Below are 72,089 nucleotides of genomic sequence, written 5' to 3'. Positions count from 1 at the left end.
GAGAATAATACTGTTTCTTTAGGAAACGGTATACACGAGGCAAGTGACGAAGGAGTGGGTGCTAGGCCTAGAGCCAGACACCAAAATTCAACCTCGCGAAACAGACCTCTGTACCTACTTCCAATAATGGGCTTCATTCGCAGACCATCCGCTGCACACAATCAAATTTCACCCAATATAAATACTACCAGCAGCGTCAACCAAATGTGGAAACCAACACACAGAATGGGCCAAGTATTGGCCAATCAGAATAGAGCAAATATATCAGCCAATCAGAATGCTCGCAGAGAGTCTGAGCCGGTTGCATCACTACAGGGATTAGGAACAGGGGTCCCGATGGGAGGTTATAATCTTCCTAGTTATAACCAGATATCGGCTGGTGGTTATGAAATGCCTGCCCCTCTCCCGCCTTCTTACAATGAGTCTGTGAACCCGACTGTTGAATCCCCGCCCTCTTATCATCAGATAGCCAACCAATCGAACGTACAGCAGACCGAAAATGGTCAAAACTAAACTTCACTTCACATAATTCGCATTAAATTTGTGTTAGATGCCATCATGATTTGTTAACCTCTAAAATCAATAAAGATATCTTGACGAAACGAGTACCCCCGCGTTGCGAAATAGCGAAAAAAACCGACCCGAGAAGCGTCGTTTTTCGTCGGTTTTTGTCGATTTCGTCTGTTTTCTTTGTAAGAACTGTCGATTATCGTCGTTTTTGTAGCTTTCTTCGGCATTTTATGTAAGAAGTGTCGATTATTGTCTTTTTTGCTAGTATCGTTGCTTTTTCGATTGAACTGACGATCAACTAAAATCAACAAAAACCGACGCTTTTTACGTTTCAAAATTGACAATAACCGATTCTTCTTATATTTGAAATTGACGACAACCGAGGAAACTGTAGAAATAAACGTAGTAAGGGATTTGATCGGTTTTGGCGAAGTAGAAGCGACGAAAACCGACGATTTCTGATGTTTATTTCGACCAAAATTCTCAACACGGACCTCAGTCAAGTTGCCATGACAACTTTTCAAAAAAAAAGATAAAAAGAAATCGAGAGTGAGGGTTCATTTCCCAACTTAAACAATTTAGAAGTAAACCCTCGCAGCGATAAAGCAAAATAATTTTTATAGATACACCTACTTCTTTATGTGTACTATGTATGTTTTGTAAGTCTAGAATGCTCAATTCCCAACTAGGGGAAAAATTGAACAATCAAACAAACCATCTTAAATATGCATATGATATCCACTCTTATATACAATAATAATCATTTACTCCTATATTTTTTTGCAAGAACATAAATTAAAATAGAGGTTTTCTCAGTCACAGTGCAAAAAACTGAAAAGCTTTCTTTCAGCATTTTTAAGCTGTCTTAGAAGCTGGTACGTCGAAAAACCAGTGAAACATTTCATTGACAATTAATTTGCATCTATTCTTTCGCCAAAGCTTAATGGGTATGATAATATGTTCAGTACTGTTTGCTGTTTATTTTAATACCTGATCACTATATTGTTTTTTTTTTGGGGGGGGGGTTCTTTCCTATTCGTACGATGACCAGAACATGATCACAAGATGGCTTTAACTTTGACGTACAAATGAGCAATCTATTGTCTAGACAATAGATTGCTCATTTGTCTGGTCTGCCCATAATCAACTGGACTGGAACTCATAATAACATCGAGTCACTAGTTAAATTGAAGCTAATAACTACTCGAGTTAAGCTATTTGAATGGTACGACTTCAAAATGGTATCAATTGTGCACTAATATACCTCATAGTCTTACTAATGCCATTTGAGACCAAACGTTTAGTACCATTTATGCACCTTAATACAGTCAAATTTAAAGTTCTGTAGAATGGCATCCGAGATGCCAAAAATGCCCACCCTGATCTCGTTCCTCAGAGAAAAACAATGGTAGTTTTTTTAATGTCCTGCGAGGTTTTTGTAAAGCAGACAGTTAAAACCATGCACTGGAAAGAACATCCAAGACATTGGAGTCAACTTGGTTATCTTTCTTCAACTTGACATTGCCTAATAGCAGGATCCTCAGTAAACGATCATCGCTTCTCGGCCTTTTGGCTAAGATCATGCAGTTACTATTTTCCTTTTGCTACTTCATGAATTCCGATAGAGAATTAGAAGTATGATATCTTTTTGTTCACATTTACCCTTTGAACTTTTACATTACTTTTCTTGGATTAGCACAGGGTTGAGGTAAATCCCTCCCGTTGAGTCGCCGTGGCGTGATCGTGTGTTAATTCAATATTTGGTTATTTACTCCCCCACTATACTACGCGTAAGTTTAGTCGCGGTTAGTTGTATTTCAATCTCATAGCCGCTGCGTGTGAGCTATTTTATAAACGGACAAATTATACTACATAGTAAGCCGCGTTAGCTCAACGGGCTAACACTCGCGCGCGCTAGTCCGGGAGTTTCCTAGGGCCGGGGATCGATTCCCCGCTTGCACCCCCCTCCAACAAAGGGGTTTTGGTAACTTTTATCATAGTTGTTTTTGGTAAATTTTATTAACACATTATTTTAAACTTCAAATTATGACAACGTTTCACTTCGAGGGAGATGCGGCAATAATTCCTTATCCCTGCGAATGGCCTATCAGCTGCCTAGAATGTGGGGCACTTGTTAAAGAATCATCCTTTAAACGGGATATCATTAGACATTGTAGAATTCGGCATTCGCAACCTATATCAGAGGTCAATTTTAAGTGTTTATCTTGCGATAAAGTTTCATCTGACAGACGAAAAGCCACCTCCCATCAAGCCACACATTTTGGCAATGACTCGTTTACTTTACCCACTTATAAATGCGATTGCAACAAGTGTTTTGCAACTCAAAAAGCCTTGAGCAGCCACACTAGAACTTGCCCTAAAATTAAACAAACAATTAGTCAAGTTATACGAGAAATACGCACCGAGTGCGATGCCCAGGCCGACGTAACGAAAGCCAGACCAGCCCTCGAAAGCGACCGGGAGCATAGGTTGTCAAACGAAAACGTATTAGTTGGCGGCTGTAACGAAGCACCCGAGTTTTTCGCAAACGTATCCGAAACATCAAATGAAATCGAAATACAGAACTACCGCAACCCATCACCACGCCCCGAAATAATCGGAAGAGGCTCAGACGTGGAAGTCGGCGATGAGCAGTACAGTGGCACAGGAAAGGAAAGCAGCGAGGCAGCATCAGACTACAATTGTAGGTGCGGCATACCGTGCGAAACTTTTGACCCAGACAAATGGATGAGAACAACCGCTGCCCCCAAAGCGCCTAAAAAGGCATCATTTTCCGACAAAAAGGCTCGGAAGCTGTCCCCTAGAGACCTACAAGCATTATACTCTAAAAGTTCCAAGAAAGCCATGGAGTATTTGAGATCGTCTGATCAAGTCGTGTGCGAGATACCAAGTAATGTCCTCAAAGAGGAACTAAACGCCCAGTTCAACTGCGATCCAGGACCAGTCAATAGTCCGATTTCCTGGCCGAAATGCAGCTTGGCAGTAGACGAACTTAGCCGACCTTTTGATTTAGCCGAAGTGAAAAAGGCCCTAAAACATTGCGAATCGGCGCCTGGTCCCGACGGCTGGACGTACAGGCAATTATGGCAAATTAAAGGTTTCGCTGAAAACTATCTCGACGGGTTACATCAAATTGGATGCACAGGAAAAACGCCCAGTTCATGGAAATCGTACTTTTCGCTCCTCCTGTTTAAAAAACCTACGGAATATCAATCGGGCGATGAGAAACTTTTGAAGAAATTTCGACCAATTGCATTGGCAAATGTAAGCTACAAACTACTAACGTCGATTTTGGCATCAAGGCTATCAAAATGGCTGGAAGCCAATAAAGGCATATCATGGTCTCAGCGAGCAATTTTTAATAGAAATGGAGTTAGAGACAATTCTTTCCTCATCAACTCCGCGCTACAGTCTAAAAAATCGGTTATGTTTTTCGACCTGTCGGACGCCTTCAACAGCGTCTCTCACCAAATACTATCAAAAGGACTAAGAGATAGTGGGTGTCCGCTATGGGTAGTACGATTGATTCAAAATCTGTATAACGGCTGCTCATCTTTACCAGTCACAGTTGAGAAAAAGCCTCTCTGCGATCCAATTCCTATCAAACGAGGTGTTAAGCAAGGATGTCCCATGTCTTCGGTCCTCTTTAATTTTTACATAAATCCAATAATTGAAGCTGCGGCTGATGCCGGCGGCACTTGTCTGGGATATATGGACGATCTGGCAATTATCCTCCCGGATGCCAACTATGCCCAAGCGGTTGTGGACAACATCACCAAAACCGCCTCTTCCCTCCATATGACCTTTAACATCAAAAAATGCGGGGTCATGAATGTAAACCACGATGTTTTCATGAACATGGAACCGATCCCCGCCACGCCAAACTACAAGTACCTCGGCGCCTGGGCTAACAACGAAAAGCTTGTGGGCTTGAACGATGCCTTCAATTTAGTAAAAGCCGACTGCGATCTGATCCTAAACGGCGACTTGACCCCAATGCAAAAGTTGCACGCAGTCAGGACGCACGTTCTGCCAAAGCTCTATCATTTAATTCAAAACACGTCTCCCCTACAATCTCATCTGAAGAAGATTAATGCATATATGAGGAAAGTGGTCAAAATAATCTGCTTCCTACCTGAAAAGGCAACTTCACGCTACTGCCACCTTAGCAGGATACATGGGGGGCCAGGAATACCTGACGTCGTTTGGCTGCGGCGCACGAATATAATTACGTCCCTTATCGCCTGCATGAATCAGGAACCAGAATTCACAGAAATAGCACGGGAGATTCTGGGAGTCGAGAACCTCCATGCAATTGTTGATAAAATAAACTCCGGTGAACGAGCTGGCTTGCACCCTGTCCTGAAAGAAGTTTCTTCGGCTTTAAAAGCGTTTAGCAGTGAAAATGAGGCGGAATACCAACTCAAAGCAAATGACAGAAACCATCTAATCCTGACGAAAGATGGAAAGTTCATACCCTTCTACTCCACTCACTTGAAAGCTGTGTCCAACATGTTACCTCTCCGTCAGCTTTTAAAATGCAAGAACCAAGGACGGTTCTTTGAAACATTGCAACACTCACCTGCGGCAACAAGATCAATCTACAATTTCCATACAAAGATGTGCGATTGGCGTTTTGCTCACAAAGCAAGACTAAATCTAAGCCCCTTGAAAGGTTCAATAACGTGGACAGATCAAATAAATAAAAACTGCAGACGTTGCCAACTAGGCGACGAAACCCTGAACCACGTGTTGAATTCATGTCCAGCCCAAAAGAAAGAAATTGTAGGACGACACAATAAAGTACGCGACCACATTGAAAAGTGGATACCTGACCATGTCACCTTTTTTTCGGAACAGCGTTTTGGCGACTGCCAACCCGATTTCGTCATCGAAACGGACACTCAATACATTATTGCAGATGTGAAGATCTCAAATGAAAACCCATCCTTATGGAATCGAATTCATAGCAATAATGCAACCAAATACGAAAAATTAAAAAACTTCTTTGCCAACCGAGGAAAGCCAACAAGTGTTGAGACACTTCAGTTTGGATGCTTGGGATCGGCCTCGATGTCGTGCGCTAAAACCTTGAAAAAGATCATGCAAAGTCAACGGAAAACAAACGCCACACTTCGAGCAATCTCAAATATACTTGTCCACCAGGCACGTAATCAAACTGTTACCCACCTTACCGGGAAGCACCAAAATGAGTGAAAAACTCCGAAAGTTTTAACAATTTCCGCTGAACTCCTTATCCTTTATTTTTGTACTAAACTTATTTCCCTTTTGTTTTGTTCTTTTTCTCTTGACTCAAATATCATCGGATGTTTTTGTGCTATTCAAATCTGTAAACAATAATTATCTGTATTATTCTGTGATATTAATTCAATATTCTATCTGTTCTTGTCAGCTTAATATCTGGCATGTCGGGCATTGCCTGGCACCAATATTAAACTGCTTTTTGATCCTCGGATCCGACAGGGAAGCTTGCTTCAGTTGGTCCACGGATCGTTCCGGTCCTACACCACCACCGGGTACGGTCCATCAAAATGTTCGAAAATAGAGTTGATAATCCAGTAGCCCTGTGAGAAGTTCAGCTCAATAGTCTGAATCATATTCCCAACAGGACTGCTATATTTTTAGCCTCTTAATGCGCTATCTATTTAAGATCTGTTTATTATTTTCGCCTTACGAGATAGATACGTGGATTGCTAAGTTCATGCAGTTTTTATTCATCCTTTTGGCTAAGATCATGCAGTTACAAATTTAGCACCTTCTTTCCTTTAGCACCTTCTTGAATTCCAAAAGAGAAATTGAAGATATGATAATTTTCTATTCCAATACAGTCGTCTTATTTTTTTCTTCATCGATTATATTTCTCTACTTGAATTTTCACCTGGTTGAGGTAAATCCCTCCCGCTTAGTCGCCGAGGCGTGATGGTGTGTTAATTCAAGTGTTGGTTTATTTATCTTCTTTCTCCCCCGCGCATAGCTATATTACGCCCAAGTATAAAAAACTTCAGTCGCTCTTAGTTGTCTTTTTCAATTACCTAGTCTGCGCGGTGAACGCAAAGTAAGCCACAGAAAAAACAGGCCGATATAAAAGCCAGCAGGCTAGCAATTTATTAAATATATCAGAAATTTTTTTTGTAAACCGTTACAATCAACGCTGCGCGTAAAATTATAATTGATAATTTATTCCAATGCGCCAAAGCAACAAAAAATAGGTCAATCTGTAGAATTCAAATGGGTACGAGCCTCAGCGGATGGCTGTCCATTGCAATGCCTCTCATCCGCTGTGGGATCATAATCCCAGACAGGCTAAAATTGCAATAATTGTTTTCTAGGACTGCTATATTTTTAGCCTCTTAATGCGCTATCTATTTAAGAACTGTTTTTTTCGCCTTGCGAGATAGATATGTGGATTGCTAAGATCATGCAGTTACAAATTTAGCACCTTCTTTCCTTTAGCACCTTCTTGAATTCCAAAAGAGAAATTGAAGATACGATAAATTTCAATTCCCTTACAGTCGTCTTATTTTTTCTTCATCGTTTACATTTCTCGGCTTGACTTTGCACCTGGTTGAGGTAAATCCCTCCCGCTGAGTCGCCGTGGCGTGATGGTGTGTTAATTCAACTGTTGGTTTATTTTACTTCTTTTTCCCCTGCGCGTAGCTATATTACGCCCAAGTATAAAAAACTTCGGTCGCTCTTAGTTGTCTTTTTCAATTACATAGTCTGCGCGGTGAACGCAAAGTAAGCCACAGAAAAAACAGGCCGATATAAAAGCCAGCAGGCTAGCAAGTTATTAAATATATCAGAAATTTTTTATTGTTAACCGTTACAATCAACGCTGCGCGTAAAATTATAATTGATAATGTATTCCAATAGGCCAAAGAAACAAAAAATAGGTCAATCTTTAGAATTCTAATGGGTACGAGCCTCAGCGGATGGCTGTCCATTGCAATGCCTCTCATCCGCTGTGGGTTATAATCCGGAAACCGTGGGCCGGTTATCGCGGTAAAGCCGCGACACGCGCGAAGCGCGCCCACCGCCCCGCCAGTGGCAACTTAAAATACGGGTATCTAAAAATTTTTTGGCGTAATTGATGTCATTTTCAAAATTCGGCTTGGTCGCAAACTGGCTTGCATACGTCTTTGGTTTCTGAGATGGGGGTTGCATTTTCTGTTGGACCATTAATTTCAAGAAAAGAGCTCTATTTCAAGAAAAGAGCAAAATCCATCTCAAAATCTAACGCTCATGGGAACAAGAGTTTGCAGTAAAAGCAATATAAAAAAAACATAAAAAACTGTGTTGAGATGATAATCAGTATTTATAATAAAACTTTTTCAAATCAGTTGTAACCACTCTCACTAATTTCTTGGAAAACCTTTAAGAGTTATTTCTTCTGTTCTTGCGTCCAAATTTTTCCACCATTTATTTACGACCTGTACAACCCATATTTTCACGTCATAGTGGATTTGAACAGATCAAGCGAAGTAGTTTAAAGATTTCTATTTGATTTGAGTTGAGCATTACCGAAGATAAGTAAATGTTTCAAAAGTGCCAATGAGGGGAGTTGAGTAATCTATCTTAAACAAACAAAATGCTGAACAAAAGCATATTGAGCTGTCAATGTGTTTCAATTACTCAAGCGAATTGATACAGCTGCCTCAGGGCCACGCTCAAGTATGTGATCGGACTAAATTAATTTCAGAAATCCTTTAAAAAGCAGAGCCAAATTTCGAGATCTAGCCTGTTATTTTGAAGAGAATTATAAAAGGATTTTGAAAACAAAATCAAATTAGGTTTTACCAGAGAGATACGCTACAAATTTTGAGGAACAAATACCACCTACAAAAATTTGCCGACTCCGGCCTTTGTTAATTACAGTTAGGGCAAGTTAACAAAATTTTAATTGCATGTACACCCATTGGTCGTCCCAAATTGGTATTTTTGGGGGGCAATCAGATCAACCACTCCTGAGATATTACAAAAGGAAATAGAGTGATTCAAATATTTTTGATATTTCAAATGAAGAAATTTCCTTTTGGTTGCAAAAAGATAGTATAGACCAGTAGCAATAGAATTTTCGTCTAGAGTAATGTATTGAACTATTATGGAAAAGTGTTAGGATGTGTTTTTTTTTGTTTTCCGCTGTAAATAGGCATTATTTTGCTAACAGGTAGTTAGCACTTAAGCTGAGGAAGTTTGGCGAAAATTTTTTTCCTTAAAAATTTGCGATTTGATTGATTTTAATTTTGTTGAAGAGACTACTGGGTTTTGAGCTCAGATTAGCCCAAAACTGCAACAGATGACGCTAACAAAAAAGTTTTACATGATGCTAATTCTTATAATCAGTTTTTCGACAAGATGTTGAAACCTAGAACACGAAATTTGACCTTTTGAAATTTGACCACATGCCCAAAAACCAAAGGAAATGCGCAATTATTGATCGTGTCTTTCCAATTGTTAGGGTCATATGGGTTTCTGCACTTCAGATGGACTTTCAGCGACAGTAGTTATTATTTATCTTGACCTCTCATGTTTGATTGCAGAGGTCAACCTTGACCTGCAGCGGTCAAATTTTTGTGTTTTTGGGAAATTTTGTTGTTCGACAATTTTTGCACGAGGAAATACAGTGAAATGCACAAAAGAAAATTAAAATTGCGTCAAACACTTGCGCATAGTTTTCAGACTAAGTTTGAATAATGAATCAAAAGGCGGGTTTTTGACAGGGTTGATTACATCTAGTTGGTTTTGATAGCGGAAAAGAAGCGGAAAGAGCTTTTCAAGTTATCTTTTCATTATTTACTAGTTAAACAGCGATTGAGATGTTATATGCAATATAGTTGATAAAGCAAAGTGGATTTAATTATATACGAGTTCAAAAGTTTTTTTTAAGATAAGACGAAAGATTAGCAAGGACTGACGGTTGTTACGTTAGAATTTTTATGTGATCTGCACAGTAAACAGTGCTCTCCTACCCAATTTAGAAGAATCAATTGTGCTATAAATTAATTACCCAAGATATTAAACTTTATTCACTTGAGAGCATACCCGTTGAGTATAAATTGAAGGCACTCATTAAGAGAGGGAGAGATGGAAACGAGAAATTTTGCGAAGGACACGTCTTAGAGAGGTTTTTTAACTGAGACCACGGGAAATAAAGAGCTCTTAAGAATTTGAGAAAGTGAATCATGGAAGCACATCGGGAATATGCTCAGCTTAGATAGATTAAAGCTGGAACCATTATTATTGCATTATTAGTTTGAATAGTGACACTTATCTGGTTAAGTTCATCGGGGAAATGAACCACGGATATTGTGTGTTTTATCAAATTTTTTTAAATAAATTGTCTTGAGGCGGTTCTTTCCATTGATGTTCATGTCGTTTTTTACCGCTGTTATCTAAGTGATGAGAATTGATATTACACGCTTCAAAATTAAATCACATTTTTTGAGACAATCTAAAATTCAACAGCGCACAGGAGTAAAAAGGGTGGAATTATCAGAGTAACAAAGTTTTACTGGCCAACTTCAATCTTCTGGGCAACAGAGTCCTCACACTGTGAAACCTAGTTAAAAGTCAAAAGACGACATGAACGTTCTCAGGTTGGCTTCGCTCTTTATTACTTTTTAGCAGTTTGTTGCATAGTCGCAGAGCTTGCTACATCCTTTTCTATATAAAATGCTGAGAGTACGCCGGGAGGTGATAGTCCTTTGAGACTTGAGTTATAATTTGTGTGGCCATGTTTGGATACCAAGTGATGTAGCGTTTTTTTCCATGATACGAAATTAGTGAAGATGGGCGTGAACAATATTTGAGCTCGGCCATGAGCTCCGGATGAATGAAAGATATGACAAAATGATTGCTGGTAAACTTGTTCTGATGGCAGTTGTATGCGGTTATTGACTTACCAAGAGATTTTTCGTAATCAACTCCAGCAAAACGAGTATGGATTTTGTCAAAAATTTTCTATGAGTTTGATTGACGGTTGTCTGACAATCCAAGTTAATACGAGCAGGCTTAGAATTTGTTCGTCAGAGCAACAATTAAGAAAATCTGCAAACCTATTCACTGCCGGAGAGTTGGAATCATTGAATGACAGAATTGCACAAGACATGAGCATTCTGGGGAAACTTTCTCCCTTGTATTTCAAGCAATTTTTAAAAGACAGATTTGCGCTGAACGGCTTTTCAGGACACAATTGGTTTAAAGAAGGCAGAATTCCTTGCAAGCTGTTATACAGCGGATCAGGGAAAGCGACAGGTGATTGCTCAAAAGCATATTGAAGTTAGCTCGGTCTGTGGAATATCTAGAAAAGGAAAAAATAGTGAAGATCGGTTTCGCGAAATGAAGAACAGGAAAGTCACTGATGGATTGGGAAAAATTAGAATTTCGAGTCACTGCGGTGAACTAGAAAGTGTGTCTCAGGACGGTTTTGCCGAGGTAAAATAATGATCTAGCAAATCAGCAGAGCTGAACGACCGGTCGGAACGAATACGATGTTTGTGAAGCAAAAAGGGCATAGAACAGTTGCATGAAAACGTATGTATAGAGTAACGTACTGATAAATGTGGAAAGGGATAAAAATGTGTTTCTACTGTATTTAGGATTTTGTCTACTAAGACATTTAGTACATAAACTGAAATAGTAATTTCTCTAAACGTTGCAATCGAATTGACCTGAAAACTGGAAGATAGATGCGGGAACACAAAATTAAAGTAGATTTGAGCTCAGTCTAACCCTCACGGTACTATCAATCGCCACTGCTGCGTGACGTATAACTTGAACAGAGACAGTAAGAGACAACAAATACCCACAAAAGTCAACATTGAGAAAATCGGACTTTTCTGATTTCATTACTCGCGACTCCTTAGAAACTTCAAAAGGCAACTGAATTGCTGCTGATAATGCAAGATCAAAAGGATCCGGCATGCAACTAGTTGACACGCTACACTTTTTGACTGTTTTTACGGGGTGAGGTTTTGACCCCTAGAACACAGGAGCTGGGTCATGAAAAGTTGTGGGTAGTTGCACCAGTGTTTGGACTTTATAGTAGTTACTTTGACTGTCTGGAACGTGGAATTTAACAGAGTCAAATGGAAGACGTTTGCAGATTTTCTGCAGTTATTCAGACGCTAACCATTGCAATGTAGACAATATAGATAAATTATCAAAATCAGAAATAAATGATTGAAAATTGACACTTGCAGCGCAGAAGGAGCAATATGTCAAAACAGGAGGCAAAAGGGGTAGCATTTTGCAATTAATGGAAAACTGGAGGAAAAGTTTCAAATGCATTTCAAAACTAATCAGCATAATGGTGGCGTATCGACCGATAAACCGGACGAGCATCAAAACGAACCTGTTGGAAACATTAAAAAAATCTGATCCAAAGTTAATTCAGCAGGGACGTGTGATTAGGTGGAAGAATTTCAACAGTGCTGATAGTTCGACACAAGTAAATTGTTAATGGGGTTTTTAGATGATCGGATAGAAGTATTTGATCAACAGATTGCAATGCTGTAAGTGAATTGGTCTGATAGAGAATTGAAAACGTCTGAAACCGTCAAGTCACAAACAGCAATAGAAGGATTGCAGGAGAAAAGGCAGCCGCTGGGCAAAAACTGGATGACATCCAATCAAGAACACGAAGAAGCAGTCTTTCATGTACAGGTGTAACAATGTTTGAAGAGAGCGATAAAGTAAGCCAAACTATTCGACTGTTGTTTGTACAACTTTCCGCCTTCTATTTTCTTGTAGGATTTTCAACGAAAAATTGATCAAGCACTATAGCCCAGGTAAGAACTTTTTACAATGGTTTTAGAAATTCAGTTTAATCTGAAAGATCTAGTATTCAAAAAGATTTGTCCCTTCAATGATTGTTGGAACTGCAGAAACGTGTATATTCACAGAAATAGAGCATCAATTTTCACTTTGGTAGACATTAGGTAGAGGCCTGCTGTCCGGGACAAACAACAAACTTTTACTATAAATTATTGATATGCAGTAAAATTTTGGTGCATTTTGTTTATACTAATCCAGAGCTGAATCTACATAGTTCACTTCCCTAGGGGATATAGCAGTCTTCTGTAGAGGTTAAAAGAGACTGGCTTACATTTAATTGGGAGAAGAAAAATCCTGGAAAAAAGGAGTATGGAACGCAAACTATTACGTTACAGAGCACTCAAGCATATCTTTCGAAAGCGCCAATGAACTGAGGTAAGTGACATATCTTAAATAGACAAATTAGTGAACAAAAGTGAAATTCCAAATATGCGATTGGACTGAGTTACTTTTAGAGATGTTTTAGAGAGCACGCCTAAATTTTAAAAGTAAACTTGTTTTTGGAGGAGAACTAGTATTTGAATTTGAAATGAAGAGATTGGGTTTTAGAACAGGGAAACGCGTCTTATCAGTCTTAAAAATATCACCTTCAAAATTTTACTGGCCCCACCATTCGGTAGATATGGTAAGTGTTCGCTATATAAATTTTAATTGCTATCACATGAACATCCAAAGAACTTCTCGGTCTGGTATAAATTTCTGGCCAATCGGCCCAACCATTACACCGGAAACTGTGCAACTTGAAAGTTTTTGATATTTTGAATGGATTTGTGTTTGTTTCAGGACGAAATGAGGTAATAGAACAGTTGTATATGTATATAGTAATGTAATGACGATTGTGGAAAAAGTTAAAAAGTGTTTCTTCTGTGTTAGTTTTTTAAATTCTATTAGTCAGTTAGTACATACACTAAAATGGTAATTGTGCTAAAAGTTGTAGTCAGATTGACCTTAAAGATGGAAGATAGATGCGAAGAATACAAAATTGAGGTAGATTTGTGCTGAGATTAAACCTCACGGTACTATGGATCGCCGCTCCTGCGTGACGTATAACTAGAACAGAGACAGTTGGAGAAAACAAATACCCACACATTTTGACATTGAGAAAATCAGATTTTTTGTTGTCAATACTTGCGACTCCATAATGAAATTCAAAAAGCAAATGAATTGCAATTGATTATAGTAGGTCAATAATATCCGTCATTGCACCCTACACACTAACTAGCTGCAATCCTACAGTTTTTTTTAAAATTTTATGAAATGAAGTTCTGACCCCTAGAACACGAGAGCTAGGTCATGAAAATTTGTGGTTAGTTGCACCCGTGGTTGGATTTTCTGTGATAGTAGTTATTTTGACTTGGAATTTGGAATGTGGAATTTTATAGAATTGAAATGTAGAACTTTTGCAGTCACTCAAAGGCTAACCATTGCAATAAAGACAGTATGGAGAATTTATCAGTTTCAGTTATAATTGATTGACAGTCAGTACATGAAGCGCAAAATAAGCATTATGTCAAAGCAGAAGACAAACGGAGTAGCCTTGCTCAGTTAGTGAAAAATTTGAGAAAAATGCTCAAATGCATCTGAACAGTAATCAGCCTAATGATAGCGTATCGACTGAGAACCCAGATGAACATCAAAACGAACCTCTTGGAAATATTAGGAAAAACGCATCCAAAGTTGATGACAGCAGGGACGTATGATAAGGCGGATAAGGTTCAGCAGTGCAGAAAGTTCGACTCCATTAGATTGTAATGGAGGTTGTAGAGAACCGGATGGAAAGATTTGATCAAAATTTCCATAGATTGAAAGCTGTAACTGGAGAAGCAAATAGTTGATCGGATAGAGAAGTAGAAACATCTGGAACCGTCAATTCAAAAACAGCAAGGAGAAAACAGCAGGATTGCAGGAGAAATGGCTGTTGTTCAGCAACAACTGGCTGAAATTCATTCAATATCTGAAGAAGAAGTCTCTTGTGTACAAATGTTTGAAGATGGGATATAGTTAGCCAAACTATTCGGTTGTCGTGTGTAAAACTTTCTGCCTACTGTTTGCTTGTTGGATTTTTAACTAAGTATGATCAATCACTATATCCTCCGGGAAGAACTTTTTACATTGGTTTAAAAAAATTCAGTTTATTTTGAAAGATCTAGTATTCAAAAAATTTTTCCCTCCATTGATTATTGGATTTTCCGAAAAGGGTACATTCGCAGCAATAGAGCCTCAAAAGTCAAAATTGTGAGCATTAGCTGAAGGTCTGTTTTCTGGGAGATACAATAATCTGTTCTTATAGTTTTTTGATTTGGTAGTAAAATTTTGGTGCAGTTAGTTCACAAAAAGCCAGAGCTAAATCTATATGGCTCACTTTTCTAGGGATACAGTATTTTTCTGTACAAGGGTAATTGGTTTTATAGGACACTGGTTCGCATTTATTTGGGGGAATGACAATCTTGGAAGAAGAAATTTGTAATGCAAATTTTTACCTTACAGCGCGCTTGAGCATATCTTTTGAATGCGCAAATGAACAGAGTTGAGTGAATTATCTTAAAAAAACAAATTAGTGAACAAAGTTGTAATGAGCTGGCAATGCGTCTCAGTTACCTCCGATACAACATAATGTGTTGTATAAGTGCAACAGTCCAAAGTCCAAATATGTAATCAGACTGAGTTAATTTTAGAGATCCATTAGAGAGCAAACCTAATTTCCTAATTTTTAAAAGTGAACTTGTTTTTGGAGGAGAATTAGTATTTGGACTTGAAATGAAGAGATTAAGTTTGACCACAGAGAAACGCGTTTTATCATTCTTAACAATATCACCCTAAAAACTTACTGGCCCCGCCATTCGGTAGATATGGTATGTGGACGCTAAATAACTTTTAATTGCATGAACACGCAAAGGTTTTTTTCAGGTTGGTATAAATTTCTGGCCAATCTGCTCAACCATCACTCGATTAATTACACTAAAAATTAGGCGCCTCCAAGAATTTGATATTTTGAATAGGTTCATGGTTATTTAAGCACGAAATGAGGGCATAGAACAGTTACATGAGAACGTATGTATAGAGTAATGTATTGACGATTGTGGAAGGGGTTAAAACGTGTTTCCACAGTAATTAGGCTTTTTTCTACTAATAGTCATTTTAAACATAAACTGAAATAGTAATTTCTCTAAAAAATGCAGTCGGATTGAACTGAAAACTGGAGGACACATGCGGGGAACACTAAATTGAAGTAGATTTGAGCTAAGCTAACCCTCACGGCACTATCGCTCGCCGCTGCTGCGTGACTTATAACTTGAACAGAGACAGTTAGAGACAGCAAATACCCACACAGGTTAACATTGAGAAAATCGGATTTTTCTGTTTTCAATACTTGTGACTCCTTAACAAATTTCAAAACGCAAATGAATCGCTGCTGATATTGCCAGGACGTTAAGGCTAGTTGGGCCAGACACTAAAAATTCGTCAGCATTGACGTTGAGATTGCAGAATCAACTTGCCCCAACTTATTTCACAGCATGTTGTGGTTATAACAAAATAGAATTAATAGCGTATGAAAATATTGTAAAACAAAACAATGTAATTTTTACAAACAATGCTAACAAGACCACGAGTATTTCAAAGGGTGAGTTAGAATCTCAAAGAACGTTGATAAATTAATAGATGTAAACTGATTCTGGTTTCCTCAACAAAACGATTTTACGCAGCCGCATAGACAAAATTGATTAGTATTATAATGTTTTTTTTTAGTTCGGCCAGAGTAGCTCAAAAAATTTGCTCGCTACATATGAACCGAATTTACCTTGGATTTCTGGTACCAAGATGAAAAAAAAACTTCATGAGTAGCTTTTTTCATATTGAGCTGTCATCCTGACCTAAGTGAGCATAATTTAAATCGTGATCAGGACAACTTACTGTCTCATACGTGTTTAGACTGTAGTCTATTCTACTCTTAAAAATATTTTCTCAATTTTTGTTTTCAAGGACAGAAATTTTGTTTACGGCTCAAATACGGCGTTTTTCAGGAGTCATTACGGTGTTTTTCAGCGACATTATCAAACGCAGTGGAACAAATTTTGGCATTTCTTGTCTTAGTTGACACATTTATTGGGAACGATTGGCGAAAACGCATGAAATGGCCTGCCTCTGATTGGTTCTAAGAATGCATCAGTAATAAGCTATGAATAGCAGGATACTGCTGATTTTTGATTGGAAGTTTTAATCCCTTAAATTAGCTCTCATCATTCGGCGAACGCAAAGGAAGCCGAAGTAAAAGTAAGCCGACAGAAAAGCAAGCCGAAAGTTTGTAATAGTTATGTAATCTACCAGAAATAATACATTGTTAGCTGTTGCAATCAATACTGCGCGTAGTTTTATAGTGCATAATGTATTCCAATGCACCAAAGAAACAAAAATACGTCAATTTTTATACATCTAGAGGGTACGGGCCTCAGCGGACCGCTGTCCATGGTCATGCCTCTAATCCGCCGTGGGATGAAATCCAGAAACCGCTGCCGGTTATCGCGGCGAAGTGCGCCCCCCGGCCCGCCAGGGGAAACTTAAAATACGGGTATGCAAAAATTTTTCGGCTTACTTGACCTCATTTTCAAAATTCCGGTTGCTTGCCTATCGGCTTGCTTGACTGCCACCTCATAATTTATTTTAGAAATTGTCTTTAGTACTTACACTTGTTTCCCCACCCCCTTAACTGAACTGCAATTGATGGCTTGTAAAAACCACAGCAAAACTCGCGGCTGATATTACGGTTTTAAGTTAATCAATGCCAGACAAACGCAAAATAAGATAAGAAATTTTTCTAGGGTTCTGCTTCGTTCATTATTATTGAGCCTCGGTTTTGTCTTTTTCCCATTTTCAGTCTACAGTTTTGGCTCAGTTTTTGTCCAGAGCAAATAAGTGCAAACTCATATGCCATATTTTCCCCATGTTTTGATCACATTTTATATCTATCTGTTTCTCAGGGTTTTACTACACATGGGTAAATGGATAAAAATGAAAAGGTTCAATTTTTTCAGTTTTCACTTTAATTTCCAGAGGCAATGTGTTCGCGATTTGATCATGTTCAGGTGTGCTTCTGTGGTCAGTGACCACAAACAATAGGGTTTAGGCCTATAGTGAGAAATGCCTGATTCCACGTGAACGGAAAGTGAAAAATAAAGACCAAATAAGCTCGGTGGGGGAAAAGCACACATCAAAAATTTCACGTTTTTTTCTACTGCGGACAGTTTTAAAAAAACATACCGAACTAATCGCTCTAACTTATACAAAATGGTATTCCAAAATTCTGTTCTGCTTCGTTCATTATTAATATTGAGCCTCAGTTTTGTGTTTTTCCCACTTTCAGTCCACAGTTTTGGCCTATTTATAGACTTGTCCAAAGCAAATAAGTGCAAACTCATGTACCACAATTTCCCCATCTTATGATCAAATTCCATATCTATCTGTTTTTCAGGGTTTTACTACTCAATAGGATAAAAGGCATGGTTAAATGGCTAAAAATGAAAAGGTTCAATTTTTTCAGTTTTCACTTTAATTTCCAGAGGCAATGTGTTCGCGATTTGATCATGTTCAGGTGTTCTTCTGTGGTCAGAGACAACAAAAAATAGGGTTTAGGCCTATATTCCCGGGTCGAGGTCGAATGGTTATCTTGTAAGAACCTGCAAGTTTCTGGCAGAACTTACAAGGCAAGGCATCGCCTTGCAAGTTTTTCTTCCAAAAACTTGCAAGTTCTTACAAGTTAACCATTCGACTTGCAAGTTCTTACAAGTGAACCATTCGAATTGCAAGTTCGTACAAGTTAACCATTCGACTTGCAATTTACTTACAAGTTAGCCTTTGGCACACACACCACACATCACAAACACACACCACTCACGCACACACTTGCGCACACACACGCACATACACGCACAAATACACACGCACATACCCACACATAAGCACTAAACCGTAAAAAAATGTTGCAAGATATGAATGTAAACGGATGTTTGGAAAAAAAGAATATGGAAAAGTGTGAACTAAATAATAAAAAGGAAATAAAACTGAAGGGCCACTAAATTATTTTGAGAAAATACTGAAATATGAATTTGAACATTCAATCGAAATCAATATTTTGGGAACATTTTAGAAGAGCAACCTTGAAGAAGCTAATTGAGATCTACAGTTTTTTAATGGAATTGCAAAAGGAACTCTCATGAATTGATAAAATTCAAAAAGTAACCTATTTGTCTACTTCGGTTGAATTTTATTATGTTATCCAATCGGAGCAACTAACTCCCACGCGCTTTCTACGGTAATGACTGAATGTTAAATTGAATTAACCAAAAAGAGTTGTGCTCGACGGGAACGAACTTGCAAGTTCTTACAAGTTAACCATTCGACTTACAAGATCTTACAAGTTAATCATTCGACTTGCAAGTTCTTACAAGGTAACCATCTTTTGCAGGAAACTTGCAAAATCTTACAAGTTAACTATTTTTTGCAAGAAACTTTCAAGTTCTTACAAGTTAACCATTCAGTCTCGACCCGGGTTGAGAAATGCCTGATTCCACGTGAACGGAGATTGAAAAAAAAGACCAAGTACGCTCGGTGGGGGAAATGCATACAGCAAAAAAGTTCACGATTTTTTCTAATGCAGACATTTTTAAAAAAACATACCGAACTAATCGCTCTAAATTATAGAAAGTGGTATTCCAAAATTCTGTTACCGTAGTGAAAAAACTTGCAAATTTGGCTAAAATTTTATACCAAAACTTATGCAATCAGATTGCACTTACTGAAGTTGCAGTAGTTATGTATTACATCAGAAATACTGCATTTTTAATAGTTGCAATCAACACTACGCATAGTGTTATAGTGCATAATGTATTCCCATTCATCAAATAAATTTCAGCTTTTTTCAGCCCGATTTGGTTTCACTGTCAAAAGTATGCCTAAAATCTTAAACCAACTAACAAGTGAGGTGAGAAACGAGAAAGTTCTCACGAGATATCTATTTATCTGTATAATGTAGTCAATGTTCACAATCAATTCCAGAAGATAAGTTAAACAGTAAGAATCCGTAAATGAGTCAAATCAAATTGACTTTCAGCCAGAGAAAGCGGAAATTATTGTTTTTCGGATATGTAAAAATGTGAATTGCCCAAAGCGGCCAGTGTAGGAACGTTCTTTGGGAGTGAGACTTCTCTAAAGAGATTTTTGGATAACTTTTCTTCATTAAATTTACTAGTATATGGTCAAAACAACTTAACAATTAAGTTTACTTCTCTCCCTCTCACTTGTCAATTCAAAATGGATCAACACAAAAACAGCTATTTTCCGATGGTACTGAATTCAGGATCAATAAGCCGAAATACCAAAGTCACCAGGATACTGAAGATGAAAATCAATCCCCGTTTACAATGCATAGACAGAAAATGACCTTGAAAAAACGTTTACAACGAGAAACGACAACATACTATTCTGATCATAGCGCCAATCGAAGCGACTGAAGATATACACAACCTCAAAATAAACAGACTAAACATACTGAGAAGGAAAAGGTATCCCACAGCCGGTGAGTACTGGCGAGTTGAGTACGATTGTCTTCCAATGTGCGTATGCTCAGACTGACTACAGTATCATATCCGTTAGACGATGAAACGCTCATCGAATTAATTGATTTGCTAGAAAACATTGAAACTATAAAGCCCCGCAAAAAGGCAACAACAAATATTGCCAATTGAAGCTCCGATTAGAATTGCGGTTTTGCTTAAACCGATAAAACTTGATAACTACCTAATCAATGAGAGCACTCGGTAAACAAATAACCAGCAGCTACAACATCCATCAGTATCATAGTATAATTTTTTCTAAAACATGATTATAAATTTCTAATAAAAAATGGCTTTGTTTCACTTAACTGTCGTAGACTTGTTTCCCATTTGAAGTTTTTAGAGCTTCTTTCCCGGTTTAAGAACAATAAAAGTTAGAATTATATAATCGCAACTCAAGAAACAAAAAAAGAAAGACTAAGATCAAATCATCTATCAATTTCGACTCTTTACAAAATGGATTTCTTTATTAAACTGAGACATAGGAGAAAATGCACCATTTACCGAAACACCGAATAAGATAAGCAAAAAATTTTGAACACAATTACCCGAAAACCTCATACCCAAGTACAAATATTATATCATCCTTTGCAAGTGTCAAAAAGTGTCAAAAATTTTGGCAATGTTTTTGCAATGTCAATAGGTGAGATTTTGAATTAAAAGATCCATTATTGGTACCGCTAAAGTTAGGGTAGGAGACAAAAGACTGAAAGACATCAACAATTTTGCAAAAGCCTGAATTCATTGGGATGTTTTGATGTTTTCAAACAACAAAGCAACGAATGATCTTCAGCAACAAATGCAAAAAGCAACGAAAGCGTTACAGCTTTTAAAAAATCTCTAAATGACACTTACATTCTGCAATTAGACGCGTTAACTAAAATCCAAGAAACATAATACGTACAAATGCGCAGCAATTTAGAATACAACGTTATCAATGATCCAAAAAATCCACTGGAAATTTCCAGTAAAATTGCGATAGTCTTTCAAAATTTTATTGAAAAATTATTGACAAACAATTATGATAACTTCGAAGCTAAGCTAAGAGATTATCTAAGGTACTTTGACAAGAATGATTTAAAAATGAGAAAAGTTTTCCTGAAACAAATCATTGAGAATGATAACAATAGAGCAGCCCAAATTGAAAGCTTGAATGCGACATTTCACTCAACGAAAAGCTTTTACTTAGATCTGAATTATGGAGACTAAAAAACTCGAAATTATTTCAACCAACTTTAACAAAAATATAATGGTTCCACAGCTGAAAACGATCTCGTGGAAGTAACGGGATTATGACGAGATGATAGACTCATTTACAGAATACTGCAGAAATCTATTTGAGAAAGAAAATCCAAAGCCTAATAAAATAGAGATACAAAACTGAATCTAAAAATACTATTATAAAACAAAGAATAAGATAATTTAAAACAGTAATTAGCCATTGAAGTCGCAGGATTTTACTCAGCCAGAGGTTAAAAATGCAATTCAAAAATTTAATAGCTACGTTGCTCCGACATCTGACTGATTTGCATCCGACTTATATTAAAACAATATTGAATATCATTCAATATCCAATTTTTTTGAAGAAAAGAGCATATTTATGACTAAACTGTACCTTATTGTTTTTTTTTTTGATTAATTATTCGAAGACTTTTTTTACTACTTTGGTTAACTGAAAATTAGTTTCTGCCGCTAAAATCACTTCTCAAAAATCATCAGTAATAAATTGCCAAATCAAAATTTTAATTTTGCTATCAATTGCTCTGGAAGCCTAAGTAAATATTTTGATATTAATTGTATTGGCACCTTTTTAGCGCGCTTTTTCCCCAAATTTTTACGATCTATTTCTGTTGATAGAATAAACCAATTGTTGATTTTGGGTATAAACATTTTTCAGAAACAAATGGTGATACTACCAAGAATGGCGATACTAACAAAACTTAACGTAATGAAAGCTTTCTTTTGTATTCTGCACCAGACAACAACTTTCTAATTAGAGTTTTGCATGAGAACCATTGTACAAATTACAGTCAACCATCCCATACATTTTAGCATCACAATTCAAGTCAAGATATAGTAATGGTTCAGTTTTGAAACGGTTTTTATTTGAAAATGAATAAAAGTTCCGAATTCAAATAAATATTAAATAAATAAAATTCAGATAAATGTCTGGACGGTTTGAAAAGTGTTCAAATGGGCAGAAATGTAGCAGCAGTTAACTTCAATTTTTAAAAAACCTGCTAGAGAAAACCAACCTTTGGTTATTCTAACTTAAAAGAATAATGATATTTGATATGCAATATCCAGCATGTAACCAAACCACTAAAAAAGTTTTGTTTTAATAGTTTCAGGTTTGAAAAATAAATAGCACTTTGCAAGAAATGCGCTGAATTCTCATTTTTCCTACCATTTTGGCGAATTTCAGCGGTTTACTTTAAAAAGTTTTTGGGCTGACAACTTAGCATCCGAAATTTTCAGCGCATTCTGTACTTTCTTTGATAACTTCTGCAGAGTCTGCTCTTTGACGAAAATCTTTAAAACGGCAAAATGGCACTGACGGACAGACTCTTGTGGATTCAGAGATTTCTACATTAGTCTCGACATTTTTCCTCTAGCTTTTCTCCTCTATTTGATGAAGTTCATTAACTGCGAAACGGGGAAAATGAACTTATACGTCTGTTTTCCGTGAAAAAAGTTCGTTGTTCTATCTTTTGTTTTTCTGTGTCATTCATGGCGCGATTCGCGGTTGAGTTTTCTAAAAATTTTTTCTATGTTTTAAAGTATATTTAGCAGCGACACGAAAAACGATTTAAAATTTTATGAAGGAGCTGCCGAAGCTATAGTCAATGCAAGAAAAAGTTCGTGTAGAAAAATGACTTTCATAATTGTATCAATTAATTAATTTTCCGCAGCTTGAACTTTACATACGTGATGTAATTACATAAACGAACGTTTTTTTCTTCGTCATTATATTCAATGCTTACATGCAGGTTGAGAACTATGAGAATTACCAATATTAGTTTATTCTTGTTTCAGCTCATCTATAACAACGCAAAAACATTCAACATCTCTGAAGTCTTTAGATACTTAAAAAGGAGCATTGATCTATGTTATGCTCTAAGCATAAGTTACTGAACTGATGATAGATGATTGATAGAAAAACAATTGCTTGTCATTATTATAGTAGCCAGAAATCAGCTTATCATTACGACGCAAAACTTACTTGACTTTTGTCACATTTGTCCGCGATGAGTTTTTTCAGCTATCTTTGAACGAAAACTGCCAACAATGTGCCATTTAAGCAGAAATCAAAGAGAGCTTAATTGAGTTTTAATTAGACAAAAAGACCTTCATCTCATTAACTGCGGATTAAAAAGCCAAATAGCTGGTTTGACGTACTTATAAAATGGTTACTAAAAAATTAGTTTCAGATCTATGTCTTAGATCAATATTAATAAAATCGAAAACTTTGTTATGTTTTTTTCACGTCACCATTTTGGTTCAAAATAGATCAAAAATTTTTCAATCAGTTCATACCACTTGAGTGAACTGAAACTTGTACTGTGAGCCCAAAATTAGTCATGTGAATTATCAATTAACATAGAATAAAACCATGAGCAAACACAGAAAATCATCATTTTTCAATATTTGCTTTCCAGAAACAGACGGTGAATATACCAATTAATCGTAAGTTTTTATGGAATTTTTTAATTAAATTTGTTTCATAAATCTAACTAGTTTTATATTCCATTCTCAAAATTTGCAGACACTCATTGAACAAAATCATTGATAATTTTGTTTTGTTTTTAGATCAGTGACAACTGAAAATTGTTTCGTTTGGTTTTGTTTTTGCTTCATTTTGTAGTATTTGAAAGTATTTTTTAAAATCGGAAAGTGTAAGATTCTATGAATATCTAGTCAGATCTTCGAGGACAAAAAATAACTTTTCAGCGAAATTTCTGTTGTATGAAACGCCTAATACGATATAGGTTCTTAAATAAGGGGAATAAATGCCGATTTGACGTACAAGGATATTAAATGATATCAGACAATTTACCAACTTTCTCCTAAAACAATTTTTGTCAGACTTCGGGAAGGTTATTTATGATCCTAGTTTGAGTATCAGGAGAAAATTTTCCTCGAACAATTTTATCTCTTTTTCTTGTTTTCAGGAAAACTTATGCGATTCGAAGTCAAAATATTGTATAACGCCAAAATACCCTTACATCTCCAGTTGATTTTGAATGGTTGTCTTGCAAGATAATCATTCGTCTTGTAGGAATCTTTGAAGATAGCCATTAATCTTTCGAAAACTTTACTTTCGAACACTTTTTCTACGTGATGATAAAGTTATACAACCAAGAAAATGTCAATCTTTTTTTATCTCGCAAACAAAAAATAAGTTAATAAATTTTTTTATTTTGCAAAATAACAATTGTGAAATGCGAAAGAGTGCAAGTGATTGATAATAACACGCATTAATATCGATTACGCCAATGTTTTCCAAAAAATGAACATAAACGTGTAATTGTGGAAAATTTTTTTCTTAAATTAAATGAACAGTATGTGGGTTTTTAAGAGTTTTCTATATGTGATCGAATTGCATGTGGACAGAAACGGTAACATTTTACTCTTAGTTCACTGAACTTATGATGTTTTTATTAAATTACAGATGTCATTTTAATTCATGTTAATTTTGATTGCATTTTTCTCGTAAATATCACTCAAGTATTATTTGGGAAATCTCTGTGCTAAATGAACGGTAATACATCTATAACGGTCAATGAGAGCAGAGATTGACCGCAACGAATTTGCAAGAATCTTAAAAGATAACCATTCCTCTTGAATCTGGTGTCGACTAGGGATGGCATAAAGTGATTTCTAATATGTGTTTATTTTATGATAAACCCGACGTTTTAATCACTTTTTGCATATTAGCGTTCCTTGTTGTCTGACAATATTTAGACGCGGAATCCCATAAGTCATTGCTTAAAAACTAAAAAATGCGAAAAACTTTTCACAAGAATTATGGAAGGCTTCCAAACGATGATCCTCGAAGAAAACTTTTTATAATCATATAATCAGTACCCGGGTCGAGAAAAAAATTGGAAAAATTAGTAAGATAAGCGTTGAAAAAATGTGAAAATATTCACCGCTTATCTTACATAATTTTGCGTTGAATGGCGAGCTCGACCCAGGTATCAATATCTTTTATAATCACCCTATGAATATTCGGAAATTTAAAAAAAATTATCTTATTTTCTCAACATTTGTAATATTGTGTAATTTTAGAATAAAAAGAGATGCTTCGACAAACTGCGCTTGTTCTTCTTGTGGTTGCTATCATGGTCCAGGCCGACGCTCCGTGGAGAAGGAATCGACTGGGAAATAGAATATCTGAGAGAGGATTCCCCAAGATCGTTTTCGAAAGAGACCCCATAAAAAGGGTAGTTGGCGAACGGTGCCTGACTGACGCCGACTGTGACGAGGGAGAATTCTGTGAATATGGCGGCAATATACACGATTATTGCGAATACACAAATCCTCCATAAATTGAGGAACAAATAAAATATGCACAAAAGAAATGTGTAAACAAAAATAAACAGATCAATTTTTTTAATCTGTTGAGTTGTCTGACTGTTAACTTTTGAGTAAAGGAGCATTTCTTTTCAAAATTTGTAAAGTTTTTAAAAAATTTAATCAATGTAAGGATCAATGTATTTAAAGCAATGTTCTTTTATGATTTGTAAACTATTTTATGCGGATATAAACAATTAGCATACGATTTTCTTATTATGAAATAAAGTTTTTTGAAAATCATTCCATAATACAAATTATATAAGAAATTACAAATTTCATGAGAAAATCTGATAAGATAACGCATAAATCTTATAATAATCTTCTAAATTTTAGTTTTAATTGAGTTAGGCTTTTAATTTGTGGGAGAACTGAGTACCCGGACTGGACTCACAGACAAAATCAGTACTGAACCATAGTATTTCAATTCTATATTTTTACTCTGACCAGTTCTATGATCAAGACAGTTTAGACTTTTCATGAAAAAATGCAGATAAAAATGTCTGAATTTAGACTGCAGCATGATAAAAGACAGTCTGAAAATGCTATTCGCATTGAAAGTATGAAAGTAATGCTTGTCCACTGATTTGTAGAGGGTCTTCAGGGCATCCAAATTCATAGGCAGTCCTGAACCTCTGAACAACTGTGAGAATTTCACTTTTTTGTCCTTGAACTTGAAATACAACTCTGCACATAGTTGAAGTCTAAAAACGCTATTCACTGTGAAAAAATGTCTTAAATTGCGTTGAAAACCTGCTTTTATTGCCTTATTTGCGCCAAAATAAACTCCATTGTTTTAAAGGTACACAATACCCGGACCCTAGTGTCATTGACTATCTGTACTGAAACAATGTATTCCAATTGTATATCATCGGCACAGTACTGTGTCTTTTTTCGTTGAGCTAACACTAAGACATAGAAAATTCCTTTACAATCTGACATGAAAAAAACATAAAAATCTGCAAATTGTACTCAAAGCTGAAATATTGGCGGGTTCCAGGCACTCGGTGTGTTTGTACTGGTTTTGGCGGATGTTTTTTTAAATGATAAAACGTTCTTTTTAATGTTTTAATATAGTATTATCATCGTCAAACTCAAAATGTGCGTCGCCAAAATTTCATTCTTTTTTCAATTTCCTATTTACAATATGAGAATCGAAACCAAGGATGCTCACTCTATTTTCAGAAAAAAAGGTCTATGCGAAAGGAATGCACTTGATTATATATATATACATATATATATATATATATATATATATATATATATATATTTCGAAATTTTTCTTTCATTTTATGTCTTTAAATAAATCTTCTGTTCGGGGATCAGAAAATTTAATTGGATTTAAAAAGAGATTCAGTGAAACAACGAGACAGTGTTCCCTTGCTTCTCCAATTTTGTGCAATGAATGTTTGTGATCCCCGAAAAAGCAAAAATTTAGGAAGATTTTAAAAAAGATCAATTTAAGCAAAGTGTTTGCCCATGCTTTCAATTTACTAAAAGAACTTAACCCAACTAAACATTTTGTTCTAAAAAATCACAAGATTTCTACTGTTTTCTTGCAAGTAAGTTCTCTAAAAAAGGTTGTTTTGCATTGCACGATCCTGTAAGATAAGCTCTGTTGCAAGAAAAGGTTTTTTATAAGTTTACTGACAGAAAGATTTAACTTCAATTTATTATTTCGAAAATTCCATGTTTGAAACTTCAACATTCCATAGATTCTATAGACAAAAAAGTTCGTTAGCTCACGAACCCTGGTATCAGAATGGAGAAAGCATTGTAAAAAAGAAAGCATTTTTACGGGCATATAAACTCTTATTTGGAATAGAAAAAGTCCACATGGTTTCACGCAGAAAAATATCTGCTTTGCACGATATTAAACTACAACTATAAAGTCACAAATTCGTTACAGGGTAAAATCTGGTGAAACTTTCGTAGAATTTTTAAAACTCTCTATAAGTTTATTATAGTTTCTTCTCTAACATTTTTTGAATGAATTTGTATTTTCATAGTACACACCACAATCAAGAAATTGCAGTCCCAAGCAAAAAACTTCAGAACAACTATGTTTAAAGCAAAAACTTCAGAACAACTATGTGAAGTTTTCTCAGTTACCTCAATCCATATGATACTTGTCTTTTCTCCAAATTATCTTATAAACAATTCCAACTTTAGCAAATTATTATCCAGCCGGCAGAATCATTTTTCCGAACACAAGTTTAAACTACGGAGTTCTAATTTTCGTCTTCTATGAAAACACAATTTTTTTTCGAAAAATATTTTTTTCAGTATCTATATAAGCAGTTTTATGCAAATGAAAACCTTTCTGGGGGATCTACAAACACGTACAAGTCAAACTATTAGCACCAGATGTAACAAACCCTTCAATATATCTCTGTAAGTAACTTCAATTTTAAAAAATGTGAACGCAAAGTGAGCCCAAGTAAAGGTTAGCTGACATAAAAGCATGCCTAATGCTATGTAATAGTTATGTAATCTTTCAGAAATAATGCATTACTAACCGTTACAATCAAGACTGCGCAGAGTATTTGAACAAAGAGTCACTGTTAAGAGATCTAGTTCTCGAGCACTAACGAACCGCTGCCCATGGCCAAAGCTCTCATCCACTGTGAGATGTAATCCTGGAACCGTGCGCTAGTTATCGCGGCGAAGCGCCCCAACCGGTCCGCCACGGAGATTTTAGAATACGACTATGTCGAATTTTTTTGGCTTACTAGACCTCTTTTTGAGAGTGCGGCTCGCTTGCCAATTGGCTTGATTGATCGCCACCATTAAAAAATGGGGTCTTTCCCATTATAGCCCCCCCAGCTTAGTGGTCAGATAACATATAGCCCCCCAAACATGGTAATTATACCATAATGGGGGGCTATAATTTCATGGGGGGGCTATAATGGGAAAGACCCGAAAAAAATGTTTTATGGAGTCCTGGATTTTTATTTTTGTACCCAGATAAGTTGATTTGGCTGAGATACATAGTTGTAAAGTTGTGGTTAACCATAAAACCAGAAACTTGGACATCAAATAGCTAATAACTCAAATTAACACCAGAAATTTAAAAAGGTCAAATCTATAATCCATATAAAATGTTTCTCAAATTTCTCCAACAATTGCCTCTGATATTTCAGATCTATTCTGTTTTGGCCCCCCAGTGTTTTTTACGCCCCTCAATTACAAGTTTTATGCTGTTATATAGCACGTTACTATGTTAAAAGATAACACGTGCGCCGGGGGGGGGGGCTTAAAAAGTTTAAGCCCACTAAGGTGGGGGGGAGACAGAATAGATGCGACATCTCAAAGGGATGGCAGTTGTTAAATAAAATTGAAGCAGGCAATGAAATCAATCAGAATTTATCTGAAACTTAGGCTAATGTGCAAATCTGCAGTATAATGTAAATTTATGTGTTTTTATTGAATATGGTTTAGAAGGGGAGACAATTTTAGAAAAAATTCTAGTTCTCATTGCATTTTTGTTGAATAATCTCAATTTTAACCCTAAATAATAATGTCACATCGGAGGGGGGGGGGAGCTTCCCCTCGTAGTATATGAAGTAAAAAATTTTCACTTTTCTTTGGGGGGGATAATGCGGTTTTTGAATCAGGGCCAAAACTTTTGCCAAAGATTTGAGTTGTGAAATCCAACAATTGCCTCTGATATTTCAGATCTATTCTGTATTGCCCCCCCAGTGTTTTTTACGCCCCTCGATTACAAGTTTTATGCTGTTATATAGCACGTTACTATGTTAAAAGATAACACGTGCGCCGGGGGGGCTTAAAAAGTTTAAGCCCACTAAGGTGAGGGTGGGAGACAGAATAGATCCGACATCTCAAAGGGATGGCAGTTGTTAAATAAAATTGAAGCAGGCAATGAAACCAATCAGAATTTATCTGAAACTTAAGCTAATGTGCAAATCTTCAGTATAATGTAAATTTATGTGTTTTCATTGAATATGGTTTAGAAGGGGAGACAATTTTAGAAAAAATTCTAGTTCTCATTGCATTTTTGTTCAATAATCTCATAATTTTAACCCTAAATAATAATGTCACATCGGAGGGGGGAGCTTCCCCTCGTAGTATATGAAGTAAAATATTTTCACTTTTCTCTGGGGGGGGGGGGGATAATGCAGCTTTTGAATCAGGGCCAAAACGTTTGCCAAAGATTTGAGTTGTGAAATCTGTTTAAAAAGCATTAATTTGTTCCAAACGTATTCTTCAATACATCAGATCACTGCTTGCATGACTCTTCTAAAATCTTGCAAGATTTAAATAAGTTTGCAAAATTATTCCAAGTTAAAAATTTGCGCATCTTTAAAGTTACTCCACTTTGAATAAAACTCGAAACGTCCAGGAGGAGGTCAGGTGTAACATCCGAACCCGCGTACGTCTTTACTAAGAGGACCCCACTTAATGGGCGAGCAACAGTCGTTTCATGAAGGACTTTAATCATGCATTATGCGTCTTTGCTGTCTCATCAACAGTCCCTTCAAATATTGCAAAAGAAGCCTGCATGTATAGACCCCAATTACATATAAAGATTTCAATTCGGCCCATTAAAAGACATCAACTCGACCGGGGTGTGCTATAACGTGTTTTTTCCTATAGGGACCGCCTGCCCACTAGAATAGGAAAATTGTATCGTATGTCGAGGCGCAAACCAGTTTAATAGACGGAGAATTAGCTAACGGTTCAAATGTTGAAAAGAATCATTTTAATAATAGTACACGATAGAACAGATTGATCATTTAGCTGGCCGGCCAAAACGCAGCTGGACCTCAAAATAACAATTAAAATTCGTTTAAATTAAGCTAATAGCAACTTAAGTTAAGCTATTTAAATGGTTACACTTCAAAATGGTACCAATTGAGCACTAAGGTTCCACGTAGTCTTACCAATGCCATTTGAGACCACTGATTTGGTACCATTTTACAGCTTTAATACAGTCCAGTTGAAAGGTCTTAAAGATATTAAGGAGATGCAAAAGTTACGGTTCTTGGTCAAATTTAATTGAGCACGGCAAACTACCGTTCTTATGAACATTGGGCCTTCTTGAACGCACAGTTTGAAACGAAGCCTTTCAAAAATCATCAAAGAGTTCTGGGTCAGTTGATTTGGTTGCCAATGTTAAAATTGGCACCATCGAACGGCAGGATCTGAACGCCATGATCATCGCTTCTCGGCCTTTTGGCTAAGATCATGTGTAGTATCTGTTCTTGTCAGCTTAATATCTGGCATGTCGGGCATTGCCTGGCACCAATATTAAACTGCTTTTTGATCCTCGGATTCGACAAAGAAGCTTGCTTCAGTCGGGCCACGGATCGTCCCGGTCCTACACTACCGTCGGGAACGGTCCATCAAAATTATGCAATTAGCATGGAACTGTTCGGTGGCGTTGTCAAAGTTGTGCCTCTATTAGTTCAATACGTTCGGTTAATTGTTGGAATCACAAAAATTCAACAACCGTAGTATATTTGTAGCAACTTACAGTGTTGCCCTCCACTTTGGCTATTAATGCTGCTGCTGCAATTGTTGCGACGAAATGTCGTGGGTGGGGCGTTAGCTTTTAATGATTTGTTCATGCTTTTTCATGATTTCTTAAGTTATATTGACCTGAGTATTTCGAGTCACGCTGAAATGAGAAATGGATCGAAAAGCGAACTTTTCAGTGTTTGTTACCACGTAAAAGAGCAATGCGCCTTTTAAAGCGAGAAATGAACGACCTATTTAAGTCCAGCGAGAAAGTTATTGCGTCATTTTCTTTGTAACAGCTGCTCTCCTTGTGTTTCACAAAGAAAGTTTTACACAGCCCAGTTCGTTCTGAATGGTTACAAAATCTGTCCGGATACTTCGTTTATGCAGTTTGCTTTTGTAACTGTATATCCGCTCTGCTGTACTAATTTAACTAACCTAGTTTTGCATTTCTTCTCAATTGAACTGGGTCCACAGATCACACAATACGGGATCTCTATATGATAACCAGTTCAATCGTTGTGATTAACCAAATCTAAGGCAAAAATATATGCCTGAGAAGTGTTATCAAAAATTGGTTTCTAACTTAATCCTAGTTGTGTGTGTTGCGATTTTCGCAGAGTACTTACGAGTTGAAGATTGGAAATCAGGACACAGAAAATTGAATTCACTGTTCGAGACGTTTTCGTTACCAGACACAATATTAGATAGAATATTGCTCAAGACAAATTTTTGGTATCAAGACACAGTATCAATTTCACATATATACTGCTCAAGTGTTTGGTTTTGGCAAGACGCAGTAACAAATATACTGCTCAAGACTATATTATTTCAACTTTTTTTTGCTGAGTTTATGTGCTAGTTCGAGTTGCTAGGCTGACAAAACAACTGTGAGTTCTTATTTTTGTTCAGTTTGTTAACAATGTTTTCTGCTGACGTGGCATACGCGGCTGTTTCTGATCTGTTATACACAGTTTCCTGGCTAAGGGGATGGATAATGCGGATAAAAATAGAACAAAGTAATATCCTTCGTCCTACGAATTAATTTGGATCTGTTTCTAATCTGTGCAGATTTTTTACTTCCGAAGCAATTTTGTTATTCTTTAAGCTCAGCTCCAACTTCACCGGCCATGTTTTCCTTCGTGGAAACATCATCGCCAGTTTGTAGTACTGGAGCGAGCTTCACTACTGGCCTCTTGCAGTATCCATCTTTCGTTCGGATTTTCGCTGATCGAATCACGCCGTCGGAACCTTCAAAGGTTTCAGTTGTTCGACCCAGATTGTAATATCCACGTTTGTCACTGTCTTTCACTAATCACACAAGATCATCCTGCTGAAGATTTCTTTCCGTTGTGGTCTGCCATTTCTTTCGACTGTTCAACGTTGGCAAGTACTCTTTACGGAATCTGTCCCAGATGAGGTCTGCGTAAGCTTGTGTTCGTCGGAAGAGCTTTCTATGATCAACAAATTGCTCTGCACCTAATAGATACGTTAAACAAAGGTTCTTGTTACCAAGCAGGACATTGTTTGGAGTAATAGCTTCAAAATTGGTGGCATCAGAACTGACCGGTGTCAGCTGTCTATCATTCAGCGTTTGTTCAACAAGACACATCGTGGTTGACAGAACACCTTCCATGACTGATCGATTGCCCACCACTGCGTACATTGCCTTCTTGCAACTCCTAACCAGTCTTTCCCACGCGCCTCTAAAGTGTTGTGCTGCAGGTGGGTTGAACTTCCATCTGATACCTTGTTGTATCAGATGTTCTTCAATTTACTCCCTACATACTCTCCCAATTCTTTTTCAACTCCAACGAAGTTTGTCCCGTTATCACTAATCATTTTAACCGGCTTGTCTCTTCGAGCAATGAATCGCGTAATTGCGTTCAGGCAACTATCAGTGTCTAATTTTTGTACAATCTCTATATGTACCGCTCGTACAGTAAGGCATGTGAATGGACAGCACCAACGCTTTTCGTTTCTTCGACCAATCTTCACTGTGAATGGTCCAAAATAGTCTACGCCCACAATCGAGAACACTGTTGATGCGACTAATTGTTCTTCAGGTAGATCTGCCGTTACTGGTGCCTTTGTTTAGGCTCTTCCCTTTAATGCATTTGTTTTTGATCGATCTCAAAGCTTTTCGTATTCCTAGGATCCAGAATTTCTGTTGAACTATGTTTCTGACATGTCCAGTACCTTCGTGATGACTATTCTTATGTTCATTTTGCAAGAGTAATTCAACTACATGTTGCTTCCAATGTAACAGTATTGGAGGCTTGGTTTCGAAGTTCAATTGAGTTTTACCTATTCTGCCTTGAGCACGAATATGTCTTTGCTGGTCTATCAATGGTGAAAACTGGAGGATTTCGCTGTTTTTTACAATTTCATTTTCAGTTTTGAGAGATTTCATCTCTTCAGCAAACTGTTCTTGCTGCAGTAGTCTGAAGATGCCTGCTTGTGCACCCTCTCTTTCTTCAACACTTAAGGTTTTTGTTGCCGGTTTGTGTTTTCTAAATACGCGCTGTACGTATGACATTGTATTTACAATTTAATTGAAATTGTTGAATCGTTCCCACTGAATCATCGGCTTTTTCTTTTCAACCTTTGCTGAGAAGACCATTTGGTCGTTTTGTTCGTCTGATGCAAATGTAAAATTCACCTGTTCAGGCCATTCGTTCTCTCGTTGCTTCATTCAGGCCGGGCCAGTGAGCCATTCACTTCGCTTAAGTTCGTCAATATTGTTCGCTTGTGTCCCGATGTCAGCTGGATTGTTAATAACACTCACATGATTCAGCTGTGAAACATTAGTTGTATCCAAAATCTCAGCCACTCTGTTTGCAGCAAATACTTGTTGCTCACGGTGGGAGCTATGAACCCATTGCAGAACAGTAGTGGAGTCTGTCAAAAGTTACAGCTGTGAATCTTGGTTTCGTGTTCCTTCACTATCTGTTGTTTAAGTCTCACCGCCATCACTTTTGTTTGTAGTTGCAAGCGTGGTATGGAAAGGTGTCGCATCGGTGCGAATCTGCACTTCCCAATTACAAGCGCTTTGTCTGCTGAGTATTCTTTGGGTTTTGAACGTAGGTATGCCACTGTGCACATTGTGTCTTCAGAAGCGTCTGCAAACACATGAAGTTCCCATTTGTCCTTGGCTGTGCTGAAGTAACTTCTATCAATGCTGGTTTCTGCTACTTCTGGAAGCTGGTCTTTCCATTTAAGAAACTCCTCTTTTCGTTAGGTTCCACTGATTTGTCCCAATACTGTCCATTTTTTGTCCTGATGCTCTTCAGGAGTTGTCTCATATGAACACTGAATGGTGCAAACAGTCCAAGAGGATGAAACACTGAAGAAAATAGAGATAAGATCCTTTTTTGGGTGATTGGGCTCTCACTTTTTTTGCTTGTACCTCTACAAACCTGTAGACTATCATCGGTAATCGCCCATTGAAGCCCAAGCACGGATAAACCTTAACCATCCTTGTCGGGTTCTAGTTCAACCTGCTTTGTGTTGCTGATTGATCTCAAGTCCTCTGGGATTGCGTTGGTTACCACGCCGCTGTTGGTGATCATCCACTTCTTCAGTTCAAATCCATGTTTTGAGAGAAGAGGTTGCAGTTGTTTGTAAACCCTGATTGCTTCTTCAGGTTTTTCGACCGACTTGATGAAATCGTCCATGTAGAAGTTGTTTTAGATTGTTTTTGTTGCAATTAGGACCTCGTTGTCGTTATCGATGACTATTTGCTTCAGAGCGTAGTTGGCACATGTTGGTGAACTCCTTGCTCCAAAAACATGACGTTTATACTCGTAAATTTGCACAGGTCTGTTCACTGTTGGTCGCCACAGGAATCTCAAACAGCTTTTATCCCGTTCAGGAACTTGCACTTGCAGAAACGTTGATTCAATATCTGCGGCTAGGGCTCTTGGGTCTTCTCGAAATCTGAAAATTGTTCCGATTAGTCCGTGTAGTAGATCGGGTCCGGCTAACAACTTGTCAGTCAGGCACATATCCTTGTATTTTGCTGCAGCGTTGCAAACACGGCGGACTTTACCCGGTTTGTTGGAGTTTAATACTGGATGGTGTGGCAAATACCATTCTTTTCCGAATGTACCTTTGACTTCCGATTCACCAAGAATCTTCACAAATCGGTTTTCAACATCTGTATCAATTGACTATTGATAAAATTCTTTTATAATTTGGGTCTCGTTGGAATCTTCGTTCCAGTGAGTAGAGCTGACCAAGGGCTGAGTTGTAATTGTTTGGAAGATTGGGTTCTGGTTCTTTCCAGAGCATACCCACTTCGTACCGCTCGCCTGTAAACTTTGTTGTGCTCTCTAGAAACTTCTGAGCTTGTTGCTCTTTCTTTGATTGACTTGCAACATTTATTTTGGACGCATAAGTTTCTATGTCCCACCATGATTGGATGTTTTCTGCCACTTTCACATCTTCTGTGAAGGCAAAATGACAAACATTTTGACTTTTCTTTCTTGTCATTTGACCACTGACTGCCCATCCTAATTCTGTTGAGACGGCGAACGGCTCACTTGGTGTTCCAATCTCATAGTCCAATGGACTTTGAAATTCGTAGGCATCTTTTCCAAATATGATGCCTACTTCCATCAGGTTGAATGTTCTGTTAATTAGAACATTCAGATGTCTGAAGTTGTTCTTCAGTTCCTTGTAATCATATCTTGTATTCCCCAACGAGATTGATGGGTGTGCAAACATTTCAATCGAATGCACCTTTGAATGTAGTCCCTTTATTGTGATAGGAACCTTCTCTGTCCTCAAATCTTGCGTCCCATGTATTCCCGCTATGTTCAAGGTAACCTCCATGCCTTTGGCTTGTAGTTGATCCTTGACACTTTGATCGATGAATGATACTGTTGACCCACCATCGAGGAAAGCGTAGGTAGTCAACCTATTACCACCATTCTGAACCGATACCGGAACTATTTGAAGAAAACTTGTAACTTGGTTACTCCGGGTGATTGTTGCTGCGCTTACGTTAACTGTGTGACTACCCTCGTCCATTTGGTTTTCTGAGTGTAGCAGTCTGTTGTGGTTTTTGGTACATCCAATTATACCGCACGGGTGGACTATACAATCCATGCCCTTTCCCCATGCCTTTTCCCCAGGCATGCCCTTCCCCAGACATCCATAACATAAGCGTTCTTTTCTGACTGCTGCATAGCGATCGCTGACATTCCTATTCTTAAATATTGGACAACTCCATATTTTATGAGTGCCATCCGCTAGTGGACAGTTTTTGCTTTGAATTTGCTTCATTTCGTTCTCATTCGAACTTGCACTGACATTTGACGATTTTGAGAATTGTTATTCCTTGTCAGCTTTCGGTCGATTATCTTCCTTTCGTTCACTCTTGGTTGATGGCATTCCTTCATGGACAAAAGCCATTCGAGCTAACCACTTTTCAAGGAAAGTGAGATCGGGTCTATCTTCTTGACACTCGTCAACGAAGAAGAACCACTTTTCTTTCAAGTGTAGGGGCAGTTTTTTTATTGCCACTTGCAGTGTTAAACTTGAACGCAGGTCGCCCGCATAATTGTATTGCTTCAGTACATTAACTAGGTTGCTGATTGTTTTTGAGTAATTATTTATTGCCGTCGAGTCTTGCATTCGAATTGGTTGTTGTTTGCGCATTATGTTAAGCTGAGTGTCAACAATTTGGTAAGGTCGCCCAAACTTCCGTCCCAGGAGTTCTCACGCTTGAGCGTAGAACTCTCCCGAATAGCCCATTCCTGATGTAGCTGACTTTGCTTTACCTGTCAACAAAGTTTTCAAGTGGCTCATTTTCTCTGAGTCTGGTATATCATGCTGGTGAACCGTTGCTTTGAACATATTCGGCCACTCCGGCCACTCCAGGGGGTTTCCGTTGAAAGAATTCAACTTCAACTTAGGTAGCTGACTACTACTGCTTGGTTTATTGCGCTTAAACTTGTCTTGTTCCCGGGCTACGCTGGCACGCTCTCCACTTGGTGATCGTGACTTAAGTACACCTTCGCGATTGAGGCTTACCCTGGGGTAATTGTTGTCGATCCTCGTTTTCGCACGCTCCAAACTATAATCGTGCAAGTTGGAGAATTTATCCCAGTTATCGAGCCAACCGGAAACATCTTTATTCTTCGGGGTTTTCCAGTTGAATGGTGTTCTACTTTGAATACTAGGGGCTGCACTATCATAAGAATTGATGCTCTTGCGTCAAGAGCTTCTTTCTCGTATTCCAGTTTCAGTGCACCTTCTTCTTCAAAAAGTTGCATCTCCATTTCAAACTCTTTCCTTTTCAATTCGAATTCAATTTTCTTCAACCTCTTTTTTGATGCACAGTCTTTCTTTAAAGCCGCAAGTTTTTCTGCCTTTTAGCTAGTTTATCAGAGTGGGCCTTTGATTCAATGTCCCTGTTTGGGTTTCCATGTTCAGCAATTCGTTGAGAATTTCCTAAAACAGACTGTGAAGTTTTAGCGGCAGTTGGTTCTGCCTCGCTTGGCAATTGTGAGATTTTATTCTGTTGATCCGTCATTTTTGTTTCTCCGTGAATGTATGGTAACCAATCTGCGTTTTATGTTTATAAGAAATTTAGTCGTTGGGCTTCGTAACTTTCAAACTATTCGAGATCACGAAGAGTATTTGCTCGCATCCGAAGAGGAATAAAATAAGAGTTGTCAAGCTCCGGTATCTGTTCATAAATGGTCTTGAAATTGCTTGATCTATCGTTGTTTCTGATTAGCTCCTGGCTCTCCTTAGTTTTTTCTTCGAGTCGTTTATTACAGTTGCTGATCTGTCTATTCTAAATGACTTGACTCTGTGACGGAGTCACTTCGTTTGTTCTTTGGGACTGCAGCTTGATTCTCTAATGTACTTTTGTTTATCTGCTTTATTTAAGCCTTGCTAATCAACTTCTAATGCACTTTGCCTAATTGGACTAGCGTCTTTGAATTGCCTGTTGAACTTTCTTTTATTCGTTGATGCCTTTGGCACTCCACTTGTTGAGTTGGACAGCAGTTTATTCCATTATCCGGATCGGTGGACCAAATGTAACAGCTGCTCTCCTTGTGTTTCACAAAGAAAGTTTTACACCGCCAAGTTATATTGACCTGAGGATTTCAAGTCACGCTGAAATAAGAAATGGATCGAAAAGCGAACTTTTCAGTGTTTGCTACCGCGTAAAAGAGCAATGCACCTTTTAAAGCGAGAAATGAACGACCTATTTAAGTCCAGCGAGAAAGTTATTGCGTCATTTTCTTTGTAACGGCTGCTCTCCTTGTGTTTCACAAAGAAAGTTTTACATCGCCCAGTTCGTTCTGAATGGTTACAAAATCTGTCCGGATACTTCGTTTATGCAGTTTGCTTTTGTAACTGTATATCCGCTCTGCTGTACTCACCGTTGCATTAACTAATTTAACTAACCTAGTTTTGCATTTCTTCTCAAAAAATAACACAGTATTAGTTTTCGTCCTACTTATTTACTTGAATCTGTTTTGAATCTGCGCAGGATTTTTACTTCATAAGCAATTTTGTTATTCCTTAAGCTCAGCTTCAAATTTTTCTTAACCAAGTAAGCCTTACAAAAGATCAAGTGCAAACAAAATGCGTTCTAATTGGCATAGAAAGCTCGAAAAACTTCATTTAACATAATTTACGTTGAGCCTAGCCTATTAATATACTAAATCGATTGCGCTCTTTTTAGGCTTAAAATTTTCATGTTTCAAAAACGTATCGGTGACCAATCTGAGCTGAAAATTGACTCAGACAAAATACCTGCTTACAAAAACCGATAGATTTGCCGGGCCATTACGATGTGCCTTTTTTGCCTTGATGATGCTACGAAACAGATGCTTAAATGTTGCGATATAACTTTTTGCCACCATGTGAACTAGAACCGTTGATCAGCGAAAACCTTCCATTGAACGTTGCCTTTGTACAGTACGTTGCCTACAGTAGCCTTTACGTAAAAGTTGCTCGATTTCTACTTGATTATTCAATTAAACAATGTGTCGATAGAGTGTTTTCATCTTTATTTTTTTGCGCCGCTCATCTTTCGAACCACCGATTTTAAAGAAAACCCCAATTCGTATTAAATTAAAACGGGGTGTCGGTCTGCATTGTCAGATTCCGGTGCATAAATAATCTAAAAACAAGTGTGCGAAATTAATGGCAAGTCTATTCCCTCTACCTCTGAACGCATTAATGGCTGCTTTATGCCCCCATCACTTTTCCTTGGTTAAATCTGGAGAAACTTGACTACCACCTAAGTCACCAAAATCTTTATTCGCTTTACTTTATATCCATTCGGGAGATTTTTACGCTGAAGTTCTCTCTCAACACATTTGCACTAGTCCTCGTTTATTGTTATAATCATCCAACAATTGACAATCTGCAGATTGGACTAGGGCAGTGCCGAATATCAGAATATTCAGACAAAAAATGTGCAAGGGTGCCTTCAGCTAGACTACAATGATGTGTTCACTCCTCAGTTGCGGTGTTATCATTCCTGCCCTATTTGATGCTATTCAGTTCTTCTCTGATGCTACTTAGAAGAGAAGGGTTACTGAAAATAGTGGCACAAGCAAAAAACTGTAAGACTCTTCCAAAAAATAACTTATTTTGAAAAACGTTTCTGATTGCCGTAAATTGATTTATAACCGGCAAATCTAGCTAACTCCTCTTAATTTGACTCATACTCTTTTTTTCGGGTAATTTCCTTTGATTACTGATAACCTATCCCTGATAATTTTGAGTTTAAAAATCATCAAGGTTCGAAGTTTGAGCAAAGCTTCTGAAATTCACAAATCCTTTTCCGCCAGATTGTAAGGAAAAGCATTTAGTACTATCTTGACAAGTCTCAGCGAAAAAGAGTATTTTTTTCGAGAAGGGAGCTGAGAAACTTTTTTATATATCTGGATTCAAAATAACAGAAATTACAAAAAATTTAGGAGGTATATTCTAAAAGCCTACAAATGATAACTGTACATTTGTATTGACAAAAAGGCCTTTTAATGGTGGCTTTGTTGGTTCCAAATATTCCAAATAACTCAAATCAGTTATGCTGTAAAAACATTATATGGTTTTTATATTAGCCGCCAGCTCACTGCATCATGCCATAAAAACATCGCCTCAAGCGTTACAAGAGCACTATAAAAAAAAGATTTAGGCATTACCGGGTCTGAGTTTCAACCCTCACGCGGTGAAAGTACAAAAAACTGCTCAGTTCAAATTGAGCCATTTCTTGCGTGATAAAAAGAGGCTAGTTATTTGGCATGATGTTGTGAACAATTCATTGTCCCGTCATCGCAGTAATAACAATGAGCCTTTAACACCTTCGCAGCTCATTGCAGTGCTTGAAAAGTACCAGAAGCTTATAGAAGCTATAGTGTATTGCCCCAGAGAAGGAACTCCTGATATGCATAATCAGTTCATGCGTAGAACTCTAGTTACAATCCATATAGTGAAAGATATTGTGTCTAGACGTAAACAGCAAGACCCTAGTTTACTTAAAGAGTACAAAGCGTTACATCAGAAGCCTGCGCTTCAGTTGAAAACACTCACTCTAGTGTTAGCACATAAGAACAACCTTCGGTCCTTGATAACACTCTCCCGACCAAAAAACTTTCTAAGCGCCGTCGTAAAACGCTTCGAACCCGTCATGCGTTTGAGGAGGCGGAACTCACTCAAGCATTTGATAACCTGAATGTCAATTAGTTTTGCGTTGTTGTGGGAGTTTACCCGCTGACTGGCGGTGGGACTTAGTTTACTCACGATTTACGGGTTAGTTTGTAGTTGGTTCTCTCCAATAGCGCCTTACTAAACGTTTCGCTCTCCCCATTTTTGAGTTATTTACTACCGTCCGTTTTCCGCAGGTTATCTGTTTTCAATTTTCCGTTTCCGTTTTTTTTGTTTCCGTGTCGCCGTGTTTTTTCTATCCCCCGTTTATCTGTTGTATGATATAGTTTGTTGTGTTTTTGCTGTAGTAATTTTTTTCTGCTGCTATGCTGGTGTGTTGTTTAGTCTTGTTCCTTGCTAGGGTGTGACTTAAGTTCATTCTGGAGTTACTGCTGGTTTGTTTCGTGACTCTCACCACACTTGTTTGCTAGCAATTTGTTGTAGCTTGATTAATTTTGGTAGTATGCACTTTTGTTGGTCTAGGTTTAGTGGTTTGCTAGGGTGTGACTTAAGTTTGTTCTGGAGTTACGGCTAATACATATTCTGACCTTTTCGACTTTTGTTTATACTACTTCGTTGCCGCAAATTGTTTGATGTTTTGATGCCGTAGATAAAGCACTATATTGTTTGTGCTAGTTTACCTGGCAGTAGCTTCTCTCCCTCTTTTTAGGGTGGGACTTTAGGTTATTCTGGAGTTACGGCTAGTTTGTTTGGTTGAGTTTGTTGCTGTAGTCTACTAGCATTGTTCTTTCCGCCTCCTCGCTCGTGGCTTACCGTCTCCCTCTTTCCGTGCCATCCCGGCTTTCCATCCCGTTGCCCGCTACCCGCTCGACAATTCCGTCCCGTCCGTACCGTTTTACCGTTTCGTTGAGCGCTGTCCGCCCGACGTCTCCTTCTCGTCCGTTTTGTTTTCCCGTTTCGTCGCGCGCCGTTCGCCCGACGTTTCCGCCCCGCCAGTGTCATTTTCCCGCTTCGTTGCGCGCTGTTCGCCCAACGTTCCCGTTCGTCCGTCCGTTTTCCCGTTGCGTCGTGCGTTACTCGCTCGGCGTCTCTTCCCGTCCGTCCCGCCTCCCGTTCTGTCCCTTGTTGCGCTCTCTGCGCTCACCGCTCCTTCTTTCTCTCTTTCAGCGGGTGGTTATGCACTCGACGAACAATATTGCTTTTCGGCGGTTTGCTAGGCAAACCGTCACACTAGGGTTCGGTTTAACACATTTGTGTTGTGTTGTTGTATGTGTGTGTGTACTTTTGTAATAGTAATTGTAATTGGAAATTGAGCAGCTTGTGGAGAATCATTGCCAGCAAGTATCCGCTGCAGCCGTTGGCGAAATTGAGATGATGACAAAATCATCAGCAGACGGGTCTGGTGTTGGCAAAATGAGCCAGTTCTTTACGGAAAAAATTTCACTCAAGACCAAGAAACCTGTTCAAGATTGGGTCAATTCGTCACCGGCCGGGAATATGGCAGATGATGCAAATAAACCGAGTTTGCACTTTTCTGCTTCCATCGCCCAAATCAACCAAGCAATTGTCCAACGTCCTTCTTCAACTCAACCTCTAAACTCAAACTCTAGTGTCAATACACATGGTCAAGTAAAATCAACCTCCCTGTCCATGAGCCGCACGAACCAAGTAGTAGAACCAATGTAACTTATAATGCACATGTTGCAAACAACATCATGCAAGAGCAGCAACAGCCTCAATGTACTCCTCCATCAACCCCAATAAACTTTGGTATGCCAACTCACCTAAACGCCCCAAACACAGCCCGACAACTGCCTCAAGCAACAATGCACTTCGATGGTTTACAGATATCAATTCCCTCGCAGGTCGAGCATGCCGAGACAATTGAATTTATTCAGTCCTCTGCATTCACCACCTTTAAATACACTCGACAATGCTCCGCTAGCACCTAATCCGCCACAAGCAAACATAAAGGTACCAGCGCCCCTTCCCCCGTTTTAAACCCCGTACCACCGCATTTCCCGTTAATCCCGCCAGCATTCCGCTTTGCTCCTTCGCAGCCACAACCACTCTCACTACCCGCCAATAACTCTTTGGCGAATAATGTCAATCTGTTACCCCAATCTCCACCTGCACAATTCATTTCCTCCGCAAATGCTTTTGTACCACAATTACTTCATCCAACGCCCCCACAAAAAAGATTTCAGCCCCAAAATTTTGGCCCTATAACCCACGTACCTCCTGCTCCTCCGTATCCAAATGTGTGGCGTTTTCCGGCAGCAGTCTCATCTAATGCAGTATCACTTGTACGTACGTCTGCAAACTTATACACCGTACAACCAGCCCCGTTAACCAACCCTCATATCACTACATCGCTCCTCTCCTCTCATGTGCAAGCAGCAGCAGGGCCTCAAAATTTCGTAACATCAGACTTCATGCAAGCGAATCCATTTACTTCTTCCACAGGTACCGCCCCCACCTTTGTCACTCCAATCATTCCGCCAACGTATGGAGCTACCGTTCCAAACCCGTTGTGTTGGGGTGGCCCGCCGCATCCCACACCTTCGGCTCCCTCTTTGGACTCCGCGGATTTGATAAAGCAGTTGGCGGACGAAATCACATGTAAGAAGAACAATCCATTGCCCCAGTGGAAGTTGTCACAGTACCATGGTGATTCTCTGCAGTGGCATGAATGGTTCGGACAATTTTGTTGTCAAGTTAACATACTTAAAAACTCTTGCAGCTGAAAAAGCTAAAACCGCTATTGCTGAGTTCGCATACTGTGGTGTAATGTATAAGAAAGCACTTAACACACTTGAACGTAAATTTGGCCAACCACAGGTAGTAGTCAATTCACACTTAGACAAACTCCACTCTTTCCTCCACCAAAGATGCACAATAGTAATAACATCATACACTATTCTGCAACAATTTCGAGTCTTGTTGGGGTCTTTAAATCACTTTCATATGACTCAGACCTTAAGAGCGCCTCACTTCTTAACACGGCTGTGCAAAAATCGCCGCCCAATCTGAAAGAGTTTTGGTCACTCTTCACAGTGAAGAAACACTGGGTTCAGCCAACACTCCTTGACATTAACGATTGTTTGAAAGAGAAGGCGGAGGCACATGATTTAATGAAACAAACTTCATCGAAGGCAAGAACTGAGGATAACACCAACTCAGTAGTAAATACCAAAGTAGCCTCAAGAAATTTTGCTGCTAATACGCAATCTAAGGGCACTCAGAGGCCAGCCTCAACATCGGCAAAGCCTCCAACCCCTCGCTGCTTTTTGTGTAAAGGTAACCACTGCATCTGTGAGTGTAGGGTAGTTAAAGAAAAGTCTCCCACTCAACGAGCAAATGCAGTGGCGGAAGAAAAACTGTGCTTCTCATGATTGAGAGAGAACCATATGTTTAGACAATGCCTAAACCCTAGCAAATGCAGGAAGGACGGTTGCAACAGCTCCCATAAAACACTTCTTAATGAAGCTGAGAGGGTTTATCTATCAAAATTCCCTTCAAACAACAATAGTAATTCTAATGCTGGCGCAAATCAAAGTAAACTTTCGAGTGTCCAATCATCGAGTAAGACCACTACTTTGTCATCTGTGAGTAATGAGAAAAGCCTCCTTCAGGTGACTGAAGTACAGTTGACGAGCTCTTCTGGTAAAGATACCACGGTTTTAGTTCTGTGCGATACCGCTTGTTAACCTGATAAAACTTTATACAGCTTGAGTTCTGTGCGAACAAGCCGGGCAAGATTCGTAGGGTCCTAAACCGAGCAGCTACAATCCATGTAGCATCTCTGAATAAGTCATTATTCACTGGACTGACTTACTACAAAACCTAATCTATGTACTCCTACGGTTCAGACAACATCCATTTGCCGTATCCGCCGACATCGAGGGTGTTCCTCCAAGTTGGAGTGTTACCATGTGATCAGCCATCATTGCACTTTTGTGGCGGGAGGACCCCAAATCAAATGTTTTGGCACACCAGTACCCACGCCACATCTTTGGGGCAAAAGATTCTCCCACCTGCGCCAACTACGCACTTCAACGCACGGCAAGTGATAATGCGAAGGACTAACCCAGAAGCTGCGAAAGCCGTCCCTGGTCTGCTCAATCTACTGAACCGAAGGTCATCGTTTCGTTCAAGGAGGAATCAATGCACGTGCTTGGGCTCAAGTGGGCTCACAACAACGATACTCTGGTTGTGAGTAGAGGTACTAACAGCACCGTCACAAAAAATTTAACACATCGCTTGGTGTTAAGCCTTGTGTCAAATGTCTACAAACCAATTGGTCTTGTCGCACCATTTACTGTTGGTGCTCGGTTAATCTTGAAAGACATTTGGCGTGTCAATGGACAAAACTGGAACGACGAGTTATCTAAAGACACAGTTGACAGATTCCTTGCCTGGTGTGTTGAACTGCCGCGGTTAGTATAGATCACTATACCGAGAAGTTAATTTTCAGGACCGTTCCATCATCTTGAACTCCACATGTTTGATGATTGCTCGCAAGACGTATTCAGTGCAGTAGGTTTTCTTAGGGCTCAAGAAACTTGCACCTCCGGTGACATTATATCAGAGCTGGCGTTTGTCTTGGTCAAGGCCCGTATTGCACCTATGAAGGTAATGACAGTTCCTAAGTTGGAACTGCAAGCCGCTCTCTTCGCTACCCGCTTAAAAAGCGAAATCTGTCACGCAGTAATGGTTACTGTGGATAAAGTGTTTATGTGGACAGATAGTACCATCGTCTTGCAGCGGATAAAATCAACCAATAAACACCCAATATTCATTGCAAATCGTGTTAGTGAAGTTCTGTAGATCACCAGCGTTGACCAATGGAACCACGTCGCAACTTGTGATAATCCGGCAGATGCTGTCACGCTTGGTGTGTCCGCTGAAGTTTTGCAATCGAGTAGCTGGGTGAGGGGTCCTGAATTCTTGAGAACTATGCAATTCCCTTTCGTACCGAGTACTGACGTCGTTGATAACATCAACCTCGGCGTTGTAACCAAGGAACAAGATGATGACTCCATCTCATCTTTAGCCGCATCCGTAACCAATCCCCTTAAGGAGCAAGGCATTAATCTAATCCCCTTCGATAAATTCAGTTCTTATCAAAAACTACTTCGTGTCACCGCATATGTGCTCTATCTTTTACCATCTCATGAAAGTTACCGTACCGTAGACGGCAGCATAGCGGACGCTGTTGAGCTTGACGAAACCTAGCGTCATCTCCAGTACCTGGTTCAAGGAGAGTCCTTTAATACCGAAAGAAGGGATCTTCTGGACAAAAACTTCGTTAAGAGGAGCAGCCGCATTGCTCAGCTTACTCCGTTTATCGGACTTCATGGTCTCATCCCTTCTTCTGGTCGACTCCAACGGTTAGTGGAAATTGACTTTAACACTAAGCATCCTATCGTGCTGGATGCGCGTCATACCTTTGTTGAACTGTTCCTGTGGCATACTCATTTGAAGAACCATCATCAGGGCATCGATTACTTACGATGAAAGGTACAGGAAAGTTATGCCATCCTCGAACTACTTTACACACTGCGTTCCATCAAATGAAACTGCGTCTTGTGTAGAAATCTCCGTGCTGCAACCATTCAACCTATTGTGGCAGACCTTCCAAAGGAGAGACGCGCATACCAGTCTCCTCCCTTTGCCAACACAGGGGTTAATTACTTCGGCCCATTCTTCGGCCCATTCTTCGGCCCATTCTTCCGCCCATTCGTCGGATTACGGAGAAGAGGTGGGGATTTCTCTCCAATTATTTGGCTACTCGTGCTGTCCATGTTGAAGCCGCCCCGTACATGGACACCAGTTCCTGTGTAATTGGAGTGGAGCGATTCGTCTCCCGTCGGGGTAATCCTGATATGATTTGATCGGATATTGGTACGAACTTCATTGGAGCGGAGAAAGAGCTCCGTGAATGTATTCAATAATGAAACACGCTCAACATCGCCAGGGAACTTGCACGTAAGGGCATTAAGTGGAGGTTCAATCCACCCAGTGCGGAACGCCAAGGTGGCATCTGGGAGAGGTTAGTTCGTAGTTTTAAAAGGGTACGGTACACTATCTTCGGTACAAGTCGCCTCACAGATGAGGTGTTGAACACTACTTTTTGTCTCGTTGAACACGCACTAAACACACGTCCGTTAACGTCCGTAAGCGTCGACCATCCGACCTAGGCCCAATAGCACCTAATCAATTTCTACTCGGTAACCAAGCAACCGGAATTCCGTCCATTGTTGGCATCGACGAGTTCGATCATCGTAAGCAGTACGCCCGAGCACAGTCCTACGCCAATGCAATTTGGGCATGTTGGCTAAAGGAGTTTGTACCTGCGCTGAAGCATAGACCTAAGTGGCAGACGCCTGCCGAGCGGCACCTCAAGGTCGGTGATTTAGTTTGGATTGCGGAAGAAAGCAACACCAGGTGTTACTGTCCAAGTGCTCGGATTGAAGAACTGCGTTACGGCTCCGACAGTGTTGCCCGCTCCGCCGTCGTACGCACGTCGTTCGGATCGCTCGTCCGCCCACTCGTTATGCATGTACCAATCCTCCCAACATCTTCTTCCGGGCTGGAGGATGTTACCGCGTAAATGAGCAATGCGGCTTTTAAAGCGAGAAATGAACAACCTATTAAGGTCAAGCGAGAAAGTTATTGCGTCATTTTCTTAACCAAGTAAGCCTTACAAAGGATAAAACGCACACAAAATGCATTCTATTTGGCATAGAAAGCTCGGAAAAAGTTCATTTAAGATAATTTACGTTGATACTATTAATATACTAAATCGATTGCGCTCTTATTAGGCTTAATACCCTTATGTTTCAAACAAGTATCGGTGACCAATCTGAGCCGAAAATCGGTTCAGACAAAATACCTGCTAACAAATACTGATAGATTTGCCGGGCCATAACGATGTGCTTTTTTGCCTTGGTGATGCTACGAAACAGATGCTTCAACCTTACGATATAACTTTTTGCCTTGATGTGAAGTAGAACCGTTGATCATAGAAAACTTTCCGTTGAACGTTGCCTTTGTACAGTACGTTGCTTGCAGTAGCCTTTACGTAAAAGTTGCTCGATCTCTACTTGATTATTCAATTAAACAATTTGTCGATAGAGTGTTTTCACCTCTAGTGTTAATTTTTTAACTCGAATTCGAATTGACCAGAAAAAATGTGTTCTCAAATTTTTAGTCCACGAGCAGTAACTTGACTTTGATGTTTACTGATTTTTTAATTTATGATCCGATTGATTCTCTTCCAAATGGTTTTCCTAATCAATTCACAGTCCATGCTTGGTCTAATTTTTTTTGCAAAGATTTCTTTTTTTGGTTAAGATTTGTCTCGAAAAGTTTTTTACTTAGTTTTGCTTTACCTTAGCTCACAGCATTTTCATATTTATTTAATTTCAGCAAGCTTCAAAGTAATAAAACACTGATCTTCTATTCCGCAAGTGTCTCTCACCAAAACAATGCAAGAGGGACAAAATATATGTGCGAATGATAAAAAAATATAAACCAAAAATGAAACTAAACACCAGAAATAAAAGGTATAACCACATAAATTGAATAGAAACTGCTTGCTTCACTATTATGCAACCAAATGACCAAGTCGCTGGAGCAAAACTTGGGAACCTCCGCACTTGATCCTAGGATATTAAAACGATATAGAACCTTTTATCGATAATCCTGGCGAGGCTACGAACGATTGTCCGATATCGAGGAAATGGGTAATTAACGCGGCCTAAAATTTAGCAGGAGGAAATGCGGCTGCGGCAGCGTTGCTTGCGCCGCTCCAATTGAAGGCAAACCCATTCCTGTAATGCGCGAGGGAGGATTTTACAAAAATATTGGTACTATCCGACTTCCAAGGCTCCTGGACGCTCCTATGTGGTGAAGAGGCATGTTTCCAACAGGCGTGTTTAGGTAAAGATCCAAACTCACCCTATGCAGAAAATAAACCAAACTTTTCTAAATTTGGTCAACTGCAAACCAAATTTTGTACAACAAAAAATGAAATACTGATCTCTGTCCAATTTTCAACCCAAACTAATTTCCTTCAAAAAGCAAACACTTATGATTATATAGTTAAAACCCAAATTAATTTCTAGAATTACAAAATATTTATATGAATATTTATAATTTATATAAATTTCCTCTCCCATGAACAATTTATTAAATATGCTCCAAACATTTATCTAATTAGAAACGTGTCACCCCTCCATCACTTCACCCCTATATCGTTTCACCCCTCTATCATTTCTTTATTTAGTCTATTAATAATCTCGAACAATGGTTAGGCTATGACGTCACCTTCTTCTGGCAGGACGTTGATTGCGTAATTTTAGATCCAGTAAGAAAAATTTGATCACCCTGAGGTGTAAAAAAAGGTCTCCGTTTCACACCTCTATCATTTCACGCCACAAATTAGCAGTCGACATTAAGTTAGAAAGTTGAGAGTGAGCAACACAAAATATGTAAATTGTGCTTAAGATAAGCTTGACATAGCTTGACAAGAAGCTCTACTTGTTCAGCGTATAGTTGGCTAAATAAATGATGCCTAGAGGAACAAAAAAGAACATGCAAATGGGTTATAAGAGAAGCCCAAGTTCGAGAGCATAAGACAAGTTAATGTAATGGTTAGCAGACTAGGCTTGCAAGTAAGAGATGCTGGTTCGAATCCAGTACTGGAAACTTTTCACAGTAGTTGCGACTGCTCAGAACCCTGTAACACAATACAAGCAAGTTTTTTCCTCATAAATAGGAGCGAACCCCCCTCCCCATTGAAAAAAAAACATGCTTTGATAGCTGCATTAAAATTTATAGCATCATTGCAGTGCCTATCATTCGAAGACATGTACCTATATGCGCAAAAATGAGATCTCTCGAAGTTGATTGAGCGTAGCTTGGTCATCGTATCCATTCAATTATGTCCGAAATCACCCATCGATCAGTCCTGGGTAACTGGCTGAGGATTCTGTAGGACATAAACTGGATTGTCCTGAGATTTAGTGTTCAAACTAGACCAAATAAGTCATAGAAAAGCTAAAGAAATTTGTTGTCAATTGAGTTGGCGAATCACAGCCGGCGAATCACAGTTGGCAAATCAAAACTAACAACTCTGTTCCAGATCCAATCAGCCACTGAGCAGACCAGCTTGGGTCCCACATCGGGGGGGGGGTTGTAATGCGCGACCCAATTTACGTAGTCGCAAAAAGATCTGCTCAGAGAGGTTTGATCAGAGGTCGCTGGGATAGGGAACTTCTATACTTGGTGACATGCACATTTTCACAATTACAACCGTTGATTTGTGAGTTTGTTGTATAAAAGGACGCTATGACATCTTTTGAACACGCATCAAAATGAGCAACCCAGAATTGGAACTTAGGCATTATTGCAACAAATGGTCGATTTAAATGGTACGATTATACAAGTCGAACAAATGCTATATATTGTTGTTCTTTTGCTCTATATCATACACAGCTTTCAAATTACGACAATGGTATGAATTATGAATAGCTTAATGGTACAGACAACTCGGCTGGACTATTGATAAGGCCTCAAAATGGTCCAAAATGAGCACTTTGTTATAATTTTGTCAATCTATTCACATTTGGAACCAATTATTTTAGACCAAAAGGTCGATATAACTAAATCGACGTTTGTAGGATCCAAAACATCTTGATCGGATTCTAAAATTGTGACTTTGACGATGTTTCGCGAACGTTTAACATGGTCCAACATTGCTTTTTTTGTGTCAAAAGAAACAAATGTTTTACATATTGAGTCAAAAAGAGCAACTGTATATGCTCTGGACTTCAGACGGTTGTCAACGTTTGAGTTGAGTTCACAAATTTCGAAGAATTTGATTGGAGATTATCGCTTCTCGGCCTTTTGGCTAAGATCATGTGTAGTATCTGTTCTTGTCAGCGTAATATCTGGCATGTCGGGCATTGCCCGGCACCAATATTAAACTGCTTTTTGATCCTCGGATCCGACAAAGAAGCTTGCTTCAGTCGGTCCACGGATCGTCCCAGTCCTATACTAGCGCCGGGTACGGTCCATCACAAAACTTCAACAAACGTAGTATATTTGTAGCAACTTACAGTGTTCCCTCCATTTCGGCTATTAATGCTGCTGGTGCAATTGTTGCGACGAAATGTCGTGCGTGGGGCGTTAGCTTTTAATGATTTGTTCATGCTTTTTCATGATTTCATAAGTTATATTGACCTGAGGATTTCGAGTCGCGCTGAAATAAGAAATGGATCGAAAAGCGAACTTTTCAGTGTTTGTTACCGCGTAAAAGAGCAATGCGCCTTTTAAAGCGAGAAATGAACGACCTATTTAAGTCCAGCGAGAAAGTTATTGCGTCATTTTCTTTGTAACGGCTGCTCTCCTTGTGTTTCACAAAGAAAACTTTACACCGCCCAGTTCGTTCTGAATGGTTACAAAATCTGTCCTGATACTTCGTTTATGCAGTTTGCTTTTGTAACTGTATATCCGCTCTGCTGTACTTACCGATGCATTAACTAATTTAACTAACCTAGTTTTGCATTTCTTCTCAATTGAACTGGGTCTACAGATCACACAATACGGGATCTCTATATGTTTACCAGTTCAATCGTTTTGATTAACCAAATCTAAGGCAAAAATATATGCCTGAGAAGTGTTATGAAAAATTGGTTTCTAACTTAATCCTAGTTGTGTGTGTTGCCATTTTCGCAGAGTACTTACGAGTTGAAGATTGGAAATCAGGACACAGAAAATCACAAGGGCATTAAGTGGAAGTTCAATCCACCCAGTGCGGAACGCCAAGGTGGCATCTGGGAGAGGTTAGTTCGTAGTTTTAAAAGGATACTGTACACTATCTTCGGTACGCGTCGCCTCACAGATAAGGTGTTGAACACTACTTTTTGTCTCGTTGAACACGCACTAAACGCACGTCCGTTAACGTCCGTAAGCGCCGACCCATCCGACCTAGGCCCAATAGCACCTAATCATTTTCTACTCGGTAACTAAGCAACCGGAATTCCGTCCATTGTTGGCATCGACGAGTTCGATCATCGTAAGCAGTACGCCCGTGCACAGTCCTACGCCAATGCAATTTGGGCACGTCGGCTGAAGGAGTATGTACTTGCGCTGAACCATAGACCTAAGTGGCAGACGCCTGCCGAGCAGCACCTCAAGGTCGGTGATTTAGTTTGGATTGCGGAAGAAAGCAACCCCAGGGGTTACTGTCCAACTGCTCGGATTGAAGAACTGCGTTAAGGCTCCGACAGTGTCGCCCGCTCCGCCGTCGTACGCACGTCGTCCGGATCGCTCGTCCGCCCACTCGTTATGCATGTACCAACCCTCCCAACGTTTTCTTCCGGGCTGGAGGATGTTACCGCGTAAATGAGCAATGCTGCTTTTAAAGCGAGAAATGAACAACCTATTAAGGTCAAGCGAGAAAGTTATTGCGTCATTTTCTTAACCATGTAAGCCTTACAAAGGATAAAGTGCACACAAAATGCATTCTATTTGGCATAGAAAGCTCGGAAAAAGTTCATTTAAGATAAGTTACGTTGAGCCTATTAATATACTAAATCGATTGCGCTCTTATTAGGCTTAATACTTTTATGTTTCAAAGAGGTATCGGTGACCAATCTGAGCCGAAAATTGGCTCAGACAAAATACCTGCTAACAAATAGTGATAGATTTGCCGGGCCATTACCATGTGCTATTTTGCCTTGATGATGCTACGAAACAGATGCTTCAACCTTGCGATATAACTTTTTGCCTTGATGTGAAGTAGAACCGTTGATCGTAGAAAACTTTCCGTTGAACGTTGCCTTTGTACAGTACGTTGCTTACAGTAGCCTTTACGTAAAAGTTGCTCGAACTCTACTTGATTATTCAATTAAACAATTTGTCGATAGAGTGTTTTCACCTCTAGTGTTAATTTTTTAACTCGATTTCGAATTGAATACAAAAAATGTGTTCTCCAATTTTTAGTATACGAGCAGTAACTTGACTTTGATGTTTACTGCTTTTTCACTTTATGATCGGATTGATTCTCTTCCAAATGGTTTTCCTAATCAATTCACAGTCCATGCTTGGTTTGTTTTTTTCTGCAAAGATTTTTTCTTGGATTTAGGTAAAGATTTGTCTCAAAAAGCTTTTTACTTAGTTTCGCTTTATCCTAGCTCACAGCGTTTTCATTTTTTTTTACTTCAGCAAGCTTCAAAGTAATAAAACACTGATCTTCTATTCCGCAAGTATTTCTCACCAAAACAATGCAAGAGGGACAAAATATCTGTACGAATGGTAAAAAATATCAACCAAAAATGAAACTAAACACGAGAAATAAAAGGTATAACCACATAAATCGAATAGAAACTGCTTGCGTCACTATTATGCAAGCAAATGACCAAGTCGCTGGAGCAAAACATGGGAACCTCCGCACTTGATCCTAGGATATTAAAGCGATCTAGAACCTATTATCGATAATCCTGGCGAGGCTACGATTGTATTGTCCGATATCGAGAAAATGGCTAAATAACTTGGCCTAAAATTTAGCCGGAAGAAATGCGGCTGCGGCTGCGTTGCATACGCCGCTCCGATTGAAGGCAAACCCATTCTTGTAATGCGCTAGGGAGGAGTTTACAAAAATATTGGTACTATCGGTTTTCCAAGGCTCCTGGACGCTCCTAGGTGGTGAAGAGGGATGTTTCCAACAGGCGTGTTTCGGTAAAGATCCAAACTCACCCTATGCAGAAAAGAAACCAAACTTGTCTCAATTTGGTCAACTGCAAACCAAATTTTGTACAGCAAAAAAATGAGATACTGGATTCTGTCCAATTTTCAAACCAAACTAATTTCTTTCAAAAAGCAAACCCTTATGATTATATAGTTAAAACCCAAATTAATTTCTATAATTATATAATATTTATATAAATATTTATAATTTATATAAACTTCCTCTCCCATGAACAATTTATTAAATTTGCTCCAAACGTTTATCTAATTATAAACGTGTCACCACTCTAACGTGTCACCCCTCTATCATTTCTTTATTTAGTCTATTAATAATCTCGAACAATGGTTAGGCTATGACGTCACCTTCTTCTGGCAGGACGTTGATTGCGTAATTTTAGATCCAGTAAGAAAAATTTGATCACCCTGAGGTGTAAAAAAGGTCTCCATTTCACACCACAAATTAGCAGTCGACATTAAGTTAGAAGGTTGAGAGTGAGCAACACAAAATATGTAAATTGTGCTTAAGATAAGTTTGACATAGCTTGACAAGAAGGCCTACTTGTTCAATGCATACTTGGCTAAATAAATGATGCCTTGAGGAACAAGAAAGAACATGCAAATGAGTTATAAGAGAAGCCCAATTTCGAAAGCTTAAGACAAATTAATGTAATGGTTTGATGACTAGGCTTGCAAGTAAGAGATGCTGGTTCGAATCCAGTACTGGAAACTTTTCACAGTAGTTGCGACTGCTCAGAACCCTGTAACACAAGACAAGCAAGTTTTTTCATTATAAATAGGAGCGAACCCCCCCCCCCCCCATTGAAAAAAAACATGCTTTGATAGCTGCATTGACAGTGCCTATCATGCGATGACATGTACCTATATGCGCAAAAATGAGATCTCTCGAAGTTGATTGAGCGTAGCTTGGTCATCGTATCCATTCAATTATGTCCGCAATAACCCATCGATCAGTCCTGGGTAACTGGCTGAGGATTCCGTAGCACATAAACTGGATTGTCCTGAGATTTAGTGTTCAACTAGACCAAATCAAGTCATAGAAAAACTAAAGAAATTTGTCAATTGAGTTGACGAATCACAGCCTGCGAATCAAAGTTGGCAAATCAAAACTAACAACTCTGTTCCAGACCCAATCAGCCACTGAGCAGACCAGCTTGGGTCCCACATCGGGGGGGGTTGTAATGCGCGACCCAATTTACGTAGTCGCAAAAAGATCTGCTCAGAGAGGTTTGATCAGAGGTCGCTGGGATAGGGAACTTCTATCCTTGGTGACATGCACATTTTCACAATTACAACCGTTGATTTGTGAGTTTGTTATATAAAAGGACGCTATGACATCTTTTGAACACGTATCAAAGTGAGCAACCTAGAATTGGAACTTAGGCATTATTGCAACAAATGGTCGATTTAAATGGTACGATTATACTAGTCGAACAAATGCTATATATTGTTGTTCTTTTGCTCTATATCATACACAGCTCTCAAATTACAACAGTGGTATGAATTATGAATGGCTTAATGGTACAGACAACTCAGCTGGACTATTGATAAGGCCTCAAAATGGTCCAAAATGAGCACTTTGTTATAATTTTGTCAATCTATTCACATTTGATACCAAGTATTTGAGACCAAAAGGTCCAGATAACTAAGTCGACGTTTGCAGGATCCAAAAGATCTTGATCGGACTCTCAAAGTTGTAATTTTGACGATGTTTCACGAACGTTTAACATGGTCCAACATTGCTCTTTTTGTGTCAAAAGAAACAAATGTTTTAAATATTGAGTCAAAAATAGCAACTGTATATGCTCTGGACTTCAGACGGTTGTCAACGTTTGAGTTGAGCTCACAAATTTTGAAGAATTTGATTGGAGATCATCGCTTCTCGGCCTTTTGGCTAAGATCATGTGTAGTATCTGTTCTTGTCAGCTTAATATCTGTCATGTCGGGAATTGCCTGGCACCAATATTAAACTGCTTTTTGATCCTCGGATCCGACGAAGAAGCTTGCTTCAGTCGGTCCACGGATTGTCCCGGTCCTACACTACCGCCGGGAACGGTCCATCACAATTATGAACTTAGCATGGAAATGTTCGGTGGTTGTCAAAGTTGTGCCTCTAATAGTTCAATACGTTCGGGTAAGTGTAGTGGACAATTCATAGCTCACGAGTCAGTGATGTTCAATCGCTTATTGATTTTCGGACCTTCGCGGTCCGAGATTAATCTTCTGGGCTCAACCCTACGCTACTTCCTTCTGGGCTCAACCCTTGTTTTGCTTCTTCGAAATTTTTTTAAAACGAGATAACATATATCCCGGGTCGAATGTCCTCCCTAAAATCCTCCCATTTTGTTGTAAGAGTGGGGGTAATTTGTCTATGGGGGGTAAATTGATGTAAGTGGGGGGGGGTTCTTTGTTCAGAGGGGGTAAAGTGATGTAAGAGTTGGGCTGTAATAGGAGGACTTTTGAGGAATTACCCCCCTAACTAAAATTGCCATGTAAGAGTGGGCTGCCTTGTGCTGCAATGGGAGGACTTTTGAGGAGTTACATCCCCTGACTAAAATAGTCCTGTAAGAGAGGGCTGCACTGGGCAGCAATGGGAGGATTTTTCAGGAATTACCTCCCCTGACTAAAATTGTCAAGTAAGAGTGGGCTGCAATGAGAGGACTTTTGAGGAATTACACCCCTGGCAGAAATTGCCATGAAAGAGTGGGATGCAATGGAAAGATTTTTGAGGATTTACCTCCCGTGACTAAAATAGCCAAATAAGAGTGGGCTGCAATGGTCTGCAATGCGAGGAAAAAGGTGAAATGGTGTAAGAATGAGGGGTAGTTTCTTCAAAGGGGGTAAAATGATGTAAGAGATGGGCTGCCAAGGGGGGTAAAAAGGTGTAAGAGTGGGGGTAATTTTTTCAGGGGGTAAAATGAATTAAAAGTTGAGCTGCCAGGGGGGTAAAATGGTGTAAGAGTGATGGTGTATTTTTACAGAAAGGGGTAAAATGAGGTAAGAGCTGGGTTGCCAAGGGGGTTAAAATGGTGTAAGAGTAAGTGGTTATCTGTTCAGAGGGGGTTAATAGAGATAAAGGTTGGGCTACCAAGGGTGTAAAGTGCTCTAATACTGAGGGGGTAATTTGTTCAGATGGGGTCAAATGAATTAAAAGTTGAGCTGCCAGGGGGGTTAAATATAGTAAGAGTGAAAAACTATGTTTCAGAGGGGATAAAAAAATGTAAGAGTTGAGCTGTCAAGAGGGGGTAAAGGTGTGCGAAAATGGTGGGTAATTTGTTCAGGGCGGTAAAAAGATATAAGAGTTGAGCTGCAAATGGGGATAAAATGGTATAAGAGTGAGGGGGTAATTTTTTCAGAGGAGTTAAAATAGGCTAAAATTTGAGTCGCCAGGGGGGTAAAATAGTGTATGAAGGAGCGGGTATTTTTCAGAGTTTGTAAAATGATGTAAGAGCTGGGCTGCCAAGGGGGCTAAAATGGTGAAAGAGTGAGGGGGTGGTTTGTTCAGAGGGGGTAAAATGAGGTAAGAGTTAAGCTGCCAGGAACGGGGGTTTACGGGCGTAAGAATGGGGGGTAATTTGTGCATAGGGAGTAAAATGATGTAAGAGTTGATCTGCTGCAGGGGATCAAATGATGTAAGAGTGAGGGGGTTAATTTGATCAGAGGAGGCAAAATGAGGTAAGAGTTTTGATGCCAAGGGGATAATGTGGCGTATGGGTGGGGGTAAGGTGTTCAGGGGGTGAAATGAAGTGAGAGTTGATCTGACAAAGGGGATAAAATGGTGTAAGATTGAGGAGGTACTTGTTTAGGGCGGGTGAAATGAGGTAAGAGCTGGGCTTCCAAGAGGCTAAAGTGGTCTATGAGTGTCGGGTAAGATGTTCAGGGGGGTTGAAATGATGTGAGAGTTTAGCTGACAAAGAGGATAAAATGGTGTAACAGTGAGGGGTTATTTGTTCAGAGTGTAAAATGAGTTAAGAGCTGGGTTGCCGAGGGGGATATAATGGTGTAAGAGTGAGGGGGTAATTTGATTAGAGTGTTAAAAATAAATGAGAGATGAGCCGCCAAGGGGGATAAAATGGTGTAGGTGTGAGGGGGTAGTTTGTTCAGAGAAGGTAAGATGACGTAAATTATTAGCTGCCAAGGGGGTAAAATGGTGTGAGAGTGAGGGTGTATTCTATCAGAGGAGGTAAAATGAGGTAAGAGTTGAGCTGCCAAGGGGGGTATAGTGGTGTAAGATTTTGGGGTTTTTTGTTCTGAGGGGTAAAGAGATGTAAGAGTGGGGGTGGGGGGGGGGGGTGAAATGATGAGAGAGTTGAGCTGGCAGGGGGCTAAAAAGGTGTAAAAGTGAGGGTGTATTTTTTCAGAGGAGGTAGAATAAGGTAAGAGTTGAGCTGCCAAGTGGGGCAAAATGGTGTAAGAGTGAAGGTATTTTTTTCAGAGGGGGTAAAATGATATAAGGGTTTAGCTGCCAAATAGAATAAAATGGTATAAGAGTGAGGAGGTAATTTGTTCAGAGGAGGTGAAATGAATTAAAAGTTGAGCTGCCAGGGGTGTAAAATATTGTAAGAAGGAGGGGTATTATTCAGAGCGGGTAAAATGAGTTAAGAGCTGGGCTGCCATGGGGTTAAAATGGTGCAAGATTGAGGGGTAATTTTTTCAGAGGGGGTAAAATGAATTAGGAATTGAGCTGCCAAGGGGTATAAAATGGTGTAAGAGTGAGGGGGTTGTTTGTTCAGAGGGGTTAAAATGATGTAAGGGTTGAGTTGCCAAAAGGGATAAAATGTTGTAAGAGTGAGGGGATAATTTGTTCAGAGGGGGTAAAAAGAATTAGAGTTTGAGCTGCCAGGGGTGTAAAATATTTTAAGAAGGAAGGGTATTTTTCAGAGGGGATAAAATGAGGTAAGAGCTGTGCTGCCAAGGGGGGTAAAATAGTAAAAGATTGAGGGGTAACTTGTTCAGAGGGGGTATAATGAATTAAGAATTGAGCTCCCAAGGGGGATAAAACGGTGAAGAGTGAGGTGGTTGTTTGTTCAGAGGGGGTAAAATGAGTTAAAAGTTGAGCTGCCATGGAAGCAAAATGGTGTAAGTGTGAGGTTGTATTTTTCAGAGGGGTAAAATGATGTAAGAGTTGATCTGCCAGAGGGGATAAAATGATGTAAGAGCGGGGTTAATTTGTTCAGAGGAGGTAAAATGATGTAAGAGTTGGATTGCCAGGAGGGTAAAATGGTGTAAGAGTGAGGATGTATTTTTTCAGAGGGGGTAAGATGATGTAAAAGTGAGGAGGCATTTGTTCAGAGGATAAAATGAGGAAGAAGCTCGGTTGCCAAGTGGGTAAAATGGTATAAGATTGAGGAGATATTTTGTTCAGAGTGGTAAAGAGAAAAAAGAGATGAGCTGCCAAGGGGTTAAAATAGTGTAAGAGTGAGGGGGTAGTTTGTTCAGAGGAGGTAAATTGAGGAAAGATTTGAGCTGCCAAGGGGGTATAGTGGCGTATTATTTTGGGGTTATTTGTTCTGAGGGGTAAAAAGAGGTAAGAGTGAGAGGGTGGTTTGTTGAGAGGGGGCAATTCTAACAATTTCTATTCATATTTATAGACCGTCACAAGTTGGACAAGTTTTGATGGTGTGGAGGGTAAGGAGAACCAGCTGAGTGTACAGAGGTTGTGGACTAAAGACTGGCAGTCTTCAAGCTTGGGGGCTGAAACAATGTAAGATTGAAGTGGCAAAATGATGTAATAGTTGAGCTGCCAAGGATGGTAAAGTGGTGTAAGAGAGAGGGGGTAATTTGTTCGTTCAGAGGTTTGTAAAATGATGTAAAAGTGGGCCTGCAATGTGAGGATTTTCTGGAATAATGCAGCGCAAAACTGTTAGGTCTTTTTGGCTGCATAAGGCTTCCAACGGGGGTAAAAAAAGTGTAAGACCGAGGCGGTAAAATACATGTTAACCCCCCACTCTCACAGCTTTTTGGTCTGTCAAAGGGGTAAAAATGATGTAAGAGTTCGGGGGTAATGGAGAAATTACCCCCGAAATCTTACGTCATTTGGGTAAATTGAGGTAAGAGTTGAGCTGCCAAGAGCGGGGTAAAGTGGTGTAAAAGTGAGAGGCAATTTGTTCAGGGGAGTAAAATGATATAAGACTTTAGCTGCCAAGGGGGGTAAAATGGTGTGAGATTGAGGGCTTATTTGTTCAGAGGGGGTTAAATGAATTGAAAATTGCGCTGCCAGGGGGCTAAAAATGTGTAAGAGTGAGGGTATATTTTTCAGAGGGGGTAAGATGATGTAAGAGATGATCTGCCAAATGGGATAAAAGGATGTAAGAGTGAGGGAGTAATTTGTTCAGAGGGGGTGAAATGAGGTATGAGTTGGGTTGCCAAGGGGGAAAAAGGTGTAAGAGTGATTTGTATTTTATCAGAGGAGGTAAAACGAGGTAAGAGTTGAGCTGCCAAGGGTCAAAGTGGTGTATGTGTAGGGAGTAACGTGTTCGGGGGGGGGGGGTGAAATGATGTGAGAGTTGAGCTGACAAAGGTGATAAAATGGTGTAAGAGTGAGGGGGTAATTTTTCCGGAGGGGGTAAAATGATGTAAGAGTTGGAATGCCAAGGGGGGTAAATTGGTGTAATAGTGAGGGAGTATTTGTTCAGAGGGTAAAATGAGGTAAGAACTGGGCTGCCAAGTGGGATAAAATGGTGTAAGAGTGAGCGGGTAGTTTGTTCAGAGGAGGTAAAAGGAGGTAAGAATTGAGCTTCCACAAAGCGGGTTTAACGGGTGTAAGAGTGGGGGTTAATTTGTTCACATGGAGTAAAATGATGTAAGAGTTAATCTGCCAAAGGGGATAAAACGATATAAGAGTGAGGGGGTAATTTGTACAGAGGGGATTATTGATGTAACAGTTGGGCTGCCAGGGGGTATGGTGTAAGATTGGGGTTTAATTTGTTTAGAGGAGGTAAAATGAGGTAAGAATTTAGCTGACAGAAAGGGAGGTTAACGGGTGTAAGAGTGGGGGGTAGTTTGTTCATAGGGAGTAAAATTTTGTAAGGGTTGATCTGCCAAAGGGGATAAAATGATATAAGAGTGAGGGGGTAATTTGTTCAGAGGGTATAATTGATGTAACAGTTGGGCTGCCAAGGGGGTATGGTGTAAGATTGGGGGTGTTTATTTGTTCAGAGGTGGTAAAATGAAGTAAGAGTTAAGCTGCCAAGGGGGTAATGTGGTGTATGAATGGAGGGTAAGTTGTTAAGGGGGTGGAATGATGTGAGAGTTCAGCTGAGAAAGGGAATAAAATGGTGTAAGAATGAGGGGGTAATATGTTCAGAGGGGGTAAAACAATATAAAAGTTGAGCTGTCAGGGGTCTAAAATGGTCTAGAGTTGGGTTGCCAATGGGGTAAAATGGTGTAAGAGCGAGGGGGTAATTTTTTCAGAGGGTAAAATGTGGTAGAAGCTGGGTTGCCAAGTGGGGTAAAAAGGTGCAAGTGTGAGGAGGTAATTTTTTCAGAGTGTTAGAGATGATCTGCAAAGGGAGGTAAAATGGTGTAAGAGTGAGAGGGTAATTTTTTCAGAGGGTAAAATGAGGTAGAAGCTGGGTTGCCAAGGGGGGTAAAATGGTGCAAGAGTGAGAAGGTAATTTTTCCAGAGTGCTAAAAAGAAATAAGAGATGAGCTGCAAAGGGAGGTAAAATGGTGTAAGAATGAGAGGGAAGTTTGTTCAGTGGAGGTAAAATGATGTGAGAGTTGGATGCCAAAGGGCGTAAAATGGTGTAAGAGTGAGGATGTATTTTATCAGAGGAGGTAAAATGAGGTAAGAGTTGAGCTTCCAAGGGGGTAAAGTGGTGTATGTGTGTTAAGTAAGGTGTTCACGGAGGGGGGGTTGAAATGATGAGAGAGTTGAGCTGACAAAGGGGATAGAATGGTGTAAGAGTGAGGGGGTAATTTTTCCGGAGGGGTTAAATTGATGTAAGAGTTGATCTGCCAAAGGAGATAAAATGATGTAAGAGTGAGGGGTAATTTGTTCAGAGGGGATAATTGATGCAATATTTGGGCTGCCAAGGGGTTTATGGTGTAAGATTAGGGTTTCATTTGTTCAGACGAGGTAAAATGAGGTAAGAATTGAGCTGCCAAAAAGGGGGGTTAACGGGTGTAAGAGTGTGGGTAATTTGTTCAAAGGGATTAAAATGATGTAAGAGTTGATATGGTAAAGGGGATGAAATGGTATACTAATGAGGGTGTATTTTTTCAGAGGGGGTAAAATGAATCAAGAGTTGAGCTGCCAAGGGGGCAAAGTGTTGTATGTGTGGGGATTAAGGTGTTCAGAGGAGTGAAATGTTGTGAGAGTTGAGCTGCCAAGGGGCTAAAAAGGTGTAAGAGTGAGGGTGTCTTTTTTCAGAGGGGTCAAAATGATGTAAGAGTTGATCTGCCAAGGCGGAGAAAATGATATAAGAGTGAGGGGGTAAATTGTTCTGAGGGGTAAAATTACGTAAGAGTTGGGTTGCCAATGGGGTAAAGTTGTGTATGTCTGGTAGTAAGGTGTTAAGGGGGGGGGTGGTGAAATGATGTGAGAGTTGAGCTGCAGGGGGCTAAAAAGGTGTAAGAGTGAGGGTGTATTTTTTCAGAGGAGGTAGAATAAGGTAAGAGTTGAGCTGCCAAGGGGGGCAAAATGGTGTAAGAGTGAATGTTTTTTTCAGAGGGGGTAAAATGATGTAAGAGTTGAGCTGCCAAAGGGGATAAAATGGTGTAAGAATGAGGGGGTAATATGTTCAGAGGGGGTTAAATGAGTTAAAAGTTGAGCCGCCAAGGGGCTAAAATGGTGTATGAGTGGGGGTGTATTTTTTCAGAGGGGGTAAAAAGATGTTAGACTTAATCTGCCAAAAGGATAAAACGATGTAAGAATGAGGGGGTAATCCGTTCAGAGGGTAAAATGAGGTAAGAGCTGGGCTGCCAAGTGAAATAAAATGTTGTAAGATTGTGGTGTTTATTTGTTCAGAGGTGGTAAAATGAAGTAAGAGTTGAGCTGCCAAGGGGGTAATGTGGTGTATGAATGGAGGGTAAGTTGTTAAGGGGGTGAAGTGAAGTGAGAGTTCAGCTGAGAAAGGGAATAAAATGGTGTAAGAATGAGGGGGTAATATGTTCAGAGGGGGTAAAACGAATTAAAAGTTGAGCTGCCAGGGGGCTAAAATGGTGTAAAAGTGAGGGTGTATTTTTTCAGAGGGGGTAAAAAGATGATAGACTTGATCTGCCAAAAGTATAAAACGATGTAAGAGTGAGGGGGTAATCTGTTCAGAGGGAGTAAAATGATGTAAGAGTTGGGTTGACAATGGGGTAAAATGGTGTAAGAGTGTGGGTGTATTTTATCAGAGGAGGTAAAATGAGGTAAGAGTTGAGCTTCCAAGTGGGTAAAGTGGTGTATGTGTGGTAAGTAAGGTGTTCACGGAGGGGGGTTGAAATGATGAGAGAGAGTTGAGCTGACAAAAGGGATAGAATGGTGTAAGAGTGAGGGGGTAATTTTTCCGGAGGGGTTAAAATGATGTAAGAGTTGATCTGCCAAAGGAGATAAAATGATGTTAGAGTGAGGGGTAATATGTTCAGAGGGGATAATTGATGCAACATTTGGACTGCCAAGGGGGTTATGGTGTAAGATTAGGGTTTCATTTGTTCAGACGAGGTAAAATGAGGTAAGAATTGAGCTGCCAAAAAGGGTGTTAACGGGTGTAAGAGTGGGGGTAATTTGTTCAAAGGGATTAAAATGATGTAAGAGTTGATATGGCAAAGGGGATGAAATGATATACTAATGAGGGTGTATTTTTTCAGAGGGGGTAAAATGAATCAAGAGTTGAGCTGCCAGGGGGCCAAAGTGGTGTATGTGTGGGGATTAAGGTGTTCAGGGGGGTGAAATGTTGTGAGAGTTGAGCTGCCAGGGGGCTAAAAAGGTGTACGAGTGAGGGTGTCTTTTTTCAGAGGGGTCAAAATGATGTAAGAGTTGATCTGCCAAGGGGGAGAAAATGATATAAGAGTGAGGGGGTAAATGGTTCTGAGGGGTAAAATTACGTAAGAGTTGGGTTGCCAATGGGGTAAAGTTGTGTATGTCTGGTAGTAAGGTGTTCAGGGGGGGTGAAATGATGTGAGAGTTGAGCTGGCAGGGGGCTAAAAAGGTGTAAGAGTGAAGGTGTATTTTTTCAGAGGAGGTAGAATAAGGTAAGAGTTGAGCTGCCAAAGGGGATAAAAAGGTGTAAGAATTAGGGGGTAAAATGTTCAGAGGGGGTTAAATGAACTAAAAGTTGAGCCGCCAGGGGGCTAAAATGGTGTATGAGTGAGGGTGTATTTTTTCAGAGGGGGTAAAAAGATGTTAGACTTAGTCTGCCAAAAGGATAAAACGATGTAAGAATGAGGGGTAATCCGTTCAGAGGGTAAAATGAGGTAAGAGCTGGGCTGCCAAGCGGAATAAAATGGTGTAAGAGTGAGGGGGTATTTTGCTCAGAGGAGGTAAAAGGAGGTAAGAATTGAGCTGCCACAAAGGGGGGTTAACGGGTGTAAGAGTGGGGGGTAATTTGTTCACAGGGAGTAAAATGTTGTAAGGCTTGATCTGCCAAAGGGGATAAAATGATATAAGAGTGAGGGGGTAATTTGTTCAGAGGGGATAATTGATGTAACAGTTGGGCTGCCAGGGGGTGTGGTGTAAGATTGGGGTTTAATTTGTTTAGAGGAGGTAAATTGAGGTAAGAATTGAGCTGACAGAAAGGGAGGTTAACGGGTGTAAGAGTGGGGGGTAATTTGTTCAAAGGGAGTAAAATGTTGTAAGGGTTGATCTGCCAAAGGGGATAAATTGATATAAGAGTGAGGGGGTAATTTGTTCAGAGGGGATAATTGATGTAACAGTTGGGCTGCCAAGGGGGGTATGGTGTAAGATTGGGGTGTTTATTTGTTCAGAGGTGGTAAAATGAAGTAAGAGTTGAGCTGCCAAGGGGGTTATGTGATGTATGAATGGAGGGTAAGTTGTTAAGGGGGTGAAATGACGTGAGAGTTCAGCTGAGAAAGGGAATAAAATGGTGTAAGAATGAGGGGGTAATATGATCAGAGGGGGTAAAACGAATTAAAAGTTGAGCTGCCAGGGGGCTAAAATGGTGTAAAAGTGAGGGTGTTTTTTTCAGAGGGGGTAAAAAGATGTTAGACTTGATCTGGCGAAATCATAAAACGATGTAAGAGTGAGGGGGTAATCTGTTCAGAGGGAGTAAAATGATGTAAGAGTTGGGTTGCCAATGGGTTAAAATGGTGTAAGTGTGAGGGTGTATTTTATCAGAGGAGGTAAAATGAGGTAAGAGTTGAGCTTCCAAGGGGGTAAAGTGGTGTATGTGTGGGAAGTAAGGTTTTCAGGTACGGGGGTGAAATGATGTGAGAGTTGAGCTGACAAAGGGGATAGAATGGTGTAAGAGTGAGGGGTAATTTTTCCGGAGGGGTTAAAATGATGTAAGAAATGATCTGCCAAAGGAGACAAAATGATGTAAGAGTGAGGGGTAATTTGTTCAGAGGGGATAATTGATGCAACATTTGGCTGCCAAGGGGGTTATGGTGTAAGATTAGGGTTTCATTTGTTCAGAGGAGGTAAAATGAGTTAGGAATTGAGCTGCCAAAAAGGGAGGTTAACGGGTGTAAGAGTGGGGGTAATTTGTTCAAAGGGAGTAAAATTATGTAACAGTTGATCTGCCAAAGGGCGTAAAATGAAATAAGAGTGAGGGGGTAAATTGTTCAGAGGGGATAATTGATGTAACAGTTGGGCTGCCAAGGGGGTTATGGTGTAAGATTAGGGTTTCATTTGTTCAGAGGAGGTAAAATGAGTTAAGAATTGAGCTGCCAAAAAGGGAGGTTAACGGGTTTAAGAATGGGGGTAATTTGTTCAAAGGGAGTAAAATGATGTAAGAGTTGATCTGCCAAGGGGGAGAAAATGATGTAAGAGTGAGGGGGTAAATTGTTCTGAGGGGTAAAATTATGTAAGAGTTGGGTTGCCAATGGGGTAAGGTGGTGTATGTCTGGTTGTAAGGTGTTCAGGGGGGGGGGGGTGAAATGAAGTGAGAGTTGAGCTGGCAGGGGGCTAAAATGGTGTAAGAGTGAAGTGAAGGTGTTTTTTTCAGAGGGGGTAAAATGATGTAAGAGTTGAGCTGCCAAAGGGGATAAAATGGTGTAAGAATGAGGGGGTAATATGTTCAGAGGGGGTTAAATGAATTAAAAGTTGAGCCGCCAGGGGGCTAAAATGGTGTATGAGTGAGGGTGTTTTTTTTCAAAGGGGGTAAAAAGATGATAGACTTAATCTGCCAAAAGGATAAAACGATGTAAGAATGAGGGGGTAATCCGTTCAGAGGGTAAAATGAGGTAAGAGCTGGGCTGCCAAGTGGAATAAAATGGTGTAAGAGTGAGGGGGTATTTTGTTCAGAGGAGGTAAAAGGAGGTAAGAATTGAGCTGCCACAAAGGGGGGTTAACGGGTGTAAGATTGGGGGGTAATTTGTTCACAGGGAGTTAAATGATGTAAGAGTTGATCTGCCAAGGGGGAGAAAATTATATAAGAGTGAGGGGGTAAATTGTTCTGAGGGGTAAAATTATGTAAGAGTTGGGTTGCCAATGGGGTAAGGTGGTGTATGTCTGGTTGTAAGTTGTTCAGGGGGGGGGGGTGAAATGGTGTGAGAGTTGAGCTGGCAGGGGGCTAAAATGGTGTAAGAGTGAAGGTGTTTTTTTCAGAGGGGGTAAAATGATGTAAGAGTTGAGCTGCCAAAGGGGATAAAATGGTGTAAGAATGAGGGGGTAATATGTTCAGAGGGGATAATTGATGTAACAGTTGGGCTGCCAGGGGGTGTGGTGTAAGATTGGGGTTGAATTTGTTTAGAGGAGGTAAATTGAGGTAAGAATTGAGCTGACAGAAAGGGAGGTTAACGGGTGTAAGAGTGGGGGGTAATTTGTTCAAAGGGAGTAAAATGTTTTAGGGGTTGATCTGCCAAAGGGGATAAATTGATATAAGAGTGAGGGGGTAATTTGTTCAGAGGGGATAATTGATGTAACAGTTGGACTGCCAGGGGGTGTGGTGTAAGATTGGGGTTTAATTTGTTTAGAGGAGGTAAACTGAGGTAAGAATTGAGCTGACAGAAAGGGAGGTTAACGGGTGTAAGAGTGGGGGGTACTTTGTTCAAAGGGAGTAAAATGTTGTAAGGGTTGATCTGCCAAAGGGGATAAATTGATAAAAGAGTGAGGGGGTAATTTGTTCAGAGGGGATAATTGATGTAACAGTTGGGCTGCCAAGGGGGGTATGGTGTAAGATTGTGGTGTTTTTTTGTTCAGAGGTGGTAAAATGAAGTAAGAGTTGAGCTGCCAAGGGGGTAATGTGGTGTATGAATGGAGGGTAAGTTGTTAAGGGGGTGAAATGATGTGAGAGTTCAGCTGAGAAAGGGAATAAAATGGTGTAAGAATGAGGGGGTAGTATGTTCAGAGGGGGAAAAACAAATTAAAAGTTCAGCTGCCAGGAGGCTAAAATGGTGTAAAAGTGAGGGTGTTTTTTTCAGAGGGGGTAAAAAGATGTTAGACTTGATCTGCCAAAAGCATAAAACGATGTAAGAGTGAGGGGGTAATCTGTTCAGAGGGAGTAAAATGATGTAAGAGTTGGGTTGCCAATGGGGTAAAATGCTGTAAGTGTGAGGGTTTATTTTATCAGAGGAGGTAAAATGAGGTAAGAGTTGAGCTTCCAAGGGGGTAAAGTGGTGTATGTGTGGGAAGTAAGGCTTTCAGGGAGGAGGGTGAACTGATGTGAGAGTTGAGATGACAAAGGGGATAGAATGGTGTAAGAGTGAGGGAGTAATTTTTCCGGAGGGGTTAAAATGATGTAAGAAATGATCTGCCAAAGGAGACAAAATGATGTAAGAGTGAGGGGTAATTTGCTAAGAGGGGATAATTGATGCAACATTTGGGCTGCCAAGGGGGTTATGGTGTAAGATTAGGGTTTCATTTGTTCAGAGGAGGTAAAATGACGTAAGAATTGAGCTGCCACAAAGGGGGGTTAACGGGTGTAAGAGTGGGTGGTAATTTGTTCAAAGGGAGTAAAATTATGTAACAGTTGATCTGCCAAAGGGCATAAAATGAAATAAGAGTGAGGGGTTAAATTGTTCAGAGGGGATAATTGATGTAACAGTTGGGCTGCCAAGGGGGTTATGTTGTTAGATTAGGGTTTCATTTGTTCAGAGGAGGTAAAATGAGTTAAGAATTGAGCTGCCAAAAAGGGAGGTTAACGGGTGTAAGTGTGGGGGTAATTTGTTCAAAGGGAGTAAAATGATGTAAGAGTTGATATGGCAAAGGGGATGAAATGATATAATAATGAGGGTGTATTTTTTCAGAGGGGGTAAAATGATGTAAGAGTTGGGTTGCCAAGGGGGTAAAATGATGTAAGAGTGAGGCCGTATTTTATCAGAGGAGGTAAAATGAATCAAGAGTTGAGCTGCCAAGGGGGCAAAGTGGTGTATGTGTGGGGAGTAAGGTGTTCAGGGGGGTGAAATGTTGCGAGAGTTGAGCTGCCAGGGGGCTAAAAAGGTGTAAGAGTGAGGGTGTCTTTTTTCAGAGGGGTCAAAATGATGTAAGTGTTGATCTGCCAAGGGGGAGAAAATGATATAAGAGTGAGGGGGTAAATTGTTCTGAGGGGTAAAATTATGTAAGAGTTGGGTTGCCAATGGGGTAAAGTGGTGTATGTCTGGTAGTAAGGTGTTCAGAGGGGAAGGGGGGTGAAATTGTGTGAGAGTTGAGCTGGCAGGGGGCTAAAAAGGTGTAAGAGTGAGCGTGTATTTTTTCAGAGGAGGTAGAATAAGGTAAGAGTTGAGCTGCCAAGGGGGGTAAAATGGTGTAGGAGTTGAGCTGCCAAAGGTGATAAAATGGTGTAAGAATGAGGGGGTAATATGTTCAGAGGGGGTAAAATGAATTAAAAATTGAGCCGCCAGGGGGCTAAAATGGTGTATGAGTGAGGGTGTATTTTTCAGAGGGGATAAAATGATGTAGGAGTTGAGCTGCCAAAGGTGATAAAATGGTGTAAGAATGAGGGGGTAATATGTTCAGAGGGGGTAAAATGAATTAAAAATTGAGCCGCCAGGGGGCTAAAATGGTGTATGAGTGAGGGTGTATTTTTTCAGAGGGGGTAAATTGATGTTAGACTTGATCTGCCAAAAGGATAAAACGATGTAAGAGTGAGGGGGTAATCTGTTCAGAGGGAATAAAATGATGTAAGAGTTTGGTTGCCAATGGGGTAAAATGGTGTAAGAGTGAGGGTGTATTTTTTCAGAGGGATTAAAATGATGTATGAGTTGAGCTGCCAAAGGGGATAAAATGGTGTAAGAAGGAGAAGATAATTTTTTCAGAGGGGGTAAAACTAAAATTAAAGGTTGAGCTGCCAGAGGGTTAAAATGGTGTAAGAGTGAGGGTGTAGTTTTTCAGAAGGTGGGAAAAGATTTTAGACTTGATCTGCCAAAAGGATAAAACGATGTAAGAGTGAGGGGTAATCTGTTCAGAGGGGTAAAATGATGTAAGAGTTGGGTTGCCAAGGGCCGTAAAATGGTGTAAGAGTGAGGGTGTATTTTTCAGAGGGGGTAAATTGAGGTAAGAGTTGAGCTGCAAAGGGGGTCAAGTATTGTATGTGTGGGGAGTAAGGTGTTCAGGGGGGGTGAAAAGATGTGAGAGTTGAGCTGCCAGGGGGCTAAAAAGGTGTAAGAGTGAGGGTGTATTTTCTCAGAGGGGGTAAAATGATGTAAGAGTTGATCTGCCAAAGGGTATAAATTGATGTAAGAGTGAGGGGGTATTTTGTTCAGAGGGGGTAAATTGATCTAAGACTTGGGTTGCCAAAAGGGTTAAGATGGTGTAAGAGTGAGGTTTTTTTCAGAGGCGGTAAAATGATGTAAGAGTTGAGCGGCCAAAGAGGATAAAATGGTGTAAGAATGAGGGGGTAATATGTTCAGAGGGGGTAAAACGAAAGAAAAGTTGAGCTGCCACGGGCTAAAATGGTGTATGAGTGAGGGCGTATTTTTTCAGAGGGGGTAAAAAGATGTTAGACTTGATCTGCCAAAATTATAAAACGATGTAAGAGTGAGGGGGTAATCTGTTCAGAGGGAGTAAAATGATGTAAGAGTTGGGTTGACAATGGGGTAAAATGGTGTAAGAGTGAGGGTGTATTTTTTCAGAGGGGGTAAAATGATGTATGAGTTGAGCTGCCAAAGGGGATAAAATGGTGTAAGAAGGAGAAGGTAAATTTTTCAGAGGGGTAAAACGAAAATTAAAATTTGAGCTGCCAGAGGGTTAAAATGGTGTAAGAGTGAGGGTGTATTTTCTCAGAGGGGGTAAAATGATGTAAGAGTTGAGCTGCAAAGGGGGTAAAGTATTGTATGTGTGGGGAGTAAGGTGTTCAGGGGGGTGAAAAGATGTGAGAGTTGAGCTGCCAGGGGGGGTAAAATGGTGTAAGAGTGAGGGTGTTTTTTTCAGAGGGGTTAAAATGATGTAAGAGTTGAGCGGCCAAAGAGGAAAAAATGGTGTAAGAATGAGGGGGTAATATGTTCAGAGGGGGTAAAACGAATTAAAATTTGAGCTGCCACGGGCTAAAATGGTGTATGAGTGAGGGCGTATTTTTTCAGAGGGGGTAAAAATATGTTAGACTTGATCTGCCAAAAAGATAAAACGATGTAAGAGTGAGGGGGTATTCTGCTCAGAGGGGGTAAAATGATGTGAGAGGTGGTTTGCCAATGGGGTAAAATGGTGTAAGACTGAGGGTGTATTTTTTCAGAGGGGGTAAAATGATGTATGAGTTGAGCTGCCAAAGGGGATAAAATGGTGTAAGAAGGAGAAGGTAAATTTTTCAGAGGGGTAAAACGAAAATTAAAATTTGAGCTGCCAGAAGGTTAAAATGGTGTAAGAGTGAGGGTGTAGTTTTTCAGAGGATGTGAAAAGATATTGAACTTGATCTGCCAAAAGGATAAAACGATGTAAGAGTGAGGGGGTAATCTGTTCAGAGGGGTAAAATGATGTAAGAGTTGGGTTGCCAAGGGCCGTAAAATGGTGTAAGAGTGAGGGTGTGTTTTTTCAGAGGGGGTAATTTGAGGTAAGAGTTGAGCTGCAAAGGAGGTAAAGTATAATATGTGTGGGGAGTAAGGCGTTCAGGGGGGTGAAAAGATGTGAGAGTTGAGCTGCCAGGGGGCTTAAAAGGTGTAAGAGTGAGGGTGTATTTTCTCAGAGGGGTTAGAATGATGTAACAGTTGATCTGCCATAGGGGATAAAATGATGTAAGAGTGAGGGGGTGTTTTGTTCAGAGGGGGTAAATTGATCTAAGACTTGGGTTGCCAAGAGGGTTAAGATGGTGTAAGAGTGAGGTTTTTTTTCAGAGGAGGTAAAATGAGGTAAAATTTGAGCTGCCAGGGGGGGTAAAATGGTGTAAGAGTGAGGGTGTTTTTTTCAGAGGGGTTAAAATGATGTAAGAGTTGAGCGGCCAAAGAGGAAAAAATGGTGTAAGAATGAGGGGGTAATATGTTCAGAGGGGGTAAAACGAAATAAAATTTGAGCTGCCACGGGCTAAAATGGTGTATGAGTGAAGGCGTATTTTTTCAGAGGGGGTAAAAAGATGTTAGACTTGATCTGCCAAAAAGATAAAACGATGTAAGAGTGAGGGGGTAATCTGCTCAGAGGGGGTAAAATGATGTGAGAGGTGGTTTGCCAATGGGGTAAAATGGTGTAAGAGTGAGGGTGTATTTTTTCAGAGGGGGTAAAATGATGTATGAGTTGAGCTGCCAAAGGGGATAAAATGGTGTAAGAAGGAGAAGGTAAATTTTTCAGAGGGGTAAAACGAAAATTAAAATTTGAGCTGCCAGAAGGTTAAAATGGTGTAAGAGTGAGGGTGTAATTTTCAGAGGATGTGAAAAGATGTTGAACTTGATCTGCCAAAAGGATAAAACGATGTAAGAGTGAGGGGGTAATCTGTTCAGAGGGGTAAAATGATGTAAGAGTTGGGTTGCCAAGGGCCGTAAAATGGTGTAAGAGTGAGGGTGTATTTTTTCAGAGGGGGTAATTTGAGGTAAGAGTTGAGCTGCAAAGGAGGTAAAGTATAATATGTGTGGGGAGTAAGGCGTTCAGGGGGGGGGGTGAAAAGATGTGAGAGTTGAGCTGCCAGGGGGCTAAAAAGCTGTAAGAGTGATGGTGTATTTTTTCAGAGGGGGTAAAATGATGTAAGAGTTGATCTGCCAAAGGGGATAAAATGATGTAAGAGTGAGGGGGTATTTTGTTCAGAGGGGGTAAATTGATCTAAGGCTTGGGTTGCCAAGAGGGTTAAAATGGTGTAAGAGTGGGGTTTTTTTTTCAGAGGAGGTAAAAATGAGGTAAGAGTTGAGCTGCCAGGGGGGGGGGGGTTAAAATGGTGTAAGAGTGAGGGTGTTTTTTCAGAGGGGTTAAAATGATGTAAGAGTTGAGCGGCCAAAGAGGATAAAATGGTGTAAGAATGAGGGGGTAATATGTTCAGAGGGGGTAAAACGAATTAAAAGTTGAGCTGCCATGGGCTAAACTGATGTATGAGGGAGGGCGTATTTTTTCAGAAGGGGTAAAAAGATGTTAGACTTGATCTGCCAAAAAGATAAAACGGTGTA

The 72,089-nt window shown here is 39.7% G+C and overlaps 1 long non-coding RNA gene and 4 other non-coding genes across 5 annotated transcripts; all 5 read left to right on the top strand.

The window, feature by feature from the left end:
- Positions 1-5,894: 5,894 nt before the first annotated feature.
- On the top strand, positions 5,895-6,084 carry LOC142343341 (U2 spliceosomal RNA). Its single transcript, XR_012759212.1, has one exon. It is a non-coding gene; the product is annotated as a U2 spliceosomal RNA (small nuclear RNA).
- A 17,380-nt stretch (positions 6,085-23,464) lies between these two features.
- LOC142342064 (uncharacterized) lies at positions 23,465-25,814 on the top strand. The gene is made up of 2 exons (XR_012759143.1): positions 23,465-23,681; positions 25,287-25,814. It is a non-coding gene; the product is annotated as an uncharacterized LOC142342064 (long non-coding RNA).
- A 4,937-nt stretch (positions 25,815-30,751) lies between these two features.
- LOC142343333 (U2 spliceosomal RNA) lies at positions 30,752-30,943 on the top strand. Its single transcript, XR_012759204.1, has one exon. It is a non-coding gene; the product is annotated as a U2 spliceosomal RNA (small nuclear RNA).
- Positions 30,944-50,593: 19,650 nt separating this feature from the next.
- LOC142343336 (U2 spliceosomal RNA) lies at positions 50,594-50,785 on the top strand. Its single transcript, XR_012759207.1, has one exon. It is a non-coding gene; the product is annotated as a U2 spliceosomal RNA (small nuclear RNA).
- A 4,560-nt stretch (positions 50,786-55,345) lies between these two features.
- Positions 55,346-55,537, top strand: LOC142343337 (U2 spliceosomal RNA). Its single transcript, XR_012759208.1, has one exon. It is a non-coding gene; the product is annotated as a U2 spliceosomal RNA (small nuclear RNA).
- Positions 55,538-72,089: the final 16,552 nt, after the last annotated feature.

Source organism: Convolutriloba macropyga, chromosome 7, assembly GCF_964194025.1.
Source record: "Convolutriloba macropyga chromosome 7, txConMacr16.3, whole genome shotgun sequence".
NCBI classification, from domain to species: domain Eukaryota; kingdom Metazoa; phylum Xenacoelomorpha; order Acoela; family Convolutidae; genus Convolutriloba; species Convolutriloba macropyga.
This window is presented reverse-complemented; position numbering and strand designations above follow the sequence as displayed.